The sequence below is a fragment of the Erpetoichthys calabaricus genome, chromosome 4 (assembly GCF_900747795.2).
Source record: "Erpetoichthys calabaricus chromosome 4, fErpCal1.3, whole genome shotgun sequence".
In the NCBI taxonomy this organism is placed as follows: domain Eukaryota; kingdom Metazoa; phylum Chordata; class Cladistia; order Polypteriformes; family Polypteridae; genus Erpetoichthys; species Erpetoichthys calabaricus.
In genome coordinates, this window is record NC_041397.2 from 308,543,625 (window position 1) to 308,615,713 (window position 72,089).

General features: G+C 40.1%; 2 protein-coding genes across 2 annotated transcripts; both read right to left on the reverse strand.

Moving 5' to 3' along the window:
* Nucleotides 1-15,145: 15,145 nt before the first annotated feature.
* On the reverse strand, nt 15,146-49,132 carry LOC127527600 (olfactory receptor 1E1-like). The gene is made up of 6 exons (XM_051926708.1): nt 49,057-49,132; nt 41,113-41,167; nt 40,726-40,955; nt 40,513-40,623; nt 15,673-16,104; nt 15,146-15,468 (listed from the first exon to the last, which is right to left on the reverse strand). The coding sequence occupies exons 1-6, from the start codon at nt 49,130-49,132 to the stop codon at nt 15,146-15,148; spliced, it is 1,227 nt and encodes a 408-aa protein (XP_051782668.1).
* A 5,113-nt stretch (nt 49,133-54,245) lies between these two features.
* Nucleotides 54,246-61,214, reverse strand: LOC127527371 (olfactory receptor 1-like). Its single transcript, XM_051925943.1, has 2 exons — nt 61,045-61,214; nt 54,246-55,481 (listed from the first exon to the last, which is right to left on the reverse strand). Exon 2 carries the CDS (start codon nt 55,460-55,462, stop codon nt 54,545-54,547), a length of 918 nt encoding a protein of 305 aa, XP_051781903.1. The 5' UTR covers nt 55,463-55,481; nt 61,045-61,214; the 3' UTR covers nt 54,246-54,544.
* Between the last annotated feature and the right edge of the window lie 10,875 nt (nt 61,215-72,089).

The window sequence follows — 72,089 nt, forward strand, 5'->3', positions numbered from 1 at the left end:
GCTTTGACGCTGGGTGCCACCAGTTTGCAAAACCAAGCAGAACCTTACGTACGCAAGGTGAGGGACTGCCATGAAAATGTATGTGGCTTTACATACGTTTGTGATGCGCCATCTGTTGGAATAAAAGAGAACAGAAAAAACAAACAGTTGTCTTATCACAGTTGTCTTAGTTGAGTGGAGGTTAAGCAGTGACTATCATGGGAAGTCTTTGGAATTTATTATTATAGTTGCTCTGTTATTTCTGCATCAGAAAGGAATAAGAATAGAAATGCAAAACAGCATTTTAACAAAACACTGAAACACTTCAGTATAGCTTATACATCATAATTAATATTTGTTTACATTTCATGACAAGAGTTGTATTCTTATTAAACAAACATTAAATGTGGAAGCAATTAGAATTTTTCCTGATCATGCTATAATATGCAGTACGACATAATTATCACTTAACTAATGGCCGACTCATAACATGCCCGGCTTCTTACACTCAGACAGCTCACATTCTCAATATCTTCAATGCTTTGGGAATCAAACCTCAGTCCTGCACCTATGAGACAGCAGGGTTCGCCACAGCTCCAACATGTCCCTACGGGTTATTTCATATTTTGTTTAAATCATATCACATGATGTTAGTTGACTGAACTGAATTCAGTGCAATTTATGTTTGTTGTCCCAAGATGGACATTTGGTTTCTCAGCAGGTTTTTACACAAAAGTAAATAAATGAGCCATCAATCACAAACTTCATACAAATAAATAAAATATAGTAATGAGCATAATACTTATAATATATCAGATTGTACCTTAACTAATGGCTGACTCATAAAATGCTTTAATATTTTGTTCACATTTCATAAATTACAAGAGTTGAATTGTTATTAAACAAACATTAAAAGGGAAGCAATTAAAATTTATCCTGATCGTGCTATAATATGCTGTATGACAGCATGAACACATTATGACTTATTTATTAAAGAAAAATTTATGTAGAAGAGTAATAGCAGTTGGGATGAAGGATTACTTAAACAAGTTGCCTTTTCTCATCAGAGTCCTGAACTCGGTGCCTGATGGTGACTACTGAATTGTGAATGTGGTGGTGAGCTCTGACTGAGAGAATGTGCTCTGCTGTCAGATTTGACCTGTGATTTTACTGCTCCATTTTAAAATTTGATTCATTCTGTTTTTGTTGCTAACAGTAAGATGTCTAAACTATGCTAGGAGAACAGAAGTTAAAACAGAACGCTCTCTGCTGTCCTCACGACTGGTGACTTACACACGTCTGTCAGATTTGACCTGTGATTTCACTGCCCCATTTTACAGCTTCTTTTTTTCTGTTTTTGCTAAAAAAAAAAAAAAAGATTTCTAAACTGATCCAAAAGAACATAAAATATGAAAGACTCAATAAAAAAATCATGGTTAATTTGCACAATGACATAATGGCTCACATGACCTCAAAATAAATAAATCGTATTTGTTACCTTTAAGAACGTCTTCAGTGATATGCAGAATCCCTTTGTGTCTTCATGCTGTAGTGATATTTCATCTTAAAGTTGAAACAATTAAAATGTTATATGACGCATGCAATACTGAATTCGATCTATAAAATTTGTTCCTACTTTATACCGTTTACAGTGCAGGTAACACTACAGAATAACTTAGAAGCAAACTTTTCAAAATAATTGGGAATGAGAGTTTCTCTAAATTTATAGGGTAGGCACAACACCAACTCTCATACCGAGAGTGTGAAGTCCCGGTGGGTGGTTTGTGTCTCATCCTCTGTGATTTTCGTCCTGCTGTCCTTTGAGACTCCATTGCACTCTCAAGTGGGGGAGTCTTGACACCTGCATGATGACACATGGGCCACCATCAGCTTTATTATCCTTTGGTGCACCAGGGCCTGTCTCAGTTATTATTTCTAGATTAGATTGGAAGTAAATAGAAGTCACCTCCAGGAATTGAATGGATTTCAGACTTGAATGTTTTTAAAATGATCAGCATATTTACTGTTTATTGTAAACTGGCCTGTTGTTTAAGGGGTGTATGTGTGTGTAAGTCAGTGTCCCCTGCAATGGACTGCCATTTCATCCTGAATATGGTGTCTGTCATAAGGTGGATGATTAAACACTCTGTATATCATTTACAGTATGTATGCAGTAGAAATATGTAGTACTAGCAAAATACCCGCGCTTCACAGCGGAGAAGTAGTGTGTTAAAGAGGTTATGTAAACATAAATATACATATACATATATACATATATATATATACATATCTACATATACAGATATCAACATATATACAGTATATACATACATATACACACATACATACACACACATATATATATATATATATATACACATACAGACACATATATATACATATACATATTTACATATCTACATATATACATACATATCTACATATATATACACATATATATATATATATATATACATATCTACATATATATACACATATATATACATATCTACATATATATATATAGAGAGAGAGAGAGAGAGAAAGCCAAATCCCTGCGCTTCGCAACAGCGAAGTATTGCTTTTAAATTTTTAACAAGAAGAAAAGAAAACCTTTTTAAATTGAGGGAAAATATACCAATAACAATTTGTTAAGGATCTGTTTTTTTGTGAAGCTGCCTTTACACAGCCTGTCCGCTGTTTTATAAACGAACGCCATATAAGGCCGTCCTTTCTCCTTGCTTAGCGGTTCTGTATTCTTTTATTGTTCGTTTATTACGATTGTTATAGTTATTGTGTAGCTATTTGAGACTCACTTTTCTGTTCAGGTACCCATTTCCTTTATGTAGTCCGCGGATTCTCCGCTATTTTTTGTTTGTTTATTACGATTATAGTTATTTATTGATTCCCTTCTTTAGCTGACTGCCTGCTCATATAAGGCGCTCTGCTGGTTTTTTGTGAAGCAGCCTTTACACAGCTTTTCCTTTGTTTAATAAATAAACGCCATATAAGGTCTTCCTTTTTCCTTGCTTCGCCAAGGAAGCAGCCTTTTTATTTAATCCACGGGTTGTCCGCTGTTTTTTTGTTCGTTTATTACGATTGTTATAGTTCTCTTTGTATACCACGTTGTCAGTTCAGCACTCCGGTTGTAATATGACCAAGCCGTTCAAGCTTACTGTTGAGAATGCAACGTCGGTTGTTATAGTTATTGTGTAGCTATTTGAGATTCACTTTTCTGTTCAGGTACCCATTTCCTTTATGTTGTCCATGGATTCTCAGCTATTTTTTGTTCGTTTATTACGATTATAGTTATTTATTGATTCCCTTCTTTAGCTGACTACCTGCTCATATAAGGCGCTCTGCTGTTTTTTTGTGAAGCAGCCTTTACACAGCTTTTCTTTTGTTTAATAAACAAACGCCATATAAGGTCTTCCTTTTTTCCTTGCTTTGCCAAGGAAGCAGCCTTTTTATTTAATATTGCCTCAAATCAATGGCAACCTTTTGTTGGTCTATGAACTTAATTTAAACTTTAGGTTTACACGGTGCTTTGTATTCGAAGTACCTGCACTCATGAATATGTCTGTATGCATCAGTCGCTTCAAATGTTCACGTGAGCCACTCTCTTGTGTGATGTTGCGATATCCACGGCTTTATTTAATGTTAGCTAAGACCCGGCACTTAAAAGTTTCTCGCTACAGCAATTTTAACTCCATTACAAAGTGATCCAAAGTCTCGTTTATACCTCGTGTCTTCTCATTAAACTTGTATGTCGCGACTATGGTATTGCAAACGGCAGCGGGAGCATTTCTATAAACTTAATTTAAACTTACGGTTTACACCGTGCTTTGTTTCCGCCTTAGCTGCACTTATGAATATGCTTGTATGTGTCACTCGCTCGCTTCTTATTGTTTTGCTGCCTTCTCAATTGTGTAATTAATGTTTTCTTCAGCGCTCTTTGGGGCTCTTCCTTGTTTTGTACGTACTGCGTTCACAGTCAGTTCACGTGATTACGTGGGTGGCGTGATGACGAGATACGCAACTCCGCCTCCCACGGCCATGGAGGGACACTCTATTACAGTATATGGACAAAAAAGAGGTTCCAGTTATGACCATTACACGTAGAATTTCGAAACGAAACCTGCCTAACTTTTGTAAGTAAGCTGTAAGGAATGAGCCTGCCAAATTTCAGACTTCTACCTACACGGGAAGTTGGAGAATTAGTGATGAGTGAGTCAGTCAGTCAGTGAGTGAGTCAGTGAGGGCTTTGTCTTTTATTAGTATAGATATATGGTGCTATGCAGAGTCTTGGGCACTTGTGAAAAATTCTCTAGAGTAAGACTGCTTTAGGAAATTATGCCATGCATAGCTTTTATTAATCAATAAACTTCCCAGAAAGTGCAGTAAACATAAAAAAAATACAAAAACATATATTAAATTAATATTTAGTATGCCGACCTTGGCCTTAAAAACAGCAATGGTTTTCTTGGGTACACTAAAAGTCCTCACATGGCCTCACCTGCCCCAGTTCCACTGCAGACTTTGGCTGTCTTTCTTCTACTCCTTTCACTGCCTTGATGATGTTGAAGTCAGAGCCATGTGGCAGTCATACTATCTGATGCAGGATTCTATGTTCATCATTTTACTGCTTATAGTTCTTTATAATTTTTGCCATTTGTTGTTAATGCTGTAGCATGAAGGTGGGAACAGTCAGACATCTCTCTGATGGTATTGCATAATGAATTGATGACTTTTATTACTATTTGCTATGTGCGTGATGTACTGTATATGAGGGGAAAATCAGGGATACGAAGAGCTACTGGTCAGTGAAGTTGAGGGTAGCCTTTTTCAAAGAAACCAGGCAATGGAACTGGCACTAGTAACTAATGAAATTTCCATGTTTTGACAACAAAGAAAGATGACAGGAGCGTCAGCAGAATGACAGATTTACTGCTGTATCAGACATGTGTTATGCTTTTGTACAGAATTGCATTTTACAATACAATTTACTTTTGTATAGCCCAAAATCACACAAGAATTGCCTCAATGAGCTTTAACAGGCCCTGCCTCTTGACAGCCTCCCAGCCTTGACTCTCTAAGAAGAAAAGGAAAAACTCCCAAAAAAAAAACCCTTGTAGGGAAAAAATGGAAGAAATATTGGGAAAGGCAGATCAAAAAGAGAGACCCCTTTCCAGGTAGGTTGGGTGTGCAGTGGGTGTCAAAAAGAAGGGGGTCAATGCAATACAATACACAAAACAGAACAAATCCTTAGTACAGAATAAAAATAAAAATGTCACAAGTACAGAGCAAAATTTAACAGTAGATGATATCACATAATATGATTTGGATTTGTTTAGAATCCTGGAGACCTCAGCCATTAAGCTGGCTTCCCCACTAGGCCATTCTACAGCTGAGACAGCACTGGGCCAGCCAATCCGATGACAGTACCCCTCTACCACACGATTCCTGCGATCCTCCATCAGGGATGACTTTACCTTAGGCAGGCAAAACAACTTGGCAGGTGGGCCGTGGCACCAAATGCCACATTTGTGTACTGAAAAGAGAAACAGAACAGGTGAGGGTTAGTAACAAATTAGAACTAGCATGTTATTTATGTTATAGTGCTAATGACCAACAACAGAGAGTTTTACTTTCTTGGTCAGAAAAACAAGGAATACATTCCCTAAAGCGTTGCTTAACCTTCATTACTTTCCTTTGTTCTTTTCTACAGTTGTATAATGATGTAATCTGTCACACACCAGTAAAATCAATTCTGTTTATCATTCACATCACTTTTGAGGTGAAGTGTAAAGATACATCAAAATGAACCTTAGTGAGGAACACTCACCATACACAAAGCCACCTTTGCACGAGACACAAAGGTGTTTTTTTTTCTTTTTAACTATAGATCTTTATTTGAATACAGTATCTTCACAAAGTATTCAGACCCCTTACTTTTATGACATTTTATTATACTTCAGCCTTATGGTAAAAATGTTTAAATTTATTTTCTCCTCATCAAACAGCGACAAAAGTAATATAGGATTTTGATCACAGCGTAGAACAACACATTAGCCTCAACAAACAGGTAAAACATTTCCAGCAGCTTGCTGCACAAATCAAAAGTCCTGCTTCTCCTCAGGAAGTACAATCTCTACTGGTCCTTCTTATACCGCAGCACTGTGTTTTGTCAGACCGGTCCAGTTTGCTGCTCATATGGACCCTCAGGTACTTGTAGCTCGGCACCAACTCTGCTTCGTCTCCGTGGATGGTGACAGGTCTCAGGGACTCCTTAACACCCTGGACATCCGCCACCAACTCTTTTGCCTTGTTGATGTTGATCTGCAGGTGGCTCGCCCTGCACCACAAGGCAAAGTCCTCCACCGCCCTCCTGTACTCTGACTCATCTCCATTATCAGTCTGACCAATGATGAAGGAGATGTCTGAGAACTTCTGTAAGTGGCAAGAGCTGGTATTATACTGGAAATCCATGGTGTGGGGGGTAAACAGGAAGGGAGATGGGACAGTTCCCAACTTAGGCCACAGGTTCAACACGCCCTTGACCCTCTGCAGTTTGCATATCAGGAGAAGGTGGGAGCGGAGGATGCCATCATCTACATGCTACACCGATCCCTCTCCCACTTGGACAGAGGCAGTGGTGCTGTAAGAATTATGTTTCTAGACTTCTCTAGTGCTTTCAACACAATCCAAAATCTGCTCCTTAGGGACAAGCTGACAGAGATGGGATTAGATTCATTCCTAGTGGCATGGATCGTGGACTATCTTAAAGACAGACCTCAGTATGTGCATCTTGGGAACTGCACGTCTGACATTGTGGTCAGCAACACAGGAGCGCCACAGGGGACTGTACTTTCTCTGGTCCTGTTCAGCCTATATACATCGGACTTCCAACACAACTTGGAGTCCTGCCACGTGCAAAAGTTCGCTGATGACACTGCTATCGTGGGCTGCATCAGGAATGGGCTGGAGGAGGAGTATAGGGACCTAATCAATGACTTTGTTAAATGGTGCGACTCAAACCACCTACACTTGAACACCAGCAAAACCAAGGAGCTGGTGGTGGATTTTAGGAGGCCCACAACCCTCATAGACCCAGTGATCATCAAAGGTGACTGTGTGCAGATGGTGCAGACCTATAAATATCTGGGAGTGCAGCTAGATAATAAATTAGACTGGACTGCCAATACTGATGCGCTGTGCAAGAAAGGACAGAGCCGGTTATACTACCTTAGAAGGCTGGCGTCCTTCAACATCTGCAATAAGATGCTGCAGATGTTCTATCAGACAGTTGTGGCGAGCGCCGTCTTCTACGCAGTGGTGTGCTGGGGAGGCAACATTAAGAGGAAAGACGCCTCACGCCTGGACAAACTGGTGAGGAAGGCAAGCTTTATTGTTGGCATGGAGCTGGACAGTTTAACATCTGTGGCAGAGTGAAGGGCGCTCAGCAGGCTCCTATCAATTATGGAGAATCCACTGCATCCACTTAATAGTATCATCTCCAGACAGAAGAGCAGCTTCAGTGACAGACTGCTGTCACTGTCCTGCTCCACTGACAGATTGAGGAGATCGTTCCTCCCCCAAACTATGCGACTCTTCAATTCCACCCGGGGGGGTAAACGTTAACATTTAACATTATACAAAGTTACTGTCTGTTTTTTTTTTTCTTTCTGTTTTTCACCTGCATTATTATCATTCTTTAATTTAATATTATTTATTGTATCAGTATGCTGCTGCTGAAGAATGTGAATTTCCCATTGGGATTAATAAAGTATCTATCTATCTATCTATCTATCTATCTATCTATCTATCTATCTATCTATCTATCTATCTATCTATCTATCTATCTATCTATCTATCTATCTATCTATCTATCTATCTATCTATCAGTATTACACACCATCATCAAGCCTCACAAACTGTCATCTAATGATCCAGGAGACAGCAGGGGCATCAAGATGCATAGTCCTTAGCTTTTTCCTAGTCTGTAGGACAGAGTGGTGTTAAAGGCACTGGAGAAATCAAAGAACATGATCCTGGCATGACTTATTATTACCAGATAAGTGCAAACATATTTTCAAGGAGTCATTTTATAATACAGGGTGAGCCAGAAAGAAGCACCACATTTCAAACATTTATTCTACAAAAATGATACAAGATAAAATTAATTTAATTGCGATACAAGAAAGGGTATACAAAATACTGTAGATGAACGGTTTGCAGAATGTTTGCGCAGTGAGATTCTGCACTGCCATCATTTTGTATGGATAGAAATTAATGTCCTCATGCAAAATCCTCCTCAAAGACATGTTGGAAATGCTTAAGGCAGAAGCACGTCTAGGAGACTGCAAAATTGATGCCCCTACAGCTTGGATGTTTTCAGGCGTTCGTACAGTCTGAGGACGGCCTATAGATTTTCTGTACGATGTTGTACCCGTGGGTTTCCTCCGGGCGCTCCGGTTTCCTCCCACAGTCCAAAGACATGCAGGTTAGGTGGATTGGCGATTCTAAATTGGCCCTAGTGTGTGCTTGGTGTGTGGGTGTCTTTGTGTGTGTCCTGCGGTGGGTTGGCACCCTGCCCAGGATTGGTTCCCTGCCTTGTGCCCTGTGTTGGTTGGGATTGGCTCCAGCAGACCCCCGTGACCCTGTGTTCGGATTCAGCGGGTTGGAAATGGATGGATGGATGGATGGATGTTGTACCCGTCCGTCTAAATGTAGCCACCCACTAAAGAATTGTTTTCCGATTTGGGACATCACCATTAGGAGGAATGCTGAAGTGCGTTTGAAAGGCATGTTGCGTAGTGATGATGGATTCGTTGTTTTTGAAGAACATTTAAACAGTGAAAGCACAGTGCACCCTGGACCAAGGCATCTTGCCAACTGCATACTACAAGGGATCGCCTATTAAAGGACCCTCCCAACCCAACCCATTCAGCTGTCTCTATTTTGGGCAATGACCTTGAGAAATGTGGTACTTCATTTGGCTCACCCTGTATTCACATTCAACAAATACCTCCTTATTGTTTCTTTCTTGGTTAGAAGAAGCACTTTTGCACAGAGGCTAACTGTTATGAAGAAAACATTGCTTGAAAAGTTATTTCGACATTCATTATGTAATAATTTGTGCTCATATTTTTTATATTCACCATTTTACCATTACCATTTACCAGGTACTCTGTCCCTCCATAACTGGCATGAAGAGGACTCTATCCAGAGTCAATCCATGCAAGGCTGCAGGACCTGACAACATACCTGGTCGTGTGCTCAAAGAATGTGCCAGTCAACTGGCTGGTGTCCTCACAGACATCTTCAACACATCTCTGAGCCAGTCGTTAGTCCCAGCATGCTTCAAGTCGACCACCATCATACCAGTGCTGAAGAAGTCATCAGTGACATGCCTGAATGACTACCGACCAGTTGTCACTCACGCGAATCATAATGAAGTGCTTCGAAAGGTTAGTCATGTCACACATAAAGACTAATCTACCTGCCTCCCTTGACCCTCTTCAGTTTGCATACCGCTCAAACAGGTCAACTGAGGATGCCATATGCTCTGCCCTTCACCTCTCCCTGACACATCTCTATAAAAAAGACACATATGTCAGGATGCTATTCATAGACTTTAGCTCTGCCTTAACACCACCCTCTGCAATTGGATCCTGGACTTCTTGACAGAGAGGCCCCAGTCAGTTCGAATGGGCTGCAACACTTTCAGCATCATCACACTGAGCACTGGAGCACCGCAGGGCTGCATGCTTAGTCCACTGCTGTTCACCCTACTGACTCACGACTGCACAGCCACACACAACACCAACCACATCATCAAGTTTGCGGAAGATACAATGGTGCTGGGAATGATAAGCAGGGATGATGAAACAGCATACAGAGATGAGGTGGAACAGCTGTCTTCAAGGTGTGAAGACAACAATCTATCTCTCAATGTTGACAAGACAAAAGAGATAATCGTGGACTTCAGAAAATCACATCCTGCCCACATCCCACTCAGCATCAACAGTTTAGATGTGGAAACTGTTAGGAGTACCAAGTTCCTCGGTGTGCACATAACTGAGGAACTTACGTGTACACAACACCTCATCACTAATCAAGAAAGCCCAGCAGAGACTACACTTCCTGAGGCGGCTGAAGCGAGCAAGTCTTCCCCCTTCCATCCTCACCATGTTCTACAGAGGCACCATTGAGAGTGTTCTGACCAGCTGCATCACTGTCTGGTATGGCAACTGCAACATATCCGACCGCAAGCGCCTGCAAAGGATAGTGAAGACAGCAGAGAAAATTATTGGGGTGCCTCTCCCTTCACTACAGGACATATTTTACAAATGCAGTGTCCGCAAGGCCTGCAGCATTGTGCAGGACCCCTTACACCCCTCACACGGACGTTTCACACTTCTGCCATCCAAGAGAAGATACTGCAGCATCAGAGTCAGATCTGCCAGGCTGCAGGAGAGTTTTTAACACCAAGCTGTTAGACTCCTTAACACCAGGCTGCCCCCTGGGATCTTCCACACGGCCTCAACCACCTCTAAAAACAGAACTTTTATACATGCGAGCCACAGTCCTGTAAAGACAAGTGTGCAGGTAGAGAAGAACTGAAAATCTCATACTGACCTTGAAGGATTTTGACACTCTTGATATCCTTCTGCTGTGAAACATTCTGACCTATCATTGTTTACACGTTTTAAACAACTGTTATCATACACTGATCATTTCTGTATTATCTATATCTATTATTTATTATTTATTTATTATATTACATATCTTACACATCAATATTGCTGCTACTTCTTTGTCTTGTCTTTGCACAGTGTCTTGTCTTGTTTGTGTTTTAATTTTAAATTTTAATTTTAATTCTATTTTTTATTTATTATTTGCATGTCATGTTGTTACACTGTCGACCCTGAGCTTCGCAATTTCGTCTATCTGTATACTTGTATATGGTTGAGATGACAATAAAGTTCAATTTGACTTTTTGACTGTTATGCCAATTTCTGTACAATTTCATGCTTGTGGCTTTGGTTACCAGGCATGTGTCTCAGCATCACTTTACATGTGCTATCACATTGTCAATCATACAGTGGTGCCTTGTACTTCGACCATTCAAACTCTGAATTGTTCGAAGTCCAAATTAATTTTCCCCATTAGAAATACCTAAATACCAGACCCTAAACAATATCCATTTTGATAAACTTAAACAGCAAATATTGCCAATTTGAGGTAACAAATAACACAACTAAATGCTCTAAATAATAAATTAAAATATGAAAATAAATAAAATATGTAAATACTTTATAATAAAATGCAGGAAAATTGCATTTACTGCACCTTCAGTGAGGAGTGGTGATGTCCTGTGTGGCTGGTGGAGAGGAAGAGAAAGTTTACTGTCTGGAAGGGAAGTCACCTTCTATAAACACACCAAATAACTGAACTTCTGGTGTTCTCTCTCCCTTCTACTTCGGTATCTTAAACATGGCCTTTTTCACCACAATCATCAATACAGTAATCCCTTGCTATATCGCACTTCGCCTTTCGCGGCTTCACTCTATCGCGGATTTTATATGTAAGCATATTTAAATATATATCGCAGATTTTTTGCTGGTTCGCGGATTTCTGTGGACAATGGGTCTTTTAATTTCTGGTACATGTTTCCTCAGTTGGTTTGCCCAGTTGATTTCATACAAGGGACGCTATTGGCAGATGGCTGAGAAGCTACCCAACTTACTTTTCTCTCACTCTTGCGCTGACTTTCTCTGATCCTGACGTAGGGGGGCTGTTCGCACACCTAGACGATATGGACGCTCGTCTAAAAATGCTGAAAGATTATCTTCACGTTGCTACCTTCTGTGCAGCTGCTTCCTGAAACGACATGCTGCACGGTGCTTCGCTTTCTTAAAAGCTCGAAGGGCACGTATTGATTTTTGACTGTTAGTTTTTCTCTGTCTCTCTCTTTGTCTGCTCCTGACGGAGGGGGTGTGAGCTGCTGCCTTCAACAGCTTTGTGCCGCTGTGCTTCGCATACTTAAAAGCCAAACAGCCCTATTGATTTGTTTGCTTTTCTCTCTATCTTTATGACAGTCTCTGCCCCTGATGCGCACTCCTTTGAAGAGGAAGATATGTTTGCATTCTTTTAATTGTGAGACGGAACTGTCATCTCTGTCTTGTTATGGAGCACAGTTTAAACTTTTGAAAAAGAGACAAATGTTTGTTTGCAGTGTTTGAATAACGTTCCTGTCTCTCTACATCCTCCTGTGTTTCTGCGCAAATCTGTGACTCAAGCACGACAATATAAAAATAACCATATAAACATATGGTTTCTACTTCGCGGATTTTCACCTTTCGCGGGGGGGTCTGGAACGCAACCCCCGCGATGGAGGAGGGATTACTGTATTACAAACTTCCTCTTAGGCTTTGTTGCTTCCACACTCTTCTTGGATGCTATGGTTAATAGATAGGTGTTAGATATAGTCATGGATGCCTCTTCGCTGGGAAGACCAGGGAAGCAAGCCTGGTCAGGAGAGTACCTTCTTCCGGATCGCTAGATGGCAGCCAGCCTCTGTTGCAATGGTGCCTCGTCTCCTGCAGGGCTTCATGGGAGTTGGATACAGCCCTGATGGGATCTGGGGGTGCCGCCAGGGGGTGCTACAGCTGCTCCTGAGCCCGTATGGGCGGTTCTTTCACCACACCCGGAAGTGCTGCCGGAAGTAGGTCCTCAAGCACTTGTAGCACTTCCAGGTAATGTATAAAAGGAGCCTGCAGACACTACTCAGGAAGCCAGAGTCGAGAGGAGGGAGATAAAGCTTGCCGAGGAGAAGTGGAGGAGAAAGAGAGAAAGAAGAAGAATAGAGTATTGTGTGGTATTGTGATTTTGAGTCTGTGTTGTGTACTTGTGGGAACGGGCAAGAAGTTGCCCACAAGTGAAGGAAACAAAACCCGTGTGCTTTTATAAGTGTGCCTCCTGAGTCTGTCTGTTTCAGGTTGGGTGGCTGGCACTCCCCCTACAGATGTCACAATATATCTAAACACACCAAAATTAAAGTGAAAAAAGCAATGAAAACACACAAGCATAGCGCAAGAGATGCTTTCACATTGAGAGCCAACTTGGGCGCACAACAGATGGCATTTATGCTTGCTGTGTAAACGCCATCTGTTGCTGCATTTTTTCACTGTGCGTGCAGTTCGAACATAGAAGCATCATTCAAATTCCGGATTGAATTTCTCTCGAATTTAGCATTTGATCTCTTGAATGTTTGAAGTTAGAATCGTTTGAAGTACGAGGCACTAATGTATGTCAGACAGGGACATACATTGTTCCAAGCCCAATCGTTTAGGTAATATAAACTTGTCATGAATAATCTCATTTTCTAACCTATTTAGAGAAAAATATTTAGTTATGTTAGGACCTAATTATTTTTATTTTCTGTCTATTTTGACTGTTGTGTTTTTGGCTATAGTTTTGCTTTTGTTTGCTTGGCTCTTCCTCATTATTTAGTCCACTTTTGTATGGATTTTTTTCACCTCGTGTCAAAATACTACCCGGGTACATCTGTTAGTCAGTTATTGTTACGTACGAACACCTTCATAGATGACTTGGACTTCATAGATGACTTCCCACTTGGACAGAGGCAGTGGTGCTGTAAGAATTATGTTTCTAGACTTCTCTAGCGCCTTCAACACCATCCAACCTCTGCTCCTTAGGGACAAGCTGACAGAGATGGGAGTAGATTCATACCTGGTGGCATGGATCGTGGACTGTCTTAAAGACAGACCTCAGTATGTGCATCTCGGGAACTGCAGGTCTGACATTGTGGTCAGCAATACAGGAACGCCGCAGGGGACTGTACTTTCTCCGGTCCTGTTCAGCCTACAGTATATACATCGGACTTCCAATACAACTCGGAGTTCTGCCACGTGCAAAAGTTCACTGACGACACTGCTATCGTGGGCTGCATCAGGAGTGGGCAGGAGGAGGAGTATAGGAACCTAATCAAGGACTTTGTTAAATGGTGCGACTCAAACCACCTACACCTGAACACCAGCAAAACCAAGGAGCTGGTGGTGGATTTTAGGAGGCCCAGGCCCCTCATGGACCCCGTGATCATCAGAGGTGACTGTGCAGAGGGTGCAGACCTATAAATACCCAGGAGTGCAGCTGGATGATAAACTGGACTGGACTGCCAATTCTGATGCTCTGTGCAAGAGAGGACAGAGCCGACTATACTTCCTTAGAAGGCTGGCGTCTTTCAACATCTGCAATAAGATGCTGCAGATGTTCTATCAGACGGTTGTGGCGAGTGCCCTCTTCTACGCAGTGGTGTGCTGGGGAGGCAGCATAAAGAAGAGGGACGCCTCACGCCTGGACAAACTAGTGAGGAAGGCAGGCTCTATTGTAGGCATGGAGTTGGACAGTTTGACATCTGTGGTGGAGTGACGGGCACTGAGCAGACTCCTGTCAATCATGGAGAATCCACTGCATCCACTGAACAGGATCATCTCCAGACAGAGGAGCAGCTTCAGCGACAGACTGCTGTCACCGTCCTGCTCCACTGACAGACTGTGGAGATCGTTCATTCACCACACTATGTGACTCTTCAATTCCACTCGGAGGGGGTAAACGTTAACGTTATCTGTTTGGTTTAATTCAGACATAAAAATTGTCGATGATACTGTAAAATAAGGGCAACCTGTAGCAGAGCCATTAGCTGCTTACTGTTGTGTAACAAAGCCTTAACAAAGTCTGTGCTTGTGTTACATGGACATAAACAAATGAATAACAGATGGTCCATAGCAAGCCCCTAAAGTTCTTATATTCTAAGGTGTTGCTGAAGGTCCTATGAAAAGACAATTTACCCTCAGGGATTAACAAAGTGTATCAAATCAAATCAAAAAAATCCTCACTTTCCTTTTTCCTTCTGTTTAATGTTCTGTAAGGTGATGACCTCACAATGCTCTGAATTTGGAGTCTTCCATCTATTGATATGAGAACTCATATAGGAATTCATAAAAACCAAGTCTAACATCATTAAATTACTCAAAGACAAATGTTGTATGTATTTTATTGACATGAGTAATAAATATAAAGCGGTATTACAAAACAACATTTTGGGTCTCACTGATCATAAACCACAAATCAGAAGTATTTAGAATTTGAAACATTTTTTTTCACATTTTGCACTTTTAAAAAGTTTCAGGATGCTGCCCCGTATCTCCTTGTTTCTGAAGCTGTATATCATGGGGTTGAACATCGGCGGTACAATATTTGCTACAATTATCATGGCGTTGTTCGATTCAGTGGACAGCTTCACTCCTACTCCAGTTAACGTATAGGAGATGAAAAGTGGGATATTGGACAGACCCACCACCAGCAGATGGGTGATTAAAGTATTAAATGTCTTCCTTTTGCCATCTATAGATGGAATTTTCAGAGCAGCATAAGCAATCCTGGTATAAGAAAGTAAAATGACTACAAATGGAAAAATACCAAACAGAAAAGAACCAACTGACAAAATGACGAAGTATTTAGGATTTTCATTGCAGGCTATTTTCACAAGAGATGAGTAGTCACAAAAACAATAATTTACTATATTAGTGTTACAAAAAGAAAACTCAGTGATAAAAACCAAATGAGTTAAAATAAAAGCAGCTGGAAAAATGTTTAATAACGTACCTGCAACCCAGACAGTTCTTTTGGTAATAAGTGCAGAATATTGAAGTGGATAGACAACTGCCACATAGCGGTCACACGCCATAAAAACCAAGAGATAGGACTCTGTTGCCTCTAAATATAACACTACGAGCATCTGAAGCAAACAAGGTCCATAGGGAATGGCTGTCCAGTCTGAAAGGACAGCAATTAGTTTGGGAGTAATATTTGTGCTGCCAACCAAGTCGATTACCGCTAACGTTGCAATGCCAACATACATGGGCTTTTGCAGCTGAGGATTAATTGCTATGACCAAAACTACCAGGACGTTCCCAAACAGCGTCAAAAGGTAGACCATAATAAGGATAGCAATGGTGTAGCTTTTCTTCTGGGAGTCGACTGTACAAAGTAGGACAAACTCTGACACGGACAGCAAGGTTTGGTTCATGCCCGGACCTAAAAGAAACACAAAGAGACAGAGGCTTGAACTTATGGAGATGATCTACAGAGAACTTGTTATTAGCCTTAAGTGTACAGATAATGTACTTAATTGGTCAAAGTCGGATGCCTTGTGATGAAGAAACACCTCTGAAGCAGTGATCCATATCAGCGCCACAGCCTTAAGGTTCCACATCATCTAACTGATTGCTACAATGTTGATTACTGCAATTAAAATCAAAATATTTATCCTGCAACAAACCCAGTTGTTTCAAAACATCAGCAGTTTTGTACCTTTTTCATGAAGACATAACTACAGACTGTCTACTTATAACAAGCTGTTGCCACCAAATTGTATGGGTATCCACTAGATGGCAGCACTATAGTAGATAACTGAGAATTGTTTTGTATGTTGAGACCTGACAGACTCAATGAGATACGACCTAACTTGCACCTCACGTTCAAAGTGTTCATTTTTGTGATGTGCCATTTTTTGGAATGGCAAATGCAATGCCATTTACTACAAATATTTATGGTGCACCATCTGTTGGAATGAACATAGAAACCAAACAGACACTCAAACGCTTAACCCTTTACTAAGGTGGATATTCAAAAAAAAAAACATTGCATATGGCACAGTGTTTATCATACTTGTGTTAGTTGGATGGATGTTGAGTGATAAATTTCATGGGAAGTCTTTGAAACTCATTATTATTGTTGCTCTGTTATTTCCACATCAGAAATGGAATAAGAATAGAAATGCAAAAAATCTGGAGTGGTTGCATATACGTAGAGATTATATAATAATTGTATGAATATGTCAACTTGTGAAACAAAACAAAAACATTCACATTTCAAGTTTATTTGATAGTTCTCTTACCTGATTAGATACATTTCCAATTACAGTGTTATTTTGTGTTTGTACCATGTAATCTCTGCATTGTTGATAAGTTAAATAACAGTTAAAAATAATAATACGTGCAACATAGTTAATAAACTGTTACTAAATAAGATGAATACACCAACCTTTTTTCCCCTGAGAGCTACTTTTACAAAATGAAAATGGCCGAGAGCTACTCATGTTTTCTAACGTTTATTCCTCACTCACTTGCCAGCTTCGATGTGTGTACCTTAACTCCACTTAGCTAGCGAACGAGAGAACAATTGAATTCAACTTTGTTTGATATTTAAAATGAAGTGTTACTTAAATCTTCATGAGTTTGAGACCGGATATTCTCTTAAGTGTATGCCACATTGAAAAGATAGATTGCATTTCAGATTGTGGATCGTGATTTTCTGTTAAAAGGATCGTGATGTGATTTTTTGGAAAGATCGCCCACCCTCTAATTTGACTAATCAAGTTTTCAAATTTATGTAGGATTCATTAATCCTTTGGCAAGCTACTTGGAAAGAGGATGTGAGCTACCTGTAGCTCGTGAGCAATGTGTTGGAGACCCCTGACTTAGATTTTCCTAAAATTATATATTACTTTATCCCCGTCTTTAACTCTTTTGTTCTGTTTATATGAAAAACCAGAGCGTAAACATGTATTGAACTAATTAATTTTCTCCTGTCATCGTGATGCTGTTTGCTTTTTATCTCTCATTTTCAAATGAAAAAATAAATGTAATTAAAAAAAGTTCACACAATCCAAAAAATACAGCAAATGAGAAGAAATGTCAATTAATTCACAAATAGTACAAAACTGATGAAAGATCAAAACGTGTATGAAATACAATTCGTGGAATTAAACATAAGGATAAAAAAAGTAAATACGTAGTGCTTATCAGAAAGGTACGGTATATAAATTTAAAAATTTTTAATTTTAAAGAATATCTATACTTTAATTAAAAATTGTCAATTACCGGAACAATTATAAAACAATGATTTCATTGATTGTAATATAATTTTATGAAATTAGTTCAAACAACCACCGAAACAAATTTCTTTCATTGACAAAATAACATATAACAATGAAAAACAAATGTTCCAACTGTTAGTGTTCATATGTAGCCAATCATATGTGATAAGTATTGAACACAAATACTTACTAACACTAAGTTGCAAATTTTACCAATGAATTAATAACCGTTCATGGAAATTCAGAACCAGCACAATGAAGAAAATTTCACAAACACTAAATCACTGAAGGTACCGTATTTTAAGTACAAAACCAAGAAAAGTAAAAAGCAAATTTAAAAAATTCACAGCTCAAAGCAATTGTGGAACACAATTAGTCTTACAAAAGACAGTAATAAGTACCTAAATGTCGAAATATGATCATTTGTTTAACAGGTAAACCTGCTTCAACAATATCACAGAATCAACTGTCAAGAAAACATATTGAAATGTCATCAGTCAATTAAAGTGATGGGGTAAATTCTAGAAAATCCTTAGTTCTGTTAAAAAAGGTAGACACAAATTTGATGCCCATAAAAATGTCAGTCTTACGAGGCCATAAACTTATATAATACCAGAGGTGTCACAATGATCCATACCAAAGGTCGGAAGTATACGTTTGTATACTAACTATAGTTAGTTATTTTGTTAAGGGCATTAATGAGTGCCATTGTGACAGTCTTTTGAAAGGACCACGTGTAAAGCATAAAAATTCTGGATTGTTCTCCACTCAAATTTCCTTATACCTGTTCAGAAAAAGTAGATACCACTTCCGGCTGTCCAATTATAATGTAAACTTCATATCTGTATGTTTCTTACAAAATTTCAATCACTTATGTTTTTTATAATGCAAGTTTGTATGGCAAAGAACTGTGTCTGGTAATGAGATTAACCTGAAATATCAAATCTGATTGTTTTATGTGGTCAGTAATATACCTCTTCCAGTCACCTGATCAAGGTCAAATTTTATGTCTGACGATAAGTAATGATCATACAAAATTTAAATTATTTGTGTCTATTTGTATAATGGTAGTAATGTATACTGTATGTAATAGTGCTGATACCTATTAAGATATCATTTCCAGTTATCACATTAAGGTGAAATTCTATATACCTTAACTAATGATGATATAAAATTTTATTTATTTTTCCCTTTTTATAATGCAATTTCACATGAAAAACTACTATACAAAATGTCAGTTAACTGTTTATTTAAATAATATATCAGTTTATTTGAAAACTTTTGTAATGTGTTCAAGTAAAGTACCACTTCTGGTTGAAATATGTTGGCCAAAAGTAGATAGAAAACTAACATTTTGATATAATTGTTCTCATGTTATTGTGTTTCCATACACACACACATACATAATTGCAAAAATAGTCAAACGTGTTCAGGAGGTGTTCCTCTCAGGGTCGCTAGCTCCCTAGTTGGAAAAAGTTCTTTCAAATTGCTGCGTTTTAAGTAACCTGAACCTAAATAGATATAATATTAAAAGGCGATATCCCTCCCATAGTGATACGGCGGTAAGAAATCACATAAGAGAAAATAACTTAGTTTTCTTTACTGACGATTTGAGCGGCATTACAGATGAAGGAAACAATAGCAGGACCAGTATCGATGTGGAATCTCGATGTATACAGTCTGCCATTTTCATTGCTGCGCTGGAAGGGGTTTTCAGGACTAGATGACGTCTTCCATCCGTCCGTCGGCTTCAAGGTGTTTGGCTGCTGTCCAAGTCTTTTATACTGTTTTCTCCACGTGCAGGCCCTTACTTAGGTAAATCATGCCATCCCAAACAAGGCAAAGAGAGGATTCAATTTCATACACACAGAAATAGTACAATGCCCATTTTTGTAGTTGTCCCTTTCTCTCCTCAAATGCTTGCCTAGCAGTTCTAAATGCTGAGCCTGTGGAAGATGAGTGTTCTCTTCGTTCCCTTGTACTAATCCAGGTCTGAGAAGTTAAGCAGAAGTAAGCTTTATGAAACCATACATTATGTAAAAACATGTTTTGATGAGCAAACAGAAAAATATTTGTCCAAGGGACTCAAGGTCTAAGCATTCCAAAACATGAGTCTGCCTTATCCCGTTTCCTCTTATCATGAAAAGCCTGCGCCTGCCTACTTTATTATTTTTCTCTTTTCAGCTGCAAACCTCCAATAATCTTTGCTGCAAAGCTTAAAAACTTCAGTCAAGGACACGGTGTACTTTGAGAGGGCTAAGCAAATCATTGTTTTAGAAATGAAGCTTCAACCTTGAGAGATGACTGGAATGATCGCCGTTCTAGGGGTATAAAACTTTGCCCCACCCGACAGACGGGGTTCAGAAGAGCCCTGACGCTGTCAAGTAATATTGATTGCCTGCTTTTCTGAAACTCTGCTCATCAAGAAGTGTAAAGAATAAAGAACTCTGCTTATTTCAATTGGTGTTTGCTTGCTGTTGTCTCAACCTTTTGTCCACAAGCCCCTCTGTGCTAAATCTGGCCTGTACATGTGAGTGGATTTATAAATATTTTTGTACAGAGCACAGTGACATTAAGCTTATATTCTTATTACAGGAGCACAAGAAACATGGAGATTCATCAAAGTCTCGAAGTCAAATGTTTTTGTGATTACTATGCTTTCTCTATACTATGTATACGAGAAATTTTAAAAAGCCATTGAAACCTTTTGTGAGTCAAATCTCAGTCCTGCACCTGCAAGACAGCAGGGATAAGCACAACACTGACATGTCAATCCAGGATATTTCATATCTTGTTTAAATCACCAAACGCAATGTTTTACATGATATTAATTAACTTAATGGAATTCAGTTCAATTTATATTTGTTGTCCCAAGACAGACATTTGGTTTCTCAGCAGGTTTTTACAGAAAAGCAAAGAAATCAGCCTTCAAGCATGAACCTTGTACAAATAAAAAAAATACAGTAATGAGCGTAATAATTTTGGTATAATGTCAGATCATAACTATTACAAAAGGTTTGAATACGTAATGACTTTTTTATTAAAGTAAACCTGATTTAAGAGATTAATAGTCTGTCAGATTTCACTGGGGAGATGTTATGATTTTACTGCTACATTTTACAAATGGATTTATCCTGTTTTTGTTGTTAACAGTAAGTCTACTGCCGTTGGCACTTCTTGCAGACGGCTTTTGCATTTTCATTGAATGTCACTTTTGAGTTAGTGACTGTTTACATCTACTATATAATAAAACACTAAGGTCTGTGTGTCCAGTCCCTCTGAGCAATCTGATTGGTCACTTTGGCTTTGGTGATGTCACAAAAGAGGAAATACGAGTGTGAGACGCATGAGGAGGAGTCAAGGTGCACGCTGAGAGAGTCGCTTTTTAAAGACGGAAAGCATAAAACCAGACCAGGGGAAAGAAAGGCACTTTGAACATTTTGACAGTGTCTGAGAAAGCAGGCTTAACAGCAACACAGTCAAGAAAGTTAGTGCAGGTTAAGAGACGTTCACACATGCAAGTGCGGAGAAAAGGCACTGAAGGTACTCGTAGGGCAAGAGAGCAAATATTTTTTAAACTATTCTTGCATTTTTGCCTTGTAGTTTGTATTGTTGTGTTACATTTATCAGGTGGCCATGATAGATTGGCCATTGAGATCTGTGGAGAGGATTACAGTAATCCCTCCTCCATCACGGGGGTTGCGTTCCAGAGCCACCCGTGAAATAAGAAAATCCGCGAAGTAGAAGCCATATGTTTATATGGTTATTTTTATATTGTCATGCTTGGGTCACAGATTTGCGCAGAAACACAGGAGGTTGTAGAGAGACAGGAACGTTATTCAAACACTGCAAACAAACATTTGTCTCTTTTTCAAAAGTTTAAACTGTGCTCCATGACAAGACAGAGATGACAGTTCTGTTTCACAATTAAAAGAATGCAAACATATCTTCCTCTTCAAAGGAGTGCGCATCAGAAGCACAGAATGTCACATAGATAGAGAAAACAATCTCTAGCAAACAAATCAATAGGGCTGTTTGGCTTATAAGTATGCGAAGCACCGCGGCACAAAGCTGTTGAAGGCGGCAGCTCACACCCCCTCCGTCAGGAGCAGAGAGAGATAGAGACAGAGTTTGTTTTTCAGTCAAAAATCAATACGTGCCCTTCGAGCTTTTAAGTATGCGAAGCACTGTGCAGCATGTCGTTTCAGGAAGCAGCTGCACAAAAGATAGCAACGTGAAGATAATCTTTCAGCATTTTTAGACGAGCGTCCGTATCGTCTAGGTGTGCGAACAGCCCCCCTGCTCAATCCCCATACGTCAGGATCAGAGAAAGTCAGCGCAAGAGAGAGAGAAGAGTAAGCAATCTAGCTTCTCAGCCATCTGCCAATAGCGTCCCTTGTATGAAATTAACTGGGCAAACCAACTGAGGAAGCATGTACCAGAAATTAAAAGACCCATTGTCCGCAGAAATCCGCGAACCAGCAAAAAATCTGTGATATATATTTAAATATGCTTACATATGAAATCCGCGATGGAGTGAAGCCGCGAAAGGCGAAGTGCGATATAGCGAGGGATCACTGTACTTGTGTTCTGTTTTGTGTGTTGTATTTATCACATTTTTCACACCCACTGCACACCAAACCTACCTGGAAGGGGGGGGGGGGGGGGTCTCTCTCTTTCTCTGAAATGCCCTTCCCAAGATTTCCTCCATTTTTTCCCCCTAGAAGGATTTTTTGGGAGCTTTTCCTTGTCTTTGTAGAGAGTCTAGGCTGGTCGGTTGACAAAAAACAGGGCCTGTTAATGCCAATTGAGGCATTCCTCGTGTGATTTTGAGCTATGCAAGAAGTAAGTTGTTGTTGTTTTTGTTACCTGTTTTTGACAGGTAACCTAATTAGTATATCTATAAATTTAACCGATCTCCACTGATTGATCTTTGATGCTTCTTTGTTGTGGGTGAATGGTATGCTCAGACAACTATTTCCTACATCATAGTAGTTAATCACTCGGAGCAGATGGAGCTTAACGATATATACTGGAAGTGCAAAAGAATAGAAATTGAAAAAGATGATAGTGTACTTTGAACACAAAGAACCAATAAAAAGAGATCAGCTGACATTTTCAAGTACCAAATTGAGTAATGATACAGACCAAAATACAATAATAATTACATTTTTAAGAGTGGTGAGTAGAAATTTGGGTTAAGAAAATCCAGCTCAAGTTTGAAGCATCACTAAGCTGAGTCTAAGGTGTTTTTCATAGTGGTTGCACCTGATACACCAGATACATAATCTACTATATAACAAAACAGTAAGATTTGTGTATCCAGTCCCTGATTGGTCAATTGTGCTTTGGTGTGATCGGTCAGTTTGGCTTTGGCAACACCACAAAAGAGAAACTGCAAGTGTAAGACGCACAAGGAGAAGAAAAGGTGCATGCTGACAGAGGCGGATTCATAGACAAAAAGTAAAAAACTGGACTGGAGGAGAGACTGGTGCCTTGAAAATAATGACAAAAGTCTGAGAAGAAAGCTTTATAAGAACCCGCTCGATACAGGAAGCACTGGTGAAAAGACATTAGTAAAGGTCTCAGATGCACGCTGACAGAGTTGCCTTCAAACATTTAAAGTATAAAGCTGGGCGGGAGGTGAGAAAGACACTTCGAAAATAATGACAGAGTCTGAAAAGCAGGTTTTCCGAGAATGCGCTCGAGAAAGGGAGTTCCAGTGAAGAGATGTTCGGACACAAACAGATACAGAGGAAAGGCGCTCAAGGTACACATAGAACAAGAGATAGCAAATGCTTTTAAATTATTCTTTTACCTGTCTTTGACAGGTACCGTGGCTAGTATGTAATAAAAAGGGAATAAAATAATGCAACAAACATTGTATTACATGGCTCATATGACTTCTCTTAATCTTCCAGATACATTAATAAAACATAAAATCTTATTCATTACCTTCTGGAGTGTCTTCAGATTTATGCAGAATCCCTCTGAATCTTCATGCTGCAGTAATATTTCAACTTAGAATTTAAACAATGATAATGTTTTATTATGCATGGAAGATTTAATCAGATTTATAAAATTTGTTACTACTTTCGACCTTTTGCAGTCCAGGTAACTCTAAACAATAATTTAGAAGCAAATTTCGTAAAACAGTTTAGAACGAATGTTCGACTGTAATTGAGAAAGTGTGAAGTCCCAGTGTGTAGTTTGTGTCTCGTCTATTTTTATTTATGTCTTGTACCCCTTTGAGGCTCGATTGCACTTTCAAGTGGAGGTGTCTTGGGACGTGCGTAATTAGAACTACACCTCTGTAGGATTCTTTATTATTTCTAGATTAGACTAGCAGTAGACTGAAGTAACCTCTAGGAATTAATTGGAGTTTAGACTTGAATGTCCATCCATCCATCCATTTTCCAACCCTCTGAATCCGAACACAGGGTCACGGGGGTCTGCTGGAGCCAATCCCAGCTAACACAGGGCACAAGGCAGGAACCAATCCCGGGCAGGGTGCCAACCCACCGACTTGAATGTCTAAATTATTAATAAATTTATGCATTGCAGCCATTTGTTCAACACATAAACACCCTCCAAGTCCCCAGAACTAAGCACAGCAGCATGGGTGATAGGGCTTTTTCATCTGTGGCGTCGAAGCTTTGGAATGCCCTCCCTGATTACCTGAGAGCCCCACAGTCGACTGATGTTTTTAAACGAAACCTAAAAACTCATCTTTTTAGAAAGACTTTTAGTTAAAGCATTTTTATAGACTCTTATTTTTGACTCTGTAGCACTTTGAGATTGCTAAAATATAAATTGCAATACAAATAAAGTTTATTATTATTATTATTATTATTATTATTATTATTATTATTATTATTATTATTATTGTTCTAAAGTGGTAAAGTCTGATAGTAAGCTGTCCCATTGTTTTGGTGTTTTAAGTTAATGTAAGTGAGTGTACCTTGCAGTGGGTTGCCAATCCATCCTAAATTTGGTATCTATCATAGGGTGGATCTTTTACATATATATATATTGTCGCAGGTGGATGGGGGGGGGCAACCTGGCCGGGACACCCTGGAGGACCAGAGGAGGGCTTACGCCTCCCCCAGACCACGTGGGGGCGACCGCCCTGGTGGCTATGGGGACCACGGGTACAGAGCTTTGAAGCTCAACCCTGTAGGGGCCCGTGGTCACCGCCAGTGGACACCCCAATGCCTTGGAAGCCCTGGACCTCAGCACTTCTGTCACACCCAGAAGTGCTGGGGGGAAGAGGATCAGGAACACCTGGAGTGCTTCCGGGTGCAGAGCCGGTACTTCTGCCACACTGGGGAGTGCCGGCGGAAGCTCATCAGAAAACACCTGGAGCACATCCGAGTGGAATAAAAGGGGCCGCCTCCCTCCAGTCAGGGGCTTGGAAGAAGGACAAGGTCTGGGACGAGGCAAGGAGGTGGCCTGAAGAGTGAGAAAGCATTTGAGTTGGCCTGGACTCTGAGGACTTTAGGGGTTATTGTGCACTGATTGTAAATATGGATTATCACAATAAATGTGTGTTGGGTGAGTTGAATGTATCTGCCTGTCTGTGTCTGGGTCATCTTCCACAATATATATATATATACTGCATAGATGCAATATAGTATATATGCAGTATATGCACATTTATATATTGTCACACACAACAGCATGGTATATAACTTCAGGGCTCATTTAAGGGTAATTCCAACCTGAGCCAAAGGTTGGTGCCATCTTTTAATGCCTCTCCTCTTCCTTTAACCAAAGGTCACATGATTGACATCTTAAAGAACTCTGAGGTCACTTCCAGTTTGCAGTCACCCGAGCCCACCTCTTCTTGCCTTCCTACTTGATAACCTCCACCACCTCCATCTGGAGTCAGTCTAGCAGATACTCTGATGAAAAAATAACACCCCAGCCACAACCCTGATTAGGCAGTTCACTGGATATCTGAGTTGAATTGTTGTCCTGACATCGGGAGTACCTCAGCTGAGGATTCTCTGTCTGTGTGTAAGTGTTATCAAGTTACTGACTCCATCGTCTTTAGAGGTTCACTGTACATCTGGCCCTGATGAAGGATAGCATATTTCAAAATGCATAGGCCGAAGACGTCTGTATTGCATGTTAATGACTGGACGTTGTCGTTGATTCTGTTTCTGGTGGAATTCTAGCTCTTGTTTATATGTATTTGTAAAGTGTGGTATTTGGTACAATATCCCCAAGGGGAAATGGTCTTTTTGAGTGTCATCATTCACAGTTATGCCCTGAAAGTACAATGAGAAGTCTGGGGGCTCAATAATGGAAGCTGTATAGTTTGAATGTATTGTTTGTTTTGTCAGTTTGTAAAAAATGTGTTGCAATTTATTCATACTATTTAAAAATGTATTTATTTAAATATACTCCGCTGTGTTTTTGAGATTGATTTTTATTGTTTTTCTGCCAAACATTTTACAGGGATCACTGCTGATGCCCCTTTATGATCTCTGTTTGTCTTTTCTTAAAATATATTTGTGTTAATTTCATTTGGAATACTTAAAGAGTTAGGGTTTGACCTTTATAAACCCCATTCAATGGTAGTAAATTAATAGAAAATAATAAAGAATACCCAAGGGTGCAAGTAGATGGCGTCTGTGGCTGAGCCAAAAAGGGTCTTAAAAAAAAGTAAGGACTTTTAAGTGTGAGACCTGGGGTCTGTCTTCCTAACTTTCAGGTCCTCTTAACCTTTGTTATCTTTTTCAGATCTTCTTTTTTTGCTCTCCCCTCCGCACTCGCGCTCCTACTATATATATAAAGAGCGCGTGGCACAGGTGTGGCAATTAGCAACTCCCAGCATCAATTATGGATGCAGACGACTCCTCACCTGTGCACATAAGCGAGGAAATGCCCGCAGCACATCGCGCCCGAGAACCGCTTCGGTCACAATACCACGCCCCCTCTATAAGCTGCGAGTGTGGCGATTATTTCTTTAAAATTGGCCTTTTCTTCTAAGCGGTGGACCTGATATACCACATTCCTCTCCTCGTAAGCGCCCAGTTGCATGGGAAGGCACCACGCAATTGGCGGCCCAGGTCCATGACCTGCCCACACTACCACTACACTATAAACAATAATAAAACCACTAAAAACAATCACGCACTAAAACCAACCAAGCCCCCCCCTTTGTAAAAACAGGACATTAAAAGAATAAGAACTTTTAAAATAACAATTAAAACAAGCAATAAATAAATATCCACTAAAAAGCTCAGTCCTTTAAAATGTCCTCCTCTGGAATTGGGTCCGTGGGTTCTTTGAAAAAGTCTGGCGCCTCTCCCGCTTGCTGATCTGTCTCCTGCTCTATGGTCCCCACTGCCAGCTCATCTCACCACTGCCACCATATGTGACGATGCGGGATCTTCTCCATGCTCCCGTTTCCCTTTAAGGAGCCTCTCGAACCCGGCACCGTCAGTAATGTAACCGGAAGAGGTGGACAGTGAGGACACCGAAGAAACAAGGGGATGGTGCAAAAAGGTGCAAGTGCTTTTATTACAATAAAAGCAAATCCAAAATTAAAAAGTCAATAAATAAATAATCCACTAAAAAGCAAGTGAAATATGGAGGTTAAAATAATTCCAATAAAAACAAGATTAAAATAGCTGGAAGCAGTCCTTTTAAAAACAAAACCCAGTGCCTTCTTCTACTGGTGGCTCCCCTGTTTCTCCCATCCGGGCCATGCACCAGGGTAGTCGCCCTACCTGCAGATGACCTTCACTACGTCCATTTGCCTTCTGTCCACTGGCTCCGTACGGCACCACTACCCGGACCGAGACTTGGGTTCCACCAACGGCCATGGCACTCACGCTGTGTTCCGATCCCAAATCTCCTGACTCCCGCTGCCTTCCTCGGCCTTATGTGGCAAGCCAACCGCTTTCCGGTCACACCTGCTCCTCTCAAGTGCTCAGCAGGAACGACCCGATCAAACTGACCCTGGGGTGCCGGCCAAACACCCTGCTAAGGCTCACTTTTCCCAGCTGCCTGTTCTCATAGATAGCCTGCTCTCGCTCGCTCACTCGCTCGCTGACTCGGCTCCTTCTCTTCCTGCCTTTCTCCGTCCCCTTATTCAGATCTTTTTTTTTTCTTTCCCCTCCACTCTCACGCTCCTACTATATATAATGGCACAGGTGTGGTGATTAACAGCTCCCGGCATCAATTACTAATGTGGACGATTCCTCACCTGTTCACTTAAACGAGGAAATGCCCGCAGCACGTCACGTCCGAGAACAGCTCCGGCCACACTACCACACCCCCTCTATAAGCTGCAAGCGCGGCGATTATTTGTTTAAAACTGGCCTTTTCTTCTAAGCCGCTAAAGTGATCCCTCGCTATATTGCGCTTCTCCTTTCGCGGCTTCACTCTATCGCGGATTTCATATGTAAGCATATTTAAATATATATCGCTGATTTTTTGCTGGTTCGCGGATTTCTGAGGACAATGGGTCTTTTAATTTCTGGTACATGCTTCCTCAGTTGGTTTGCCCAGTTGATTTCATACAAGGGACGCTATTGGCAGATGGCTGAGAAGCTACCCAACTTACTTTTCTCTGTCTCTCTTGCGCTGACTTTCTCTGATCCTGACATAGGGGGATTGAGCAGGGGGGCTGTTCGCACACCTAGACGATAGGGACGCTCGTCTAAAAATGCTGAAAGATCTTCACGTTGCTACCTTCTGTGCAGCTACTTCGTGAAGCGACATGCTGCACAGTGCTTCACATACTTAAAAGCCAAACAGCCCTATTGATTTGTTTGCTTTTCTCTGTCTTTCTGACAGGCTTTGCTCCTGACGCGCACTCCTTTGAAGAGGAAGATATGTTTGCATTCTTTAAATTGTGAGACAGAACTGTCATCTCTGTCTTGTCATGGAGCACAGTTTAAACTTTTGAAAAAGAGACAAATGTTTGTTTGCAGTGTTTGAATAACGTTCCTGTCTCTCTACAACCTCCTGTGTTTCTGCGCAAATCTGTGACCCAAGCATGACAATATAAAAATAACCATATAAACATATGGTTTCTACTTCGCGGATTTTCTTATTTCGCGGGTGGCTCTGGAACGCAACCCCCGCGATGGAGGAGGGATTACTGTATACCACAATGGTGTAAGTCAAAGTGATTTACAAAATGAAGAAAGAAAAGTTTATAAAAAACAAAAATAAGAATAGGCAATACTAAGTAACAAAGAATAAAGTAAGGTGTGATGGCCAGGAGGACAGAAAAAACAAAGAAAAAAAAAACTCAAGTTGGACTGGAATAAAAAAAAAAACAAAATCTGCAGGGGTTCCAAGGCCACGTGACCCCTCCAGCCCCCACTGGGCATTCTACTTAACATAAATTATCTAAATCAGTCCTCAGAAACCATATAAAGGTCAAGTGAACAACAAAGACAAAGATGAAATACACAAAATGTGTTGAAGAATGGCTAAGAGATCAGATGTCCTGTAAACGACAAGATTGGACAGTTGTTATCGACACTGAAATGATAATAGCTAAACCTAAAGATATAAGAAGAATAAGAATATAATCAAATAGACTTTTATTTTATATAGATCAATTAGGCGTAAACCAATGAACCAACCAGAGTAAATATATGCATTAATTGACACTGTTATGTGAACTCAGTTTCTTCTAAAACAGCCTTACACCTTTAATATTTGATCATTCTCATCATGTTGTAACAGACTGCTCTGATGGATGCTCCCTCCTCAGCTTGGTGTCGCAGGCGCAATAAATGATGCAAATGGACAAGCTTTTCTCCTGCCTGCTACCGGACTAAAAGGTTTGATCAGATTTGTCTTGTTAGCGGCAAGTTGCTTTCTTTAATGAAGATGTTGGTTTCTACCACAGTGGCAGAGATGATCCAGAGGCCATGGTGATGATTTGGCTCTGAACTTGAATTTTATCAAATTCCTCTTGGTGTTTAATCAATATACTGTACATAACAAGGTATATACAATTCAACAACACAATGTACATTACATGACACCGTCACAACATTATGTACAACAATAGTGAAAAACAAATATATAAAACAATTTAGTAAACTTAACTTGCAGTCCTGCCAATAATACATCAAATCGTTCCTTACAACAAGGGGTGTAGAACATAGATGACCTATGCACAAGCATAATTTTGTAAAAGTAGTGTTAATGTTTGTGATGCACCATCTGTTGGAATAACAAATGCAATGTATTTCTTAACACATGTTTGTGATGCGCCACCTGTTGCAATTACAGAGACATAGCAACCAGACAGACACAAACGCTTTCCCTTTTATTAAGGTAGACCCATGAATCTATGGCTTAAAACAGTGTGCATCCATAACATACATTCTCACAAAATGTTAACATGCTGACATACATAGCTTACACTTTATTTGTCCCAAGGGGAAAATTTAGCTTTTTACAGAAGGTCAGTCTTCTTCTTCTTCTTTTTTCGGCTGCTCCCGTCAGGGGTTGCCACAGTGGATCATCTTCTTCCATATCTTTCTGTCCTCTCCATCTCGCTCTGTCACCCCCATCACCTGCATGTCCTCTCTCACCACATCCATAAAACTTCTCTTAGGCCTTCCTCTTCTCCTCTTACCTGGCAGCTCTATCCCTAGCACCCTTCTCCCAATATACCCAGCATCTCTCCTCTGCACATGTCTAAACCAATGCAATCTCGCCTCTCTGACTTTGTTTCCCAACCATCCAACTTGAGCTGACCCTCTAATGTCCTCATTTCTAATCCTGTCCATCCTTGTCACACTCAAGGGCGGAGTGGTGGCTCTGAGGCTAGGGATCTGCACTGGCAATCGGAAGGTTGCCGGTTCGAATCCCGTAAATGCCAATAGAGACTCTGCTCTGTTGGGCCCTTAAGCAAGGCCCTTAACCTGCAATTGCTGAGTGCTTTGAGTAATGAGAAAAGCGCTATATAAATGCAAAGAATTATTATTATTATCAATGCAGATCTTAACATCTTTAATTCTGCTACCTTCAGCTCTGTCTCCTGCTTTCTTATCAGTGCCACCATCTCCAACCCATATAACATAGCTGGTCTCACTACCGTCCTGTAGACCTTCCCTTTCACTCTTGCTGATACCCGTCTGTCACAAATCACTCCTGACACTCTTCTCCACCCATTCCACCCTGCCTGCACTCTCTTTTTCACCTCTCTTTAACAATCTGCATTACTCTGTACTGTTGATCCCAAGTATTTAAACACATCCACCTTCACCAATTCTACTCCCGCCCTCACCATTCCACTGACCTCCCTCTCATTTACACACATGTATTCTGTCTTGTTCCTACTGACCTTCATTCCTCTCCTCTCTAGAGCATATCTCCACCTCTCCAGGGTCTCCTCTACCTGCTCCCTACTATCGCTAAAGATCACAATGTCATCAGCAAACATCATAGTCGATGGGGACTCCTGTTTAATCTCATCTGTCAACCTGTCCATCACCATTGCAAATAAGAAAGGGCTCAGAGCCGATCCCTGATGTACTCCCACCTCCGTCACTCCTACCGCAGACCTCACCACTGTCACACTTCCCTTGTACATATGTCGTGCAACTCTTACATACTTATCTGCCACTCCCGATTTCCTCATACAACTCCTGTCGATGCACCCTGTCATATGCTTTCTCCTTTTTAAAGAAGGTCAATAAATAAATAAATACTATAACAAACAATTGCAACCTCCCCTTACATTTACACCAGAATTACTAAAAAGAAAGAAAAATTTCAGAGTTGAACAAAGATAAAAAAAAACAGTCACGTCACCATCATGAAATAAAAAATGAAAAATAGACAAAAACACAGCAACATTTACAAAACTAGGAAAGGTAAAGGCACACAGGGACAAAACAGAGATTTACAACAATCTGACTCTCATGGCTTACATTTTTACCATCACTGCCAACACTTTGTGTGCTTATTAAGATAAACACGCTTCTCTAGATTCTTCCTCAACATGTAATAATAATTCATTACATTTATATAGCGCTTTTCTCAGTACTCAAAGCGCTATCCACACAGGAAGGAACTGGGAAGCGAACCCACAATCTTCCACAATTTCCTTACTGCAAAGCAGCAGCACTACCATCCATCCATTTTCCAACCCGCTGAATCCGAGCACAGGGTCACGGGGGTCTGCTGGAGCCAATCCCAGCCAACACAGGGCACAAGACAGGGAACCAATCCCGGGCAGGGTGCCAACCCACCGCAGGACACACACAAACACACCCACACACCAAGCACACACTAGGGCCAATTTAGAATCACCAATCCACAGCACTACCATTTATTCCTATTTATACAAGTCCAAAGATATGCAGGTTAGTTGGAATGGCCCTAGTGTGTCTGTGTGTGTGTGTGTGTGTGTGTGTACATGCATGTGTTTATGCACAGTGTGATGGACTGGCACCTTGTCCAGAAATTGTTCCTGCTTTGTGCCCAGTGCTTGTTGGGTTGGGCTCCAGCTTCATTGTGACCCTTCTTAGGGTAAAGCGGATTCAGGAGATGGATGGATGGATATGTGAATTGTCACACAGTTAGCCAGCCAGTCTGTTCAACTCCCCTTCTCTGTAGAGCTTAGCTTATTGTCACTAACACCTTCCAAGTCAGTACGCAACTTTGTGGTGATGATTGATGAGCACCTATTATACTCCGACCACATGCCAACTGTCTCTCATTCATGCAGATTCTCTCTGTATGACATCCACAAAATCAGACCTTATCTTACTGAATATGCAGCACAACTTCTGATCCCAGCCTTTTTGTATCTCATGTCTGGATTACTGCAGCTAACTACTCACAGTCCAAAATGCAGTGGCCTGTCTTGTATTTAACCAGCTGAGATGGATGAATGTCACTCCTGTCTTCGAGTCGTTCCATTGGCTCCCTGTAGCAGCACGCATAAAGTTTAAATCCTTGATGTTTGCCTTCAGAGTAGTCAATGGGTCAGCACCTGTATAATATGGAGACACTTGTGAGGTGCTCTGTTCCTAAATGCCACCTCAGGTCTGCCAGTGAACAATGTCTGGTGATGCCACCTCTGCGTGGTATCAAGTCTCGATCCAGACTCTTGTCATATGTAGCTCCTAGTTGGTGGAACGAGCTTCCCACCTTCATCTGAACTGCTAATTTCTGTAACCAGTAGGAGGTGGGACACAGTCACAGGTTCAAATAATGGATATTTTAATTCAGCAAGTAGCAAAACATTGAAACACAGCACAATAAAGTGTTTTTTCTCTCCTTCCGCCTCCAATTGAGTGTTGCCCGCTTCCTCCCAACTCTGACTCTCCAAGGTAAGGCAGTGGGCTCCTTTAATACTTGATGTGAAAGGACTCCTGGCGACCTGGCATGACTTGTGGTGGAGTACTTCTGGGTTATGTAGTTCTTCCCTGATAGTGCCCCCTTGCAGCACCCAGGGACCCCAACAGTCCTGCAATAATGGACTCCTTTCCCATGTCTGGGTCAGCAGGAGGCTTTGCCCTTGGAATGGGCCAGGAAATGTCTTCAGTTCATCAAGTTCGGCCATTTTATTATGTATTCTCAGTAGACAATGCCATGTTTTATGTTTCAAGTTGCACTTTAGGAATTAATAAACAGTTGTTTTTTAAAAGCACACATTATTCTTGAAGAAGAAGAGACTGATTTAGAGTCTTTCAAGAAAAGATAAAACACAAAACAAAACGTAACTAATGTTAAATAAAAGTCAACCCTGTTAAAGTCTTCTCATATTTAATAAAATTCACAAATTCAATTCTCAGAGGTGGCCCACATTCTTACATTTGAGAATGAGCAAAAAGACAGAAGCCTTGTAGCCGGAGAAAAAGCCAAAGCGTTACTGAGGAAAACACTTTTAAAGACTTGGATTGCCGTGAGGTGTGAGAGTTGCGTGTTAAGGATGTTGACACACAGCTGATCCCATAACTTTTCGACTACTGTTTGTACGAAAAGTGAAACTAAACCCTGCCTAGAAGCGCTGTGATTTCTATTGCATACATCACAAATAGTACAAACATATTTTCCAGAAATTATTTTGTAATGATTATCACATTATGATTTTCATCATAATGTGATATTATGATTTTCACTCAGAGGAATGAGGGTAGACAGGAATAGGAACTGAGTATATTAAAGGGACAACACAAATATGACAGTTTGGTGACTAAGTGAGTGAGGCGAGTTTGAAATTGTTTGATCACGTGTAGAAGAGAGATGAGGGGTACATCGGGAAAAGAATATTGAGGATGGAAATCGCCAGGCAAGAGGAAAAGAGGAAGAGCAAAGAGGAGGTTTATGGATGTGGTGAGGAAGGACATGAAGACAGAAAATGATGTAAAAGACAGGGATAGATGGAGATGGATGATCTGCTGTGGCGACCCCTAAATGAGAGCAACTGAAAGAAAAAGAAGAAGAAGACCATGCCATTTTGTGCATTATTGTATGGTCTCGGCTACATTACTTTTAGCAGTTTCTGTGGTTGTCAGGCACGTGACCCAAGGTCAAATTGCACATGTGTGTCATCATAATATTAATCTTCAGTGACACACATTGTGTTCTGCCCAAAAGATTGTGGAAAAAATAAACTGTATGTGAACAATACTGTTTTCTATGCGCCCAAAAATTAAACCAGCTGTTACAGACTAAAATCAAAGGCTTCTTTTTTTAGGCGCATATACCGTTAGCCTGCGGTGGGTTGGCACCCTGCCCAGGATTGTTTCCTGCCTTGTGCCCTGTGTTGGCTGGGATTGGCTCCGGCAGACCCCCGTGACCCTGTGTTCAGATTCAGCGGGTTAGAAAATGGATGGATGGATGGATATACCGTTAGCGCGGCACTGTCAGATCTAAACACTAGCATGGCGAATTGCTCACGTACTGAAGTGACTTTAGCTGCTGATGGAAGTCCCATTTTACTTTATGGCGCCAAGCAGAGTGCAGCAGTCTATTAGCCAGCGAAAGCACTGTGAAGAAGCTGTCTGTTTTTATGGTCCTGCCTTTGTCCAGTCTGATAGCGGTCACAGGACATCGTATCTTTGATTGCCAGTACAACAAATAGTTCTGAGCAGGCATCAGCCACAGCGCTGCTCTTGTGCAAAGAATGGAGATAAATGCCATCTATCAACTCAGAGAGGGACAGGTAAGTTCGTTGTACCACATGAACATCACTGAGAGTATAAAATACTGAATAATAAAAAAACAAGCTCTAACTTTCACAAGTAGCCAAACTTTACACCGGGTGTTACAGACTCAAATCAAATGTATGTTTTAATTATATTGTAGAAATCTTAATAATAATAATAGCAGCTCATTACTCAAAATGCGGAGTGCTCAGTCTCGAACCCGGGACCTTCTGGAGTTTTTTTTGTTTTTTCTGTCCACCCTGGCCATCGGACCTTACTCCTTTTCTATGTTAACTATCCATCCATCCATCCATTATCTAACCCACTGAATCCGAACACAGGGTCATGGAGCCAATCCCAACCAACACAGGGCACAAGGCAGGGTGCCAACCCACCGCAGTATGTTAACTAATGTTGTCTTATTTTAATTTCTTATTTTGTCTGTTATTTTTCTTTTCTTCATTATGTAAAGCACTTTGAGCTACTTTTTCTATGAAAATGTGCTATATAAATAAATGTTGTTGTTGTTGTTCAGATTATAAGACAGTAGTTCTTACCGCTGCGCCATTCAAGAATATGTGTAAACTTCCTGTCGCTTGACATTTGAGGTTGATTTTTAAATCATTGACAGCCATATGTAAATTGGATGTTTTTTTTTCTTTGGTTATATTCTTGAATAAACATGCACATGTTTATTTGATATTTGGACTAAAGTCTTCACACATTATACATTCATGTCATTATTAGTATACCATGGAAAAAGTTTCTGCTTTAGGTCCTGGTTCAGCATTTCTTGCCTCACATTTCGTGTCATCCTACACTTACACAGATCTTTGTAGACACAGAACACACATGGAATGCATGTGTTCCAAATAATGAAATACTGTATTATTTAGCCAATACAACTCCAGGCACCTCACACCACAATAAAGAGACTTGAGCTGGGAGAACCTCAGCTCTGTCGCAGGGTTGGTGTTGGGTGGGGTGGGATAGCAATCTGCTTGCTGCTTGTGCTGATCGACACATTTACAAAACAAAAGACGCTGATGGAGAGGTGCGAAGGGATTTAAGGTGGGCCAGGATTACAAGTTTTTTCATAGGCTTCAGGAATTCTAGTGTTAAAGAAATAGCATAAAGGGTTAATAAATGTCAGAAAACTTTTCAGGCATATCAGGAAACCAGATAAAGGTCAAGTGAACAACAAAATGTACTGAAAGATGACTAAGAGGTGACTAAGAAGTCAGCAGATGTCCTGTAAAACAACCAGAATGGACAGATGTTATATGCACAGAAATTTCAAGAGTGCTGGATCAACTCAAAGGTATAAGAAGAAACAGAATATAATATAATTGACTTTTATTTTAAATAAGTTATTTGGATGTAAACCAACAAGCCAACCAGTGTAAACTGTATGCATTGATTGACACTGCATGTAAATTCAATACAGTAAAACTTTAATTATCCGTCAGGGGTCAAGACCGAGGCCATGACGGATAACAAGAAAGATGGATAACATAAAAGCTACTTTTAAAATGATTTACAGTAGATTAGTTTAGCAAACAGTCATATTTAATTACAAATATACATATATATATTAACAAAATATAATAAAGCATTAACAAATTTAATTAATTTATATAATATTGTAATGACCAGCGTAATAAGCAAATACAACTCGGAGGTACTGGAGTTTTCTACGTTTTCCTTGGAGTCTTCATCCCGTAACAAGCGGTGCCCTGTCTTATACTCCATTTTCGGGGTTACAGAGCACATGTCCAAAACAATCGAAGAAAACTTTCCCTACCAATAATTATTTCCTGCCACTCACGTTCTGTCTTTTTCTATACCACAAACACTCCTGCTGATTGTTTCCAGACTCCCTACTCATAACTTCCTTCTGCCGCATCTTCCTTTTTCTCTTAACTTCTTCTGTCACTCATCTCCCAAGAGGCATGTCCACCCCTCAAAGAACAGAAGCCCCTCACCCAGTCCTATCACTTACAGAGCATTCCACCCTTTCTGTTCCCATACAGCACATCACAAGCTGCCTGCACATCACAATATATAATAAAACATAATATAACAGAATATAAAAAGAAAATTACAATGCAGAAGAACAGTAACATTAATACAGAATAACATTACCGTCAGTGGTTTCCATTTTCAAACGTTTTTCAATTTTATTGGCATCACGCTTTATATCGTTCACTTTTGTTCTTCCTAATTCGTAAATTGATGCAATACTTGAAGCACTTTTGCCGTTTCATAAACGTTTAATCATTTCAATTTTTGTGACAAATCCAACACCACATGCATATGTTTATCGGCCATAACAATGTATAGTAGTTTAATTATAACAAAAGAGAAAAACTACGAAATGCTGTTAAAGCTGAAGGTATGTAACTGACACTGTGATTTCAAAATGCAGCATGACATATAGTGCTGGGGAAGAACACTACACACTAGCCGGAAGGGAGAGTTGTTCCAATGTGCAGAGCTCGCAGCGTATTGTGCGACAGTAGTAGTAGGTAGACGCTAGCGTGTGCAATGTTTTTTTGCCCTAATGGTTAAAGGAGACTGACTGTTAATCAAATGACGGATAATCTAAGTTTTACTGTAATTTATAATGACCCTCTATTCTTTTTTTCTCTGATCATTCTGACCCTGCAGTAACAGATTACTTTTTAAGAATGCTCCCTCTAAGGTATTTTGCCAAGGAGTAATTAAAAGATACTATGAACAGCCTTTCTCCTGCCTGATTAAACTGAATTTGTCCTGTTAAAGGATACATTTCTTTCTTTAATTAATATGTTAAATTTCTACCACTCATGCTTTTTAACATTCTTGATGGTTACGTGCTCTCAGCAAGAAGTCTTGCCTCTAATCTTTGAAGAAAATGAAATGAGAATGCACATCACAGAATATTTAATAACCAACAAGCAAAATTGACAATATCAATATCATATATATTTTTTGACATTATTGATAAATACAGTATACCAGAGATACTGCAGTACAGCATACAATGGCATGCAAAAGTCTGTTTATGGTCTGTTATGGACCCTTTGCTTAAAGTGTCTGTCACTGTGAACAGTGAAGCGAGCAGAAGATGAATTGATCACCAAAAGACATAAAGTTAAAGATGACATGTTTCTTTTCATCATTTTATGCAAGATTAGTGAATTGTATTTGTTTTGTACAATTGTACAGTGAAAAAAAGGAAAGGAGCACCATGCAAAAGTTTGGTCACCCTCAAATCACTTTTCCTAAGGTGGTCACAACACCCCATAATGACAATGTGAAAAAAAGTTTACTTGAGGTTTTTGCAAATTTATTAAAATAAAAAAACTGAGAAATCCCATGTACATAAGTATTCACAGCTTTTGCTCAATACTTTGTTGATGCACCTTTGGCAGCAATTAAGGCCTCAAGTCTTGTTGAATATGATGCCACAAGCTTGGCACACCTATCCTTGGCCAGTTTCACCCATTCCTCTTTGCAGCACCTCTCAAGCTCCATCAGGTTGGATGGGAAGCGTCGGAGCACAGCCATTTTAAGATCTCTCCAGTGATGTTCAATCAGATTCAAGTGGCTGGGCCACTCAAGGACATTCACAGAGTTGTCCTGAAGCCACTCCTTTGATATCTTGGCTGTGTGCTTAGGGTCGTCGTCCTGCTGAAAGATGAACCGTCGCCCCAGTCTGAGGTCAAGAGCGCTCTGGAGCAGGTTTTCATCCAAGATGTCTCTGTACATTGCTGCAGTCATCTTTCCCTTTATCCTGATTAGTCTCCCAGTTCCTGCCGCTGAAAAACATCCCCACAGCATGATGCTGCCACCACCATGCTTCACTGTAGGGATGGTGCCAGGTTTCCTCCAAACGTGACACCTGGCATTCACACCAAAGAGTTCAATCTTTGTCTCATCAGACCAGAGAATTTTCTTTCTCATGGTCTGAGAGTCCTTCAGGTGCCTTTTGGCAAACTCCAGGTGGGCTGCCAAGTGCCTTTTACTAAGGAGTGGCTTCTGTCTGGCCACTCTACCATCCAGGCCTGATTGGTGGATTGCTGCAGAGATGGTTGTCCTTCTGGAAGGTTCTCCTCTCTCCACAGAGGACTTCTGGAGCTCTGACAGAGTGACCATCGGGTTCTTGGTCACCTCTCTGACTAAGGTCTTTCTCCCCCGATCGCTCAGTTTAGATGGCCGGCCAGCTCTAGGAAAAGTCCTGGTGGTTTTGAACTTCTTCCACTTACGCATGATGGAGGCCACTGTGCTCATTGGGACCTTCAAAGCAGCAGAAATTTTTCTGTGACCTTCCCCAGATTTGTGCCTTGAGACAATCCTGTCTCGGAGGTCTACAGACAATCCCTTTGACTTCATGCTTGGTTTGTGATCTGACATGAACTGTCAACTGTAGACAGGTGTGTGCCTTTCCAAATCATGTCCAGTCAACTGAATTTACCACAGGTGGACTCCAATTAAGCTGCAGAAACATCTCAAGGATGATCAGGGGAAACAGGATGCACCTGAGCTCAATTTTGAGCTTCATGGCAAAGGCTGTGAATACTTATGTACATGTACTTTCTCAATTTTTTTATTTTCAATAAATTTGCAAAAATCTCAAGTAAACTTTTTTCATGTTGTCATTATGGGGTGTTTTGTTTGTAGAATTCTGAGGTGAAAAATGAATTTAATCCATTTTGGAATAAGGCTGTAACATAACAAAATGTGGAAAAAGTGATGCGCTGTGAATACTTTCTGGAGGCACTGCACCTTTTAGCAATCATTTCATCTTCTGCTCACTTAACTGTTCACAACAACAGACATTTTAAGTAAGGGGGCCCAAACCTTTGAATGCCACTGTATGAGTCTCACTGTTCATAAACCACAAATCTGAAATCTTCAGAATATGGGGCATCTCTTATGCAAATTTAAAAATTTTCTGGATGCTGCATCTTATCGCCTTGTTTCTGAAGCTGTAGATCATGGGGTTGAACATTGGTGGTACGATATTTGCTATGATTATCATGGTATTGTATGCCTCGGTGGACAACTTCACTCCTGCTCCAGTTAACATATAGGACATTAAAAGTGGAATATTGAAGAGTCCCACCACCAGCAGGTGGGTGGTTATAGTGTTAAATGTCTTCCTTCTTCCATCACTAGATGAGATTTTCAGAGCAGCGTAAGCAATCCTTGCATAGGAAAGTAAAACAAATACAAATGGAAAAATACCAAACACAAAAGAAGCGACTGAAATAATGTCCACGTATTTATGATTTTCATTGCAGGCTATTATAACTAGGGCTGAATAGTCGCAAAAACAATAATTTAGAATATTAGTTTTACAAAAAGAAAACTCAGTGATAAAAATAATAAGAGTTAAAAGAAAAGCAGCTTGAATGATATTTAATAATGTACCAGCAGCCCAGATGGTTCTTTTTGTCAGAATTGCAGAATATCGCAGTGGATACACAACTGCTACATAGCGGTCACATGCCATGAAACCCAAAAGAAAAGACTCTGCTCCCCCTAAATATAACAACAAAAGCAGCTGAAGCAAGCAAGGCCAATAGGAAATGGCCACCCACCCTGAAAAAACAGCAATTAGTTTGGGAATGATATTTGAGCTACCAACCAAATCAATTGCTGCTAAAGTTGCAATGCCGATGTACATGGGCTTTTGCAACTGAGGATTCATTACAATGGCCAGAATTACCAGGAAGTTCCCAATCAACGTCATCAGGTAGATCATAGTGAGGATGGCAATTGTGTAGCTCTTCTTCTGGGAGTCGATTCTACATAACAGGACAAACTCTGATGTGGACACTGTGGTTTGGTTCATGCCCGGACTGTTACCTCTCCTAAAAGAAATAGAGAGATTAAGTCTATGCTATTAGTTTTATCAAGGTTACCTGCAGACAAGTTATCATCAGCCTTAAATATGCTAATACTGTGCTGTAGTAGCAGTTATGACTTTACACATGAAATGTAATTAGATTTAGTTATGTCTATCCTAACAGGAGGATCTGTGGTATAGAAATGATGGAACTATCCTGTAACTCCTGTCTGCTCCCTGATTAATAACAAAAAAGACAACAAATGTAAAATGGTATACAGTAATCCCTCGCTACTTCGCGGTTCACTTTTCGCGGATTCACGACTTCGCGGATTTTATATGTAAGCATATCTAAATTCATAACGCGGATTTTTCGCTGCTTCGCGGGTTTCTGCGGACAATGGGTCTTTTTACTTGCTTCCTCAGTTGGATTGCCCAGTTGATTTCATACAAGAGATGCTATTGGCGGATGGCTGAGAAGCTACCCAATCAGAGCACGCAGTTAAGTTCCTGTGTGCTGCTGATTGGCTCAGCGACGGAGTGTTGCATTAACCAGGAAGTCTCATCTCACTCATTCATCATTAACGTGCTAATGCTTCAGGGCCCGTGTCCAAGCACCAACAGAAGATGCAAATGATTGCAGAAAAGGTAAAAGTTTTTGATATGTTGAAGGAAGGGAACAGCTACACCGCTGCAGGACATCGATTCTTTTTATTTAAAAAGGAGGAAAAGCATATAAGATCTACGGCCGCAGTGTCCTTTAACCAGGGTGCAAAATGAGTTGCAAGTGGACGTGATAAGGCAGTAGTCTGGATGGAATCTGCTTTAGGAATCTTTGCAACAACGTCGACGACGTCATGACCGCCTACAAGCTGCTACGTGTACTTTGCTATACAGTAAGTGTAAACTTATCTACCGATTTCATATTGCTTAGCAGTTGTCCCTGTTTTTAATAGAGTAAATGGTGGGTTGTAAACAATACAGGGAGGGTTTAAAAACGTCCAAATACACGTTAAATAATTAAATAAATATAGTGTTCCTACTTCGCGGAAATTCAGTTATCACGGTCGGCCTTGGAACCTATCTCCCGCGATAAGTGAGGGATTACTGTATTTATTGCAAAATATACAAAGGCATTGCAATCTAAATCATCTTCGAATTTATATCCATCTTCTATTGTCCTTTCATTATCAATAAAGTGTACCAGTATGTTTATTTCAACAAGCATGTTTGGATCATTTTTTGAGAATCAACACTAGAATTACCCCTTATTGTCAACAAAAATAAAAAGCCGCATAGATTACGAGAGAAAGCTGGACACTTAATAGCAAAAAACAAAGAGCAACAGACCTGCATTGCTAATCTCTCCTCATACACACCAAATGAAGCAGAGATTTCAGTACTTACAAAGGGACTCTCATATTGTCCTGCAAAGCCCATTGACAACATCAGACTCTGCAGTGATATGGAAGAATTCTTCAGAAAACTCAGACTAAAAGAATTTTTCCGCAAGAAAGAAAACAGTAACACACAGGAACCAACAACAAGCAGTTACAACAACCCCACCAATAAATCCACATGGACACCAGAAGCTGGCAGAATCTCCACCCTGGATAATTATATAGACTGCTTCCGACAGAGACTGAAAACAGGAATCTTAAACAGGCAGTAAAATCGGATAGAAAACATTACTGGGGGATGAGCAGAGAGCCATACATTCACTAAGGGAACATATAGAAATCATTATCAAACCAGCAGACAAAGGGAGTGCTTTAGTCATCATGAACACATCAGATTATATACAGGAGGCACAAAGACAATTGTCCAATACTATGCATTATTACAAACTGCAAGAAGACCCAACAGATGTCTACAAAAAGGAACTAAAAAAGATAGTAAGTAGCTTTCCTCTTGACATCAGGGATCATGTAAACAGTTTCATTCCTGAGAACCCCAAAATGGGTTACTTCTGCATGCTTCCTAAAATCCACAAAGAAGGAAACCCAGGAAGGCCTATAATCTCAGGAATTGGCTCCCTTGCAGAAAATATTTCAGGTTGGGTGGAGCACCTCCTTAAACCCCTCGCCCGTAATACAACCAGCTACATCCAGGACACCACTGACTGCTTTAGGCCCCTTACCTGAGGGAACCTTACTGGCCACAATGGATGTGGAGGCACTTTACACAGACATCCCCCATGATGATGGCATATAGGCATGTCAAACAACATGATGTACCCACAAAGTCAGTAATAGAAATGATAAAATTCACTCTGACACATAATCTATTCTTTTTTGGACAAGATTGCTACTTGCAACAAATTGGGACTGCAATTCGGCTGTCGGTTTGCACCTCACTATGCAAACCTATTTATGGCAAAATTGGAGGAAGATTTCATGTCAATGTGCATCGTAAACCCAATGTTGTATCTCCGTTATATAGATGACATCTTCATAATCTGGTCTGCCAGTGAGAAGGACCTCCTCCATTTTCATAATGAATACAATTCTTTTCACCCCAACATAAAGCTGAAGCTGAATTACTCAAAAACAGAAGTCAACTTCCTTGACACCACCGTTCAACTGAAAGACAACACCCTTGTAACTTCTGTTTTTCACAAACCAACAGACAGATGGACCTACCTAAGAAGTGATAGCTTCCAGCCCAAGCATATAAGACGCTCCATTATTTTCAGCCAAGCAATACGGTACAATTTCATCAGACAAGGTTATGTCCCCAAAACAACAGACACTCAAATAAGAAGAGCTACTGCCATACCCAGAGGCAACCTTCTGGAATATAAAAACAAAGACAACAAGAAACACATCCCCCTTGTTGTCATCTACAACCCACATCTTGAAACACTTCGAAAAATTATAAAAGAACTTCAGCCAATGCTAAACAATGACCAAACACTGAAAAATGTATTTCCTGAACCTCCCCTCCTGGCATACAGACAACCACCAAACCTTCAGCAACTAATTGTCCAAAGCTCCCTAAATGAACCAACAGAAAATGGCACATCTCCATGCCTACAGAAAAGATGCAAAACATGTGCCCACATTTATGATACAGACTGTATAATTATACCACACTGCTGACTAGAACATCACATAAAGGGATCATTTTCCTGCAGATCATCTAATGTAGTCTACCTATTTCTCTGCATGAAATGTCCTGACACTGCACTCTATGTGGAAGAAACTGGACAAACACTCCGCCAGATAATGAATTTACACAGGTTCCACATTAAACATGGCAACACCGATGTTCCTGTAGCGGCCCACTTCAACAGCCATGGACAGTGTGAGAAGGACTTTAAAGTCACAGGGCTTATGGGCAACTTCAAAACACAGCAAGAGAGAAGAGAATGGGAAGTTAAACTCATGCTAAAATTTAATACATTACAATATGGCTTCACTTGAATTATAAACGTTGTGGTGAGTTGTGTCAGAGAGAATGCTCTCTGCTGAATGCTCTCTGCTGTCCTCATGACTTGTGACTTAATCACGTCTGTCAGCTTTGACTGTGCAGACCTAGGGATTTTACTGCTCCATTTTACAATGGAACAGTTTTACAATTTGATTCATCTTAGTTTTGTTGCTAATAGTAATATTGTTAAATCAAGCCAGAGGAACAGAAGTTAATACAGACTCAATACAAGATTTATAAAAACCAGTAACAGCACGATAACGTGCAGTGAATACACTTGACTTATAGTTTTCATCCTCTTTCATTCTCTGTATGTTTAGCATTCGTTTGCTCAGAGGTTGACGTGCTTGATTCTTACTGAGCAGCAGCTCATCCTTTCTCCACCCTAGAGACCCGCTTCTTATCTTATCTGTCGGCATCTTTTTTTGTTAAAACTGATTAAGTCAGTGTTTGTGTTGCAATTACTTAGTATGTTTTCTTTAATTTTTCACTTTACCTGGCACTTAAGTCTTCAATCTGCCTCAAGAATGATTTAAGATATGAAAAGGTAGGGGAAGTGACGGCGAAGGAGATAGGGATGAGAATGGAACCCGTACCCATGTGCCGCACGGCCGTCCTGCAGCCAAGAGCTGATTCTACAATAAAATAAAATAAAAATAAAAAGAGAAATAACCTTGGAGGTCAATCATCACCCCAAAAGCAGACAGTAGACATCACATAGTAAATCCTGGACAGAAAAATGAAGCCACGATAGCGTATTATATAAGAAGATTGTTAGAATTCAAAATGAAAGACTCCACATCCGTAGACTGTAGAGACCCTGTTGTCCCTTTTTGTGTCTGCATTTTCGTTAAATGTCACCTTGCAGTTCTAGATATTTATACTTTTTAATAATCGCCACTGTTTGATCTTTGATGATGGTTTCTTCTGGGTGAATAGTAGAATATTCATATGAGAATATGAGTAGAATACTCTTAAATTAGAACTGTGGCTCACTCGGGTTGAGAACCACTGCAGGCTCAGCCCAACGAAACATATTGGAAGTGCCAAATAATTGAAACTGAAGAACTGAAAAAACACAAAGAAGACTCTGCATTTTGAAAACAAAGAACCAGCGAAAAGAGCTTAGCGAAATCATATCTGTTACCTTCAGGTATGCAGTCAGCAACGTGCAGAATCCTTCTGTAGCTTCATGCTGTAGTAATATTTAATTTTAGTGTTTGAACAATTATAATGTTTTAGGATGCATGCAATATTGCATCAGATGTGTTCTTACTTTTATCTTCCAGGTATCACTATAGAATACTTTAAAATGAATGATCATGTAAATTTATAGGATAGACACAACTTCAACCCCTAAGAGAAGGCCCAGTTTGTGATTTCTGTGTAATCCTCTTTTATTTAAATGTTATTCTCCTTTGAGGTACTTTCAAGTGGAGGTGTCTTGGGACATTGATAATGACATGCACACCTATCACCTTTATTATTCTTTGGTGCTCTGGAGCCTTTAACAATTATTTTAAGATAAGATTAGCAACAGACAGATGTGACCTCCACAAATCAAATAGATTCTCGACTTGAATCTTTTAAAATTGCCAACATACTGTTGCTGTTGTTAAGGTGTGCTATGTTAATGTAAGTGCGTGTTTCCGGCAATGGACTGCCAACTCTTCCTGGATTTGGCATCATATATATTTAATATAAAGGTCACATCTAGTGTATGGGCAGTATACATACTGTATAGCATATATAAAACTTTTAAGGGCGGCACAGTGGTGCATTGGTAGCACTGCTGCCTTGTAGTAAGGAGACCCGAGTTTGCTTCCCAGGTCCTTCCTGCATGGAGTTTGCATGTTCTCCCCGTGTCTGCGTGGGTTTCCTCCGGGTGCTCCGGTTTCCTCCCACAGTCCAAAGACATGCAGGTTAGGTGGATTGGAGATTCTAAATTGGCCCTGGTGTGTGCTTGGTGTGTGGGTGTGTTTGTGTGTGTCCTGTGGTGGGTTGGCACCCTGCCCAGGATTGGTTCCTGCCTTGTGCCCTGTGCTGGCTGGGATTGGCCCCAGCAGACCCCCGTGACCCTGTGTTCGGATTCAGCGGGTTGGATAATGGATGGATAGATGGAATTATTATGTTTATGTTATCTGCATATATATAGAAAGGCTCTAAATAATACTAAATGATAGATAGATAGATAGATAGATAGATAGATAGATAGATAGATAGATAGATAGATAGATAGATAGATAGATAGATAGATATGAAAGGCAGAATATAATAGATAGATAGATAGATAGATAGATAGATAGATAGATAGATAGATAGATAGATAGATAGATAGATAGATAGATAGATAGATAGATGTGAAAGGCAATATATAAGAGATAGATAGATAGATAGATAGATAGATAGATAGATAGATAGATAGATAGATAGATAGATAGATAGATAGATAGATAGATGAAAGGCACTCTATGATAGATAGATAGATAGATAGATAGATAGATAGATAGATAGATAGATAGATAGATAGATAGATAGATAGATAGATAGATAGATAGATAGATAGATGCAAGGCACTCTATGATAGATAGATAGATAGATAGATAGATAGATAGATAGATAGATAGATAGATAGATAGATAGATAGATAGATAGATAGATAGATGATAGATAGATAGATAGATAGATAGATGTAAAATGCACTATATAAGAGATAGATAGATAGATAGATAGATAGATAGATAGATAGATAGATAGATAGATAGATAGATAGATAGATAGATAGATTATGTTTAATATTTCAAAATTAAATTAACAAGTATACCAGGAGTAAAACAGAAAAGACCCCTACAGACACTTTGTAGCACACCCTGGTGAAATTAGCCTGTGGCTAAAACTGCTCCAAGATAGAGCACCTCCTGGAGGGGATGGAGGATCCAGTTTTGCCACCATTTGCCAATTTTGCTTTCCAGAGCAGCTTCCAGTGTGTCCAGGGTTCGCCTGGGTGATGAAGCCGGCTTCTTTTGATCTCAGGTGGCTTCCAAAGGACATTGCATAAGGTATGCTAAATTTGCCATTGAACCTCGTGCTCCTGCTCCTACTTGTACTGCTGTAAAAAGCTCCACTTTCTCCTATTTCTGATGACTTCCACCACCAGTTGCTGCTTCTCCTTGTCTCATCCACCGACCAACACACATTGCTGCCTCAATGTATTTTGACTCACCCATTCCTTCCCAGTGTACTGTTACTGTGGATTTTGCACCCCAGTTTGTTTGTTTGCTTCACTGACCATCCCAGTCAGGCCTACAATGCCCTTGTAGCATGGACCCTTAATTTATTTTTATTTTTTGCCCAACCTCCTGTCATCTAAGGATTTTGTGTCTGTTGCTTTACTCTTGTCTGCCTGTGTTTGTGGCATCCCTTGGGGGGAGTCTTTCTGAGCTCCTGGTTGCGTTCCTGGAAGGAGGTGCAGTCGCTTCATCACCAGAGTTCTGCCAGGAGATTGTTGCTGCTACCAGAGTGCTGACAAGAGGGTGCCGCTGCCCCCTGCTTCCTTGCTTGTTTTAAGGCCTTACTTCATGTTGCCTTGGAGGACACTTCATTTATAACTCTGACTTTCTGTTATTTCTTTACAAGAGTTAATTTATTCTAATAGGTGTGACTAGTAGTGGGCGTAACAGCACCCTTTAAATCCCAAACACAGCCTCACAGACACTGCTCTGGGTTCAAATACGTACTCTTTATTAAAAAAAAACCTTTGATGTGCTCTTCTTTTATAACAACACAATACAGCACATCAACACAAACTCTTACTTTTCTTTCTCATCGTCTTCTTTCAGGAAAGTGTTTTCTACCTCCTCTCCTGACCCTGACTCGCCTGGATGAGATCGAATGGCTTCTTTTAACTATGACCCAAGACTGCTTCCATTGCTCGGACATAGCCTGCTGGAATCACTTCTGAGTCAAACAGAGATCCCTGAAAGTAGGGAGTGTGAATCCTGGCAGCTCCCCCTGGCAGACCCCATAAAACCTAAGAGGTCTGTGCTATGGGACTACAGGATCTAGCATGCCCTTTGTTTGTGAATCCTAATCCAAGAATGCTGCCATCTAGTGCATTGGGGGAGAAAATATTCCCCTGTTCTTATCTCTTCAAGTCCTCCCACTACACTGGTCTCCCGACTGGGTAAGGGTCTCTGTTCATTCCTGGCCAGGATGCCAGCTCATGTGTGGCTTCGATTACATAGAGATTTAGAAAAGTCAATTAGAACGCATATTTTTATCTTTCTTCTGACTTGGGTTTCTTTTTACTAACCTTACAAACCCATAAACCGAGGTCTTTGTTCTGCAATGAGAGAAGGTTTTAGTGATGTGCCAATGGGAATTGTGACTGTCTGAGTTGGCTTCAGCCTCCACATTCCTTGACCTCAGGACCGTCGATAGTCATGTACCAAGATAAGCCAGGGCAATGAGGACACAGCAAGTTTTGGTGAAAATGTGCAAGTAGTTTTATTATTCCACTGTTCCTAAATTAAAGTTCAGTGCAAATCTTCATAATAAATAAATAAATAGTCCACAATAACAACAGGTGTTCATGTGAAGGATAAAAACAGTAATAAATAAGTTAAAAGTGGAGAAGCTGGCAGTGGAGGTCCATTCCTTCAGCTGTCATCGTGACTGCCTCCATCCACGTCTACCATGATGTTCAGACTGGACCTTCTCAGCGTCTATGGGATCTGTAGGAGGCTGCCTGATCATTCCCCACTCCTCCATTACGTTCAGCATAGAACAATCCACCCCTGGAATGCCAGACGCTCGCTCTTCCACGGGGTCACTGACCATTTGTCTTCTCACCATTGCACTGGTTCAATCTTCCCAATCTGATCCTCTTCCTGTCCTGCTCAGGCTCCTTTTCATAGACCTGTGGATGGAGATTCATTTGCCGAGTGCTGATGCATGTTAGCTGACCTAATGAAACAATTGGCTCGCCTGCATTGAACACCTCACATCTCAAGGCCAGCGATTATAATATCAATGTATTAAACATATTTAACAAAGCAAGGCAGCCATAGAAAATAATAGGCTGGAATTTAGACCTGGACATAAATAATCAAACCCAATGGTGGAATGATCATGGAAGACCATGGCAGGACGGAGAGTGCACTGGTGAACCTAGTTTGTGCTGTTAGTGATGCTCTTAAGACGTTAGAAGAAAATCCACCGAACCTGACACTAGTATATGTAATGAGTAATGATTTAAAGTTACAACTGCAAGGTTATGATACTTTAAGTAGAAAAACAAAGTCACTTCTTCTTCTTCTTCTTCTTTCAGCTGCTCCCTTTAGGGGTTGCCACAGCGGATCATCTTCTTCCATATCTTTCTGTTCTCTGCATCTTGTTCTGTTACACCCATCACCTGCATGTTCTCTCTCACCACATCCATAAACCTTCGCTTAGGCCTTCCTCTTTTCCTCTTCCCTTGCATCTCTATCCTTAGCATCCTTCTCCCAAAATACTTAGTATCTCTCATCTGCAGATGACCAAACCAACAGAATCTCGCCTCTCTGACTTTGTCTACCAACCGTCCAACTTGAGTCGACCCTCTAATGTCCTCATTTCTAATCCTATTCATCCTTGTCACACTCAATGCAAATCTTAGCGTCTTTAACTCTGCCACCTCCAGCTCTGTCTCCTGCTTTCTGGTCAGTGCCACTGTCTCCAACCCATATAACATGACTGGTCTCACTACTGTCCTGTGGACCTTCCCTTTCACTTTTGCTGATACCCGTCTGTCACAAATTACTCCTGACACTCTTCTCCAGCCATTCCACCCTGCCTGCTCTCTCTTCTTCACCTCTCTTCCACAATCCCCATTAGTCTGTACTGTTGATCCCAAATATTTAAACTTATCCACCTTCGCCAACTCTACTCCTTCATCCTCACCAGTCTACTGACCTCCCTCTCATTTACACACATTTATTCTGGTCTCCTCAACCTGCTCCCTACTCTCGCTACAGATCACAATGTCATCAGCAAACATCATAGTCCACAGGGACTCCTGTCTAACCTCATCTGTCAACCTGTCCACTTCCATTGCAAATAGGAAAGGGCTCAGAGCCGATCCCTGATGTAATCCCACCTCCATCACTCCTACCGCAGACCTCACCACGGTCACACTTCCCTCGTACATATCCTGTACAACTCTTACATACTTCTCTGCCACTCCCGACTTCCTCATACAATACCACAACTCCTCTCGAGGCAGCCTATAGTATGCTTTCTCCAGGTCCACAAAGACATAATGCAACTACTTCTGATCTTCTCTAAACTTCTCCATCAACATCCTCAGAGCAAGCATTGCATTTGTGGTGCTCTTTCTTGGCATGAAACCACACTGCTGCTCACTAATCATCACCTCCCTTCTTAACTGATCTTCCAATACTCTTTCCCATAACTTCATGCTGTGGCTCATCAGTTTTATTCCCCTGTAGTTACTACAATTCTGCACATCCCCCTTATTCTTAAATATCGGCACCAGTACACTTCTTCTCCACTCCTCAGGCATCCTCTCACTTTCCAAGATTCCATTAAACGATGCTCATTTGGAACGAAGAGGCCCAAAGTGTGCCAAGAAAATATCCTCCACACCATTACACCACCACCAGCAGCCTGAACTGTTGATACAAGGCTGGATGGATCCATGCCTTCATGTTGTTGATACCAAATTCTGAACCTACCATTTGAATGTCACAGCAAAAATCGAGTCTCATCAGACCAGGGCCACCCATCCATCAATGTTAAGAGACTATAAAGGTAGATTGGAAACTGAAGTTGTGGACAGTTCATTTTGAATGTACACTGATGAATTTTGGTTGGATTTGTGAGTATTACATTTTCTTTCATTTTGATCTCTGGTTCTTGACAATTTTTTTGCTTTTGTTGCTTGGATTTTTATGTAGATATAATTTTGAGAATTGTCTGCTTTAGATTGCCTGTTAGACAAGTCTTTTTTGTGCCTTTGAACTTCTTTTGTAAAGTTCCGTTATTATCTAGCTGTGCACAAGCCAGGGGTTGATGGTGATCCCCTCCCATGCAGGGCTTATTTAGTGCTTTTAGGGGCATTTCATAATATTGTACTGTTGGTACAGAGTACCAGAATTGATCATTTGCTGTTTACAAGGCTCTGACTCACTATATTTATGTCACTTTGCTGACTCACTGTCCTAAAAAGGACTGCTTGCCATTGCTGCACTAGATGGAACTCTGTTTGCGACTTTGCCAGGTTTTTTGTTTTTTAGGTGCCCCTGTGACGGAATGCCAGCTCATACTATGGGTGACTCCTCTTTGGCATATACAACTTGTCAGTGCCATTACATAGCTCTCCTTTCAAAGTCACTGTCCCCAGTAACTACTTCCAACTTCTTCATATGACGCACAATTCTTTGAAATGCTGGGATGTCTTCATTTCTGCTGTGATTGCAGCCAGTGACAAGAGCACATCAGCAGGGCCTGTGAGCACTTCATTGTGATCAGCTGTTCAGTGATCTGATGATTACAAGTAAACAGATACAACTCCTTACCTGGAGCTGCAGATGTACCAGTCTCTTGCCTATTTTTCTTCAGTAAACTAACACCACAAACACCACACCAAGTCCGGATCTCAGTATTTTAACTCTCCCTGCATTGCTCCTCTGTAATGCCTTTATGATCTGCCCCTTCCTTTACCTATGCAGTTTTATCGATGGCCCTGCTCAATGCCCTGATGGCTCACCTGGGCTCAGTGACAACTCGATCTGCCACACTTTTTCTCAGCTGCACAAGCCAGAAGGTCTGCAGGCTTCCACACACTCAGTCAAATGGACAACAGTAGATGGAGATGTGGTGGTAGATCCGCAGAAGCAGCGGTTTCTTGGCTGTCCCCCACCCTTTACTGATGCTGCAAATGGCACTCCAGATCTCAGATGTCAGCCTCAAGACTCCCCAGCAACTCCTTAACAGAGCCAAGCAAGTCCAACATGGTCTCTGCAACACTCGGCATTGGCTAAATTGAATGGTAGGTCTTCCTCTCATCCCACTGCTGACACCAATGTAGCACCTGCACAGAATACCAATATGGATTCTTTTGCTCTTTATATGGCTCTTTTAAGTGTCTCGATACCTTTTGCCACACTGGATGGAATTCTGTTTGCAACACCGCGCATGGATACTATTTTTATTGACGACCCTACTACTGTTAATGGAATGCCATACTAGGGGTGACTCGTCCCTGGTTGATGCAACTTATCAGCACCATTACAGTGTATTTTTAAACTTGTTTTTGAAGTATCTTTTGGCCTTGTGTTGGCCAAAGCCAGACACTCTAGTGGAGGCTACAAAACATTCTGGTGTGCCACCTCTGAGCAGGTTGGCGGGGTTCAGGCCTGTTTTTCTGGCTGTTTTTAAAAAATATTAGAACATTAGAACACTCTAGATGAAAACAGGCCATTCAGCCCAACAAAGCTTGCCAGTCCTATCCACTTATTTCTTCCAAAAAAACATCAAGTCGAGTTTTGAAAATCCCTAACGTCTTACTGTCTACCTCACTGCTTGGTAGGTTATTCCAAGTGTCTATCTTTCTTTGTGTAAAGAAAAACTTCCTAAAGCTTGTGCAAATTTCCCCTTAACAAGTTTCCAACTGTGTCTCCGTGTTCTTGATGAACTCATTTTAAAGTCACCATCTCGATCCACTGTACTGATTCCCTTTATAATTTTATAAACTCTTAATCTTCTTTTGCTTAAACTGTAAAGGCTCAATTCTTTTAATCTTTCCTCATAATTCAACCCCTGTAGCCCTGGAATCAGCCTCGTCGCTGGACTTTTTCTAGTGCTGCTATGTCCTTTTTGTAGCCTGGAGACCAAAACTGCAGACAGGACTCCAGATGAGGCATCACCAGTGTGTTATAAAGGTTGAGCAGAATGTCCTGTGACTTGTACTCCACACATCAAGGCACTATATAACCTGACATTCTGTTAGCCTTCTTAATGGCTTCTGAACACTGTCGGGAAGTTGATAGCTTAGAGTCCACTATGACTCCTAAGTCCTTCTCATGAGGTGGACTCTCGATTTTCCTACTGCCCATTGTGTATTCAAACCTAACATTTTTATTTCCTATGTGTAATACTTTACATTTACTGTCCTTAAATTTCATCTGCCACAAATCTGCCCAAGACTTTATGCTATCCAAGTCCTTCTGTAATGATATAATGGATTCACAATTATCTTCTAATCCACCTATCTTGGTATCATCTGTAAATTTAACCAGCTTGTTACTTATATTCCTATCTAAATCATTTATATACAGTATATTAAAAATAGAAGGGGCCCCAGAACTGCCCCCTGCTGGTCACCACTCTTAACATTGGCCAATTCTGATGAGGTTCCTCACACCATCACCCTCTGCTTCCTGTGTCTGAGCCAATTCTGCACCCACATAAAAACATCACCCTGAACTCCCACTTCTTTTAATTTCATGCCCAACCTCTCATGTGGCACCTTACCAAATGCTTTCTGAAAGTCAAGATAAATAATATCATCTGCTCCACTTTGATCGTATCCTTTTGTTGCCTTCTCATAGAATTCCAGCATGTTAGTAAAACACGACCTCCCACTTCTGAACCCAGGCTGACTGTTCCTAATAACTCCTGTCCTTGTCATGTGTTGCTCAATCTTATCCTTAAAATATCCTTAATAATTCCTTCCATTAATTTTCCTGTGATGCATGTTAAGCATCACATTGGTTTGGACACTTTGTGAGGTAAATAATAACAAAAATGTATTAAACATATTTAAAGAACATGGGTTTATAAAAGTACCTTAACTTTATGCAACTCCTGCTCTCCAGACATGTACTAGTGAATTGCAGCCCTACTGAAAGCAGTATAAGACTTTGACCATAGTAAGACAAACAAAATACAGCACTAACAGAAGGTTTCATTTAGCTTGCTTTTTAATTCTATTTTACATTCACAGCCCCCAAAAAACTACAGAAGAGCGCACAATGTCTTATTGGGGTCTCCAATGTTTGCTTGGCCCTTTTTTGGGTCAGCAAGAGGCTTTGTCCTTGGTGTCGATAATGAAATACATAACAAGTACATCGCACTGATCATAAAGCATAAATCTGAAGTCTTCACAATGTGTGGCATATTTTACGCAGTTTTAAAAAGTTTCTGGATGCTGCTTCTTATCTCCTTGTTTCTGAAGCTGTATATTATGGGGTTGAACATTGGCGGCACAATAAATGCCACAATTATCATGATGTTGTTCGTTTCGGTGGACAATCTCACTCCTGCTCCAGTTAGCATAGTGTGGATTAAAAGTGGGACATTGGACAGTCCCACCACCAGCAAATGGGTGGTCACCGTGTTCAGAGTCTTCTTCTTCCCATCAGCAGATGAGATCTTTAGAGCAGCGTAAGCAATCCTTGTATAGGAAAGTAAAATGAATATAAATGGACAAATACCAAACACAAAAGCAGAGACTGACATAATCACCATGTATTTAGGATTTTCATTGCAGGCGATTTTAACTAGTGATGCATAGTCGCAAAAACAATAATTTATGGTATTAGCGTTACAAAAGGAAAGCTCAGTGATAAAAATTAAAAAGGTTAAAATAAAAGCAGCAGGAAGAATATTTAAAAATGTACCAGCAGCCCAGACGGTTCCTTTTGTCATAAGTGTAGAATATCGCAGTGGATGAACAACAGCTACATAGCGGTCACACGCCATGAAAACCAAGAGAAAGGATTCTGCTGCCCCTAAATATAATGCTACAAGCATCTGAACCAAGCAAGGTCCAAACGGAATGGCCACCCAGCCAGAAAGAATAGCGATCAGTTGGGGGACAATATTTGTGCTGCCAACCAAGTCAATTACCGCTAGAGTTGCAATGGCAACAAACATGGGCTTTTGCAACTGAGGATTCATTACTATAACTAGAAGAACCAAGAAGTTCCCAAACATCGTCACCAGGTAGACCATAATGAGGATGGCAATGGCGTAGCTTTTCTTCTGGGAGTCGACTGTACAAAGCAGGACAAACTCGGACACTGACGTTTGGTTCATGCCTGGACTTTAATTTCTCCTAAAAGAAACACAAAGAGACAGAGGCTTGAGTTTATAGAGGTCATCTGCAAGGAGGTTCTTACTTACACTGTATAGTAGTACTCAGTACCTCATAAAAGAAATGGGTGGAATGGGTGGAGAAGAGTATCAGGAGTAATTTGTGACAGACAGGTATCAGCAAAAGTGAAAGGGAAGGTCTACAGGACGGTAGTGAGACCAGTTGTGTTATATGGGTTGGAGACGGTGGCACAGGAGACAGAGCTGGAGGTGGCAGAGTTAAAGGTGCTAAGATTTGCATTGGGTGTGACGAGGATGGACAGGATTAGAAATGAGGACATTAGAGGGTCGACTCAAGTTGGACGTTTGGGAGATAAAGTCAGAGAGGCGAGATTGCGTTGGTTTGGACATGTCCACAGGAGAGATGCATGCTGGGTATACTGAGAGAGGGGTACTAAGGATAGAGCTGCCAGGTAAAAGGAAAAGAGGAAGGCCTAAGAGGAGGTTAATGGATGTGGTGAGAGAGGACGTGAAGGTGATGGGGGTGACAGAGCAAGATGACAAGAACAGAAAGAGATGGAAAAAGATGATCCGCTGTGGCAGCCCCTAACGGGAGAAGAAGAGCAGCCTTGTATCTCCCATTTCCACTTGCAATAATAGAGGACAAATCAAAAGCTATGTTTCATTGAACAAAACACACCAGGACAAAACAAATTCAATAGAACAAAGCAAAACCATGGCTTTCCCTACATAAATCATGTCTGACTTTCTGTCTGGTGCGGTGGCTTCTCCACTTGCTCACCTGCCATGTACCTCCAAGCCTTCTCTCTCTTTTTCTCCCACTTACTTATACAACTCTGGCCTCTCCCTACCTCCAGTGAGCATTCATCCCAAACTCTCCTCCAACCTTTGGACTCAAACCAGCTCAATGCTACTGGTGCACCAGTCTGAAACTCTCCATAGTAACTCCCAAGTCAGTCAACATTTCTGAGCCATCTGGAGCCCTTTAAGTGCCTGGTGTTCCTTTTGTAAGAAGGTCAGGCAACCCTGCATAGTTGGTGTCTAAGGCATCTTCCCTATTGCCCTCCTGTGATTCCACCTCTTCCTGTTTAGCTCTGTGTCCTGCTGTCTAATTTGCTCGAGTTTCCCCATTGACCCCCTCTTCCTGGTCCCTTGATTCTAACCTTGAAATGGTGAAATTTATTCTGTGAAAGCTGCTCACACCTTCACATCGTGTTAAATATTGTAATTGGCAGTAAACAAAGCATTTGAAGACCAGCTGGGGCTGCACAGAATGACCAGGGAAGCAGGCTGGCCGACCGATTGCTGATGAGGTGAAACTGACTATCTCGGGAGACAGTAGCCACCAAGAAATCAGGCAAGTGTGGGTGGGGATTTAAATAAGAGCGGTATGACTACAAAGGTGGTCTTGAGGTAGGAGGCAGTAAAGGAAGGAGCCAAAGAAGATGAAGTGTGAGAGGACAGATTGAGGAGGACCTCTGGAGCAGAAGGGAGCTACGAGGGTCCTGTGTACCACACACACACACACTCATACATAAACACACACTTTTTCACTGGGGAAAGGGGTGAGTGCAGATGAGATGCAAAGAAAATCAACACCATAGTATGAAAGCCAGTGGGCCCTGAGAAAGGCATACACTAGAGGATTGGTTTAACTAGCAAAAAGACCAGAAAGTTTACAAAACACTTACAAGTTGGTACCTAAGAAATAATGTTTTCTAGAGCCATTCTTAAAAATCATTCAAGAGAAAGAGATATGATTCATACATTTCTGGTTTATTAATGGAAGAAAGGACGAGAGCAGACCAAGTTGTTTTTTTTGTGTTGTTCGGTTATTGTCTGTTGTCTGTTTACCTGATTATATCCATCTTCTGGTATCCATACATTATTAATAAACTGCACTACTAATACTAATTATTATAAACTAATACTGTTTGTTTGAGCAAGCATGCCTGGGTTCATTGTTGACAGCTTGTCTGTTACCACATCTGAACATCAAACAGAGAAAATGAAAGATGATTTGTGTGTGCCTTCATTAATTTATTAACTGTCTTCAGAAACTGAACTTCATATCATAAAAAAGTTAATTATTATGTATATGCGGTGGGCTGGCACCCTGCCCGGGGTTTGTTTCCTGCCTTGCGCCCTGTGTTGGCAGGGATTGGCTCCAGCTGTGGAATAATAAAAATTTGATTAAATAATATATTTGAACAAAGAATCTCGGGCTGAGGGCTTTTAACCTAGTCCAAGGGAGGGGAAGAAGATTTCGGGACTACGCCTTAGTGCAATGAATATTTTGTACTTGGATAAACAAGTCTGAATCGCCTTGGTGATTACTATCTGTGTGCATTTGGGTGGATGGAAAATATATTATTCAAGCCAGCTGATGCTAAGAAAATGTATATGTATTTGTATTTGCAAGTATAAGAGTTCTGTGAATGCATTAAGATTGTGATGAAGGAAAGTTAAGGTTATTAAGCATTAGAGCCTAAATATATAAAGTAGCCACAAGATGAATAAAAGAAATAAATAAAGGGTGGGTCAGCTTTTGGGGGACCACACCCTGTCCTAGTTAGTGAAAGAAGAAGCTACTCCACTTGTAAGGAAGGACTGCTTGTTAAGCTGCAACTATAAGATAAGCTTTGTGTACGTGTTTGAGAGGAAATAAAAAGCCTGCTGTAAGACCGAGCAGGGCCTGTGACGTTGATACTGTCAGTGATTAGCTGACAGGCTCTGTTCAGACCTCTGCTTACCAAGAAGAGAAAGAAATAAAAAGATTTCTGTTTGTTCAAATCGGTGTCTGCCTGCTGTTGTCTCGAACCTTTGACCACACAGCAGACCCCCGTGACCCTGTAGTTAGGATATAGCAGGTTGGAAAATGGATGGATGGATGGAATTATTATGTATATGTTATCTGCATACATATAGAAAGGCTCTAAATAATACTAAATGATAGATAGATAGATAGATAGATAGATAGATAGATAGATAGATAGATAGATAGATAGATAGATAGATAGATAGATAGATAGACGGACGGACATGAAAGGCACTATATAATAGATAGATAGATAGATAGATAGATAGATAGATAGATAGATAGATAGATAGATAGATAGATAGATAGATAGATAGATAGGCATTCTCTGCATCAGGTGTTTTATATTCAGTCTCAGCTCACGTGTTATATAATGTTTAAATCATATATTTTTAATTAAATATAAAGTTCATTTAGAAGCTTTTGCTAATTGGATTGTAGAATTAAGGAGAAGCAAGAAAATGTAATTATAATGTCTATAATGTTTATACTGTAATTACATGTCTATACACTGTACATCTTTGAATGATTGTATTACAGTAAGTGTGCAGAAATGCTGATGGAAATTTTTAAGCATTTTGCTTCATCTTCCCAAATGATTTTCTTTTCTGTCTAAATGCTATAAAGATAAATAACAATTTTTCTAATAAAATTACTGTTAATAAGGAGAGGAGTGTTGAATTGGAGATATTCCTCTACTGATGAGACAAGAGAAGGTCAGACTCTTTGTGGCAGTGCTATTAAATTATAAGACCTATTTTTATTATTTAAACTTTATGCTATAGAGGCTGTGTATTACTGAATGACATTATCTTATTTTCTTTTATATATATTTTCATATCTAGTTATTGTATTTTATGCACTTAAATAAGGACAAACTTTTACTCATTATAGCTCTTTGTTTTATTTTACAGTTATTGATTTTTTTTTTCTTTTTTGTATGTCCTCAGTTTATCATTCCAACCCAGAAATGCCAATATGTGGTCAGAAATGTATCTTAAATGAGTAATGCCAGCTTTAACACTGACCAGCTGAATTTACAAACTTTGGTGAAAGTCTCACCCAGGTTGCCTATTAAATAATAGCCATGTAGCCATGTCACAAACGTGAAATCGGCATACAGCAGTCAGCAAGCATGATGACGTAGTAAATTCATAGACTATTCTTTTTCAATTTAATGAGCTAAAGTGACGTTGCTAAAGTAACACTCCAATTACAAAGTCTTCCTGAGTTATCAAGTCCATTGATTCTATCAGAAAGCCCTTTCTGCACTCACATCACAAACAGAGTCGCTTGTTGTATGCCAATGCTCATTTAGACAAGCCAGATTCATTTTGGAACAAAGTGCTTTGGACTGATGAGACACAAATGGAGTTATTTGGTCAGAACAAAAAGCGCTTTACATGGCGGAAGAAGAACACCGCATTCCAAGAAAAACACCAGCTACCTCCTGTCAAATTTGGTGGAGGTTCCATCATGCTGTGGGGCTGTGTTTCTAGTTCAGGGACTGGGGCCCTTGTTAAAGTCGAGGGTCGGATGAATTCAACCCAATATCAACAAATTCTTCAGGATAATGTTCAAGCATCAGTCACAAAGTTGAAGTTACGCAGGGGTTGGATATTCCAACAAGACAATGACCCAAAAACCAGTTGGAAATCTACAAAGGCGTTCATGCAGAGGGAGAAGTACAATGTTCTGGAATGGCAGTCACAGTCCCCTGACTTGAATATCATCGAAAATCTATGTGATGATTTGAAGCAGGCTCTTCATGCTCGGCAGCCATCAAATTGAACTGAACCGGAGAGATTTTGTATGAAGAATGGTCAGAAATACCTCCATCCAGAATCTAGACACTCATCAAAGGCTATAGGAAGACAGCGTCTAGAGGCTGTTAGATTAGCAAAAGGAGGCTCCACTAAGTATTGATGTCATATCTCTGTTGGGGTTCCCACATTTATGTACCTGTCTAATTTTGTTATGAAGCATATTGCATATTTTCTGTTAATCCAATAAACTTAATGTCACTGTTGAAATCCTACTATTTCCATAAGGCATGTTGTATATTAAAAGGAAGTTGCTACTTTGAAAGCTCAGCCAATGAGAAACAAAAATCCAAAGAATTAAGAGGGGGTCCCAAACTTTTTCATATGACTGTAAACGTAACACCATATAACATCAGATCTTACCTATTACATATAAAAATTAAATTAACATTAAGATGTAATGAGTTGTTTATTTTCTACTTATGCAGAAAATTAAAAGCAGTCGGGATGAAGGATTATCTGAACAGGTTGCTTTTTCTCCTCAGACCCCTGAACCTGTGGCCTGATGGGACCACCTGCCTTGTGAATGTGGTGGCTCTTTGCTTTACTTAATACTTGATTATCAAGCACGTCTGTCAGATTTGACTTTGAGGACCTTATCATTTTATTGCTGCATTTTATATAGTTATTTATTCTGTTTTTTGTTGCTAACAGTATGATTTCTAAACCAAGCCAAAAGAAGGGAAGACAGGCGTAACCAAAAAAATGAATTTAACAAAATAAAAAAGAATACTGCAAGAAACATTGTATTACATGTCTAATTTGTAAATTGACATTGTAAATGGAGCTCCCTTGGACTTTCAAGTGGGGGTCTCTTGTCACCTGTATAATGACACATGTACCCATCAGTTTTATTATTCTTTGGTTTTCTTGTCCCTGTAACAATTATTATGACCTCTAAAGAAATAAATCACATATCTTACCTTAAAGATGTCTTCAGTGATATGCGGAATACCTCTGTATGCTCATGCTTTAATAATATTTAGTTCAAGTTACACTACAGAATAATTTAGAGACAAACTTTTCAAGATCATTTAGAATGAATGTTCCTCTAAATTTATAGAGTAGGTGCAACATCAACTCTCACTGGGAAAGCATGAAGTCCCCGTGTGTGGTTTCTACCTCATCTGCTTTTATTTATGTCCTGCTCTCCTTTGAGGCTCCACTGCACTCTCAAGTAGAGGTGTCTTGGGACGTGGATAATGAGACAAGCACCCATGATATTTATTATTCTTTGGTGTACCGTATAGCCTGTCACAATTGTAATTTCTAGATTAGAATGGCAACAGAGAGAAGTGACCTCCAGGAATCAAATGGATTTTAAATTTGAATGTTTTTAAATTATCAACATATTATACACTGCAGCCATTTCTTCTGATACACACACTGCTCAACAAAATGAAGGGAACACATAAATCGCACATTGTATCGTGATGAACAAAATATTCAAGTGTTAAATCTTTACAGAGCAATGCTGTGTAATTCATTGAGAACAAAATGATGTAATAGCAGAAAATGGAAGCCAAAATCACCAACCCACTTAGGGCTGACTCAACATCACACCGAAAATCAAAGTCAAAAATCGAAATCCTGGGCTTATCTAACTTGTGTGAATTTTATCACAGCAACTCCAAAGGTATCTCAGTAATGTGTGTGTGTGCAATCCTGATATTGTCTGGGCCTGCTCCTGATGAGATAGCGGATGTTGCCCTGGGGATCTCCTCCCAGACCTGGATCAGGGCATCAGTGAGCTCCTGGACAGTCTGTGGCAATACTTGGCGATGTCAGATGCACCGATGCTTAATGTCCCAGAGGTTCTCAATTAGATTCAGGTCTGGGGAACGTGTGGGCCAGTCAATGGCATCAATGCCTTCATCATCCAGGAACTGTCTTCAAACTCTGGCCACATGAGGCCTGGTATTGTCCTGCACCAGGAGGAACTCAGGGCCCACTGCACCAGCATAGGGTCTGACAATGGCTCTGAGTATTTCAGCTGGGTACCTAACAGCACTCAGGGTACTGTTGTCTAGCACATGGATGTCTATGTAACCCAGCAAGGATATGCCATCACTGACCCACCACCAAACCAGTCATGGTGGATGATGCTGCAGGCTGCATAACATTGACCACAGCGTCACCAGACTGTTTCACGTCTGTCACATGTGCTCAGGGTGAACCTGCTCTCATCTGTGAAGGAGAGTGGGGGGCGCCAATGGCGGACCTACAAATTGTAGTATTCTCTGGTGAATGCTAATCAAGCTGCATGGTGAATGGCTGTGATCACAGGTCTCACTAGAGTGATATCAGGCCCTCGTGACATCCTCACAGAGTCTGTTTCTGACAGCCTGGTCAGAAACACGCACAAAAGTAGCCAGCTGGAGTTCATTTTGTAGGGCTCTGGCAGTGCTCCTTCTGTTCTTCCTTGCACAAAGGAACAGATACCAGTCCTGCTGCTGGGTTGATGGCTTTTTACGGCCATCTCCAGCTCTACCTCATGTAATGGCCCATCTCCTGGTATCTCCACCCAAGCGCTTGAGACTGTACTGGGAGACACAGCAAACCTTCTTGGAATGACAAATATGGATGTGCTATTGGAAGACTACCTGTGCAGCCTGAATCAGCTGCAGGTACCAACTCATACTACCAATAGTACAATACAATACAGTTTATTTTTGTATAGCCCAAAATCACACAGGAAGTGCCGCAATGGGCTTTAACAGGCCCTGCCTCTTGACAGCTCCCCAGCCTTGACTCTCTAAGAAGACAAGGAAAAACTCCCAAAAAAAACACCTTGTAGGGAAAAATGGAAGAAACCTTGGGAAAGGCAGTTCAAAGAGAGACCCCTTTACCAGGTAGGTTGGGCGTGCAGTGGGTGTCAAAAGAAGGGGGTCAATACAATACAATACACAGAACAGAACAAATCCTCAATAAAAAATAAAAAAAATTTTTAGAAGTAAAAAAAAATAAAAATTTTATAAGTACAGAGCAGAATTTAACAGTAGATGATATCGCATAATAAGATTTGGATATTTTTAGAGTCCTGGAGACCTCAGCCATCAAGCTGCCTCCCCCATTTGGCCATTCCACAGCTGAAACAGTGCTGGGCCAGCCAATCCGATGAAAGGACCCCTCTTTCCCACGATTCCTGCGATCCTCCATCAGGGATGACTTTACCTTAGGCAGGCAAAACAACTTGGCAGGTGGGCTGTGGCACCAAGTGCCACATTTGAGTACTGAGAAGAGAAACAGAATAGGTGAGGGTTAGTATCCAATTATAATGGCCAATAGTCAATAGTGACAAGGACACCAGCAAAATGCCAGGAAGAATCAGTCAGGAAGGGTAAGGAGAGAACAATTGTCTGTGGCCACCATTCCTTTTTTGAGGGTTGTCTTTCTGTTGCCTCTCCAGGTCACTTGTTGTCACTTTCATTTGCACCAAAGCAGGTGAAGTTGATTCACAATCACTTAGGCTTCCTAAACTGGACAGATTGATATTGCTGAAGCTTCATTGACTTGGTGTTAAACTGGGATGAATAAGTGTTCCCTTCATTGAGCAGGTTTTATATACAGTATGTATATATGCATGATATACATAGATTACATCAGATTATAGATTAGATTACATAAACTTTTTGAAATCATTGGGGAAATTCAGATGCCTACAGCAGCAGAAACAAAACAAACAAGGATACAGACTCACATGTCGGATAATACATAATTAGATAGATAGATAGATAGATAGATAGATAGATAGATAGATAGATAGATAGATAGATAGATAGATAGATAGATAGAATTAAACAGTAAGGTCTGTGTGTCTAGTTCTTCTGAGCAATCTGATTGGTCAATTTGACTTTGGTGTGATTGGTCAGTTTAGCTTTGGTGACATGACAAAAGTGGAAGTGTGAGAAGCACAAGCAGGAAAAGGCATAGGAGCCACACTGAGAGAGTCACTTTCAAAGATGTCAAGTATAGAACCATACAGGAGTTTGAAAAAAATAACAGAATCTGAGAAGCAGGCTTTTTGGGAACACACTTGATAAAGGGAGTGCTGGTGAAGAGAGGTTCAGACATGCAAACAATTGATTAAAGGTGCTGAAGATACATGTAGGGCAAGAGAAAGCAATTTATTTAAAAAATTTTTATTGTAATCATTCCATACAAACAGATCAATTTTTACTGAAAATAGGACTGAAAGCAAATCAGCCATCACCCCTGAGAAAGAGAGCATGGCCAATGGAGTAAAACTTAAAAATAGTATAAAATAAATAAATTGATGAGTTTAAGATAAATGGAGAAGAACAAACGGGAAGAGAATTTGCTTTCTCAATGTTTTAAGAGCTTATTCTAAAATATTATTGATTAGATCCTGCCAGGTTTTGAAAAAGTTCTGCACAGATCCTCTAAGTGAGAATTAAATTTTTTCCAATTTCAAATAATATAAAACATCAGTTACCCACTGACTTAAAAGAGGTGAGTTAGAATTCTTCCAGTTTAGCAATATAAGTCTGTGTACCAATAGTGTAGTAAAGGCAATCACAGTTTGTTTGTTCTTCTCCACTTGAAGCCCCTCTGTGAGCCCACCAAACACAGCTGTTAGTGGATTAGGAGGGATTGTGACACCAAGGCTGTATGAAAGGCACTTAAACATTTCGGTTCAGAATGATGTTAACTTGGTGCAGGCCCAAAACATGTGACCCAGTGAGGCTGGAGGTTGATTGCAGCGTTCGCAGGTTGGATGTTGCCCTGGAAACATTTTGGACAGTTTTAAGCGAGACAGATGTGCTCGATATATAATTTTGAGTTGAATAATTGTATGCTTTGCACATATGGAGCTCGAGTGAATTCTGTGCATAGCTACCTTCCACTCCTTTTCTGATATGTTGAGTGAGAGATCCTTTTCCCGCTGTACTCTGGGATCTTTGAAAGGGAGGGACTGTAAAATATTTTTATATATTGCAGAAATGCTGTCTGAGTCCTCAAGACTGAGCAATATTTTTCCAGCATAGAGGAAGCTGGGAGATGAGGAAAATCAGGCAGGTTCTGTTTAACAAAGTTTCTAATTTGAAGATAGTGAAAGAAATGTGTTGCTGGAAAATTAAATTTGGAATGTAATTGTTCATAGGATGCAAAGATGTTGTCTATATTAAGATCTCTAATTAATTTAATCTCAAATGTTTTCCAGTTATTAAAAACTGCATATGTTTGTGAGGGTTGAAAAAGGTGGTTCTCATGCAGAGGTGCCACAGATAAAATATTCCCCATCTTAAAATGCTTTCTACATTGGTTCATATTCTGAGTGAGTGAAGCACAATTGGGTTATTAGTGTATTGGTGATAACTTGCATTTATTGGGGCACAAAGCAGGCAATATAAAGAAGTACTGCAAGATTTTATTTCTATTGTTCACCAAGCCTGTGTATGTTCATCTATTTGTCTCCAGATTTTTATAGCTTCTATGTTTGCTGCCCAGTAATAAAACGGAAAGTTAGGTAGAGCCATGCCACCTTCTGTCTTAGGTCTTTGTAGGGTCGCTCTTTGAATACGTGGATGTTTTAAGTTCCAAATAAATGAGGTTATGGTTGAATCTAATTGCTTAAAGAATGATTTATTGATGTATATCAAATATATCAAATAAGCAAATATTTTTAATTATTCAATTACCTGTCTTCGATATATTGTCAGTCACATGCAATCAGAAGGCATCCTCAAGGTTCTTCGCAAATAAGTTCTACCACCCCGGGCTGAGAAGGGGAGCTCTTGTTAACACAATCTCTTTTTCCATCCACAGTTCAGGGGACACTCGAATGAAAGGTGAGTGATGATACTTCCAGATACACTTCATTAGGACCCGTCCCTTCTGGGAATCAGCGCCTCCAAAACAACTGGGACCGGAAGAAAGCAGTCAGTTTGTTGACTACCAATGAGTGAGATGAACACTCAGAAGCACAGCTATCTTTTCTTGTGTTAAGCACCCTCACATGCTATTTATTTTGGCCCACGTTTCCTTTGGTTTAAACTGTGGGCCCACTGGTTCCACAACACTCCTTTTGGCTCAAGGTCTGCTAGTATCACAATATATACAGTATATGATCAGTATGTATGATCAGTATGATCTAGGGGGTTGTATAGTTTATTTATTTTGTACATGTTCTTCTTAAGTTGGCATATGCTGGATTTATGTCCAAGTGTCTGTTGATGGCGTTTTCATCTGATAGCCAAGACTCGGCCAACTCTCTGGCACTTTTAGTACTGGCCTTAAATTTTACTTTTACATTGTCCCAGTTGAATGTGTGTCCTGTCGATTTAGTATGTGCATAGATCAAAGATAGTGCGTCCTTTCTTCTGACAGCGTTGTGATGTTCCTGTACATGTGTTGAGATTCTTTTTGACGTTTGTCCTATGTATATCGCTGAGCAAGAATTGCATGGAATACTATAAACTGCGTTTCGTGTTTCTGCTGTCGATTTCTTGTTTTTAGCATTAAACAGGACCGTGCGCAGATTGTTCGTGGGTTTGTGTGCTATTTCTGTATTCCATGCAATTCTTGCTCAGCGGTATACATACAATGTAAAAGTAAAATTTAAGGCCAGTACTAAAAGTGGCAGAGAGTTGGCCGAGTCTTGGCTATCAGATGATAACGCCATCAACAGACACTTGGACATAAATCCAGCATATGCCAACTTAAGAAGAACATGTACATAATAAATAAACTATACAACCCTCCCCCCCCGCCGATTATACTGACTTAGTCACCTCCACCCAAACACTGAATGTGTTGCTATATATTGCCTTTGATTCTTGTAAGTCTAAACATTATCCTCTGATGAAGACCCCTGATAGGGGTTGAAAGCTCAGGAATAAAAAACTATTTTATGATATGTGATTCTTTTTTCTCCCTTCGTGGATCTCCAGCTGCAAATATGCAAACCGTATTACAGACCTTCTCTTCCATATATATATATATATATATATATATATATATATATATATATATATATATATATATATATATAGTGCGTACTGGATAGATATTGTGATACTAGCAGATGGATAAGAATCTGCCTGTACTACAGGGCACCTCACATTCTAGTTTCTTTGCACAAAATGTTCCATTACATCTTGCTCCTTCTTCTTTTATCTGTATTTCAGATCTGTTTTCAGGACATGTCAAAGCTGCCTTGCTGCTTCTTCAGCTTGTTCTATTAAGCCAACTTTTTTTTTTTTTTTTTAATATTTTTATTTTATTAATTTTCATTGTAATCATTCCATACAAACAGATCAATTTATAACCCAACAAATTTGAAGACAAATCAAACCCCACCCCTGAGAAGGAGAGCTTAGCTAAAGGAAAATTGCTTTAAGCTTTTTAATAAGGCAACATTAGACAAAAGAAGGGGAGAAGTAAATATCTATATAAATAAGAGATGGAGAAGGGAGTTAAATGCAATAATAGTTAATTCTCTTATTCTAAAATAATATTGATTAAATCCTGCCAAGTTTTGAAAAAATTTTGTACAGATCCTCTAACTGAAGATTTGATTTTTTCCAATTTCAAATAATATAAAACATCAGTTTCCCACTGACTTATAAGAGGAGAATTAGGATTCTTCCAATTTAACAAAATAAGTCTGCGTGCCAAGAGTGTAGTGAATGCAATCACCGTTTGTTTGTCCTTCTCCAATTCAAGTCCATCTGGAAGGACACCAAACACAGCTGTTAGTGGGTTAGGAGGGATTGTGATACTAAGGCTGTCTGAGAGGCACTTAAAATTTTTTGTCCAAAATGATGTTAGTTTGGTGCAGGCCCAGAACATGTGACCCAGTGAGGCAGGAGCTTGGTTGCAGCGCTCGCAGGTTGGATCCTGGCCTGGAAACATTTTGGACAGTTTTAAGCGAGACAGATGAGCTCGATATATAATTTTTAGTTGAATAATTCTATGCTTTGCGCATATAGAACTCGAGTGAATTCTCTGCTTTGCTACCTTCCACTCCTTTTCTGATATATTGATTAAGAGATCTTCTTCCCAATGTCCTCTTGGATCTTTGAAAGGTAGGGACTCTAATAAGATTTTATATATTGCGGAAATAGTGTTTGTTTCCTCGGAATTGAGCAGTATTTTTTCCAGCATTGTGGAGGGTGCAAGGTGGGGGAAATCGGGCAATTTCTGTTTAACAAAATTTCTAATTTGAAGATAGTAAAAGAAATGTGTAGCTGGGAGGTTAAATTTTGAACGTAATTGTTCAAAAGATGTAAATATGTTGTCTATATAAAGATCTCTGAGCATTTTAATCCCAAAACTTTTCCAGGTATTAAAAACTGGATGTACTTGCGAAGGTTGAAAGAGGTGGTTCCCTTGCAGAGGTGCCACTGATAAAAGATTTTCCATCTTAAAATGCTTCCTAATTTGGTTCCATATTCTGAGTGAGTAAAGCACAATTGGGTTATTAGTATATTTGCGATAACTTTCATTTATTGGAGAGCAGAGCAGGGAATATAAAGAAGTACTACAGGATTTTACTTCTATTGCAGACCAAGCCTGTGTATGTGCATTTATTTGTGTCCAGGTTTTTATGGCTTGTATGTTTGCTGCCCAGTAATAAAACTGAAAATTAGGTAAAGCCATGCCACCTTCTGCCTGAGGTCTTTATAGGGTCGCTCTTCGGATGCGTGGGTGTTTTGAGTTCCAAATGAATGAGGTTATTATTGAATCTAACTGTTTAAAAAACGATTTATTGATATATATTGAAATGTTTTGAAATAAAAAGAGAAGTTTAGGAAGGATATTCATCTTAACGATGTTAATTCTTCCGGCTAGAGTGAGATGAAGGGTTGACCATCTATGCAAGTCTTGCTTAATTTTTTCCATACAGACGCCAAAATTTTGTTGATAAAGAGCTTTATGTTTACTTGTGATATTTACCCCTAGGTATTTAAACTGATCTGCTATGGTAAAAGGTAGGGTGTCTAATTTATTATTATATGCTTGTGAGTTCACTGGAAAGAGTATACTTTTATTCAGATTAATTCTAAGACCAGATATCTTTTGAAATTCTGTTAGTGCTGTTAAAACAGCAGGGACAGTGTTTTCTGGGTCCGATATATATAAGACCATATCATCTGCATATAAAGAAATTTTCTGTTCCAGTCCTTCTCTGACAATCCCCTTTATCTGATGAGAATTTCGGCAGTGAACCGCCAGTGGTTCAATAGCGATTGCAAACAACAGTGGCGACAAGGGACATCCTTGTCTGGTACCACGTTCTAGTTTAAAGTAGTCTGAGCAAATTTTATTAATACAAACTGAAGCTTCTGGACTGGTATACAGTAGTTTAATCCAAGCACAAATATTCGGGCCAAACCCAAATTTCTCCAATGCAGTGAAAAGGTAATTCCATTCGATCATGTCAAATGCCTTTTCTGCGTCTAATGATAGTAATATCTCTGGGGTGTTTGATTTTGCTGGTGAATATATAACATTAAACAAGCGTCGGAGATTTGAAGATAGATGTCGGCCTTTAATAAATCCAGTTTGATCTTGTGATATTACCGAGGGCAGCACTTTCTCCATCCTTCTAGCTAGGATTTTTGAGAGTATCTTAACATCATTATTCAGGAGTGAAATTGGTCTATATGATGCACATTGTAACAAGTCCTTATTTTGTTTAGGAAAGATGGTGATTAATGCTTGTCGAAATGTTTGAGGTAGTATTTGGTGGTCTTTAGCTTCTGTAAATGTTACCAATAAGAGTGGAGCTAGCTGAGTGGAGAATTTCTTATAAAACTCTACGGGGTAACCATCAGGGCCTGATGATTTCCCGCTTTGTAGTGACTTTATAGCGTCTAGTAATTCTATTAGCGTTAGAGGTTTATCTAGTTCCTCAGCACTTAAAGCATCTATTTGTGGTATTTGTGAATTATCCAGAAATGCATTAGATTGCGTGTTGTCTTCTTTGGGCCAACTTTTGCTATGTATGCCCTTCTGTGTGATGCTGGCAGGGTGCCTGTCCCTATAATGTGAAAATGACTACACCCAATTTTTAAATAAAATCCTGCAAAAAGGTAAAGTCCACCCACAAAGGGTCCACATATGCCTACTGATGGTTTGGTAATGGGCAGTCACTTTTTAGCTAAAAAATGGACACGAAACCCCCAATCTCCTATTCACACTCCTGGATGCATGTATGTCAGCCACGGGAATGACCACCACTCTTCAAGACTGTCAAAAATGTATGAGTTTAAACTTAAATTTTGGTTACTATTTCTTTATTTTAACACTAGAATTACCAGAGTCTACGAAAAAACTCATAGATCCGGCCCACCTTAAAACCGTTCTCACCTCTCTTTTGTCTTCTAAATGTGCTGATTAAGACAAGCAGCAAGTAGCCGGCTATTCCGTCCCCCACCGTCGCAGAACGTTCACTAAGTTTTCCCAGCTCATGCCTTGTTTGATTATCTGGGAGTGACTGAACTGCTGGAGTTTTAGAATGGAAATAATAGATCGCTATTTGGAACACACGCATTTCATGTGTGTTCCGTTTCTACAGTAATCTGTGTAAACACATTGCTAAAACAGAAACTTTTTCCTATTTTAGTAATAAATGTTACAAAATGTAGGCATAAATTATAGAATGTGTAAAGCCTGAAATCCAAATACCAAATAAACACTTTCACAAAAGGTTCAAGGATAATACAACATCTTCTGTGGCTTAACGCTAAGATTTGCTGATTTGGAGCACAGCAACCCTACCATACTACAGAGACCCGAGTTTGATTCCCAGCTTTGGAGAAAGTGTGTTTTTTTATCCTCAAATGGACATAAAATTTATAAATTGGTATGCACTATAAATCATTAAATTTAAAATGTCGATTGTGGTTATTTCTGTTGATTAATTCATGCTTTTTACTTTGAGTAAGATCAGAAGCTAAATAAGCTGAACAAGCTCCTATTCTGACTCTAACAGCGCCAGTATAACTTCACACCCGATCTGACGCTGTTCGTTTTCAAATAATATTGCATTACTTTGACAATGTTTTCTGATTGGTACTATTCGCGTCATAAAATGATTTCTTCAAAACGTCACATATATTTGTCTCTTTCTTTTTTTTAAATGTGCGTTGTAGCACTAACCACTGGCCACCTGCATGTTCTTGCACACACTGAATAAGACAGCGCTATATGCACTCATCAGATTCAAATGTTAACAGTTAACAGTTATATAGCACGGAATGGAAATCAGCAGTTCTTAGCATTGCACCACGCAAGCTGTCATATCAACCACCTACTGTAACTTGCTTTCTTTTTTCTTCAGTTATAGTCTTGAATAAAAGTGCACTTGTTTTGTTATACTTTTACATCAACATATGTTCCTGTGTTTGAGCGACATGGGCATGCTCAAAAAATAAACGTGTAATGCCATGAAAAGTGCATGCAGACACTTCAGTTCGCAAGCATTGGTACGACAATGCAGTCACAAGTACACTGCAGAGCTATAGCACGTCTTTATGTGAAAACAGCAGTGTCACATGGGGTAGGGAAGGACCCTAAATGCGACAGAGAATGAAAAGTGAATTAAAAAAAGAAAAAACAAAGCTAACCTTTACAAATATCATAAATTACACCGGCTGTTACAGACTGAAATCAAATGTATCTTTTTATTCTAAAATAGTAAAAATAAGAACACTTCTCAAAAGGGAGTCATGCAGGATCAAACTCGTCACCTTCTGATTCTCAGTCAGCAACTGATACTGTTGCTCCATGGCAGCAGTCATAGTAAATGAGTGTCAATGTCGCATACTAAGGCGGCTTTTTTTTTGTACCTTTTGTGAAAGTTTATCTTTGATATTTGGACTTCAGGCTTCATACATTATATAGTTTATGCCTACATTTTGTCATTTGCTACTAGAATATAAAAAACGTTTCTGTTTTAAAAATTTTTCTTTACACAGATTACTGTAGAAATGCAACA

Coding starts and splice junctions, on each gene's coding strand:
- LOC127527371 (XM_051925943.1), bottom strand. CDS start 55,462: ATGAACCAAACGTCAGTGTCCGAGTTTGTCCTGCTTTGTACAGTCGAC.
- LOC127527600 (XM_051926708.1), bottom strand. CDS start 49,132: ATGGAGGAGTGGGGAATGATCAGGCAGCCTCCTACAGATCCCATAGAC. Junction 16,105..40,512: donor AAGAACCATCTGGGCTGCTG/GTACATTATTAA, acceptor TGTTTCTTTTAG/GTCCGGGCATGAACCAAACC. Junction 15,469..15,672: donor AAGAACTGTCTGGGTTGCAG/GTACGTTATTAA, acceptor TTCCATTTGTAG/TCATTTTACTTTCTTATACC.